Below are 72089 nucleotides of genomic sequence, written 5' to 3'. Positions count from 1 at the left end.
AAGAATACTATTGAGTAGGAGTACAAGAAAGATTTTCACCTAATCCCTGTTTTATTCATATGTTTAATATAAAAATATCCAAAGCAAATGGAATAAAATATTACAGTTTTATGATCTGGGTGTTAGATGCATGAGTCTTATATTCTGTCCTTTTCTGATAATTTTTTTTAAATTAAGAAAAATTTTATAACTTTCATTAACCTTCAGAATACTGGGGATAGTGATAAATATTTTTTGCCTTGAGAGAAAGAGCGACATGAAAGTATTTGCCCAAACAATGAGAGGAGAGACTGAGATGAAAATTCCATAGAGTTATATTCTTGCTAGCCCCTAAACTGGACAATTCATGGAAGCTCCAGCTCCTAAACTCATATTGCATATACTGTCTCCCAGGTGTATACTCTTGAAACAATTAATCTAGGATTTAAGCAGAACCATGGGGGAAAAATTTTAAGTATTCATGATTCATCTTGTTCTCACTGAAAGTCAGCATGAAAGCTTGCACGTACAATGTTTCCAAATAGCTGACTGTCCTAACATTTTCTTTCATAAGAGATAGGTCATGCAGGATACTCATACAAGAGGTACTTTTATGAAAGGCACTTTATCCACCCTACCACCAAAAAAAAAAAAAAAAAAAGGTGTAATGAATTATTTTCCAAAGCTGATGGTTTCAGAGCATTCATTTTCATGAAAGTCAAAGTCACCCCACTCAGTAATGAATTCCTTTTGGATGTGATTCAGACTTTCCAAGGTTACCAATTCAGGTTTTATAGAAAAAAAATTCTATCAGTCTGACAAGAGCTATCCATGGGAAGTTGAGGGACAAAAAGTTAAGGAAGCAGAAGACAGGATGCGGTGACTGGGCATTTAATGAGCACTTGAAGAATTTATTTTCATGCCAGTGAAAGAAGCCAGTTTATAATAGGTTTTAATTTATGCAAATGAAGAAGTCAGAGAAAAAAGAGAAAGGGAGACTTACAGTTTCAGTTTTCCTTTTACTTCCTGCAGACTCCTGTCCCCAGTGACCTCAAGGGTTTGTATGAAAGAGGGAGAGCCAGGAAGGGAGGGGTGGGGTGAAGTCTTTGTCAGGGAAACTCAAAATGCCTTCTGTAAGAGACCCCACATACTCCCTGTCGCTGTGTCTTTCCTTTATTATCTTAATTGTCTTAGAAAATGTGGTACAGGTTTTAGTGTGGGAAGGATGAGAAATGAGTTTTATTTTTCCCAGCTCCATTAAATATAGAAAAGAAGAGAATCAAAAGAAAACACTCTGACATCATGAATCTCAGTACCACAGAAACAACAGCAACGGTTTTCTTTGAACAAATGTGCGCAATGCACATCTCTCTTTGGGAAGAGACATTCAGATGATTCGAATATTCCTAAAGAGGGAAGCTGTTGAGAGCGAAGCAGTTCAGGCTCAAAAAAATGTGGTGGCAGTTGAATCCCATCTTGATTATGCTAATAGATATTGTTGTCATCTTATGAAATTAGCTTTGGGTTCGCTTTCAGGGACAGCAGAACCATTTTGCCAGTCAAAGCTAAGTTTGGAAAATTTCAGACCAATGGAAAGGCCAGATCTATTCAGATTTTTAAGTTGGTTTGTGCTCACTGCTCCTCGCTGATGGAACAAAATCATTTCATAATTAATTCCTGCCTGGGGATCTTAACCTTTGGACTTGAACCTCTGTTCAGTCCCAAAGACACGGCCTTTGCAAATCTTTTGGCCCCTCTGAGTATTCATTTCCTTATTGGACTAAGAAGAAAAAACCTGGCCTTCAGAGTGGTTATGAGGATGGAAAAAAACAACTGATGTGAAATTGTATAAACTCTAAAATGTTGGGCAGGTAAAATTATTTCAAGGGTATTATAGATACTATATGTCATTAACAGAAAACTAAACATGTTTAGTTTTTTTGTGTTTTATTTTATGTTTTGTTTGTATTTTGCTCTTATAACAGGTCATTTGGTCTTGAATTTGCCACTCACTGGAGTGCAGCTAGGATGATCTGTCCCTTGTCTTCTCCCAGTTTTTATTCCTTGGCTTGCAAAGAGGTAAGATCTAACATCCCTTCAAGCTTAGATGCACCGAAGGCATGTAACTCAAAGTACAAATAAAGTGCAGAATCTGTCTTGAGTAAAACCCTGTGTGGGCAACATTTGAAAGGAAGTCAACAGCATGATACTAAGTGAAAGAGCATTTTTGAGGCACATAATGCTAAAAAATAGAAATTATCATTGTTTGCCCTGGCTTCTCCAAGAAGTTGGAGAAATGAGGTTTATATTCTTTGGGAGATTCTGATTGAAAACGGGATTTTTATTAAGTTTTAGAAAAGCCATAAGGCAAGGATGAATTCTGTGATAGCTGCTCAAATATTTCCTGAACATTATCCCTTTCGAGGGACTGGAGCTTTGATGAATGTGGCTGTCATCCCCAGAGATGCCACATTCTGTATAATAAATGGATCAGTGCCTGGATGTTTCGCCTTGTACGGAGGAACACAGAACACAAAGATTTGAGGGTAAGCTTATTTTGCGTGGTGCTGATTTTACATCTGTGCAGGTAGGTGTGCAATTTAATTTTAAAACACAAATTACCAGGATGCTATAGATCACCAGTGCTTAGTCTGCGAAGAGGCATGTATGTGCAGCAGAACCAGAGATGTCTGTGAGTTCAGTCAGGTCTGACTCAACAGTCTCTACAGCAGAAGCAACGGCAGATCCAGAAATACCAGCCATTGCCACTCATGCTGCTGACTCCCAAGCCAGCATAAACTGGGCTAGATGAATTTTTTGTCACGACTGATTCAGCAGCATGCCGCTTAATGGGCTGCTTCCCCAAGGAGAGAAGTGGTGGACATCTGCTCTCAGAAATGACTGGCATGTTCCCCAAACTAGCATTTTCTCTAAGGCTTTTATGCCATGTATTTCTTAAGTAAAATTTTAAACTTTTTTGGAAAGTACTTACAAAGAGTTAATGAAAGAAATTTTAATCTTCAAGTATAGACACAATATGTCTTCTAACATGGTTTTGCTATAATTGAGATTTCTAGAATGTGGTGGCCCCAGGTATTCGTCCCTTCAGCCCAGTGAATCTGTAAAAATTAAGCTCAATGCCCCCTCACATGTGACAACTGAGCCTCATCTACCTGGGGATATGCTAGGAATACATGTTAGGTTACTCTGAAGGTCCATGCAATGCTTTTAAGTCTTCCATGGTGCTTTCACATGAATAGTGTCCCACCATGTTAAACATAGAAGAATGGCTGGGTTCAGGCAGAAGCCTCTTCAGAATAGCTGCTTCCTTTGAAAACAAGACAGCAGAGTATACAGCCAAAATCATTACAGGTGCAAGAAAAGCTCTTGCAATGTTTGAGGGATCTTACAGTGGCCTGCCCACAGCGATCAAGAGCCATCAACTTACAAAATGTGTTTCAAAAAACAAACAACCTTCGTTCCTTTCAAATCAGCCCTCTCAGATCTCCTTTCTTGTTTGCATCCCTCTCATATTTCAAAGTTCATGTTGGGACCAAGGTTGGGGATGTCAGGTTCTATACAAAACCCACAGAGAACCAAAACAAGCCCTTCACTGGTATGAAGATAGGTGGTAGGGACCAAAGTATATGGAGGTTATAGTACCATTTTTTTTTAAAACCATGGTTATAAATTTCCTCGAAAGCAAGGGCAATGTCTTATTCATTTGCGTATACCTTACATAGCTAGCATTGGTTTGTATATAGAGTACATTAAAGGATATTTGTTGATGCCATTGATCATTCATAGAACAAAAAATTGTTCCACATGTTCCATGAGAGTCTCTGTGGGACACAGAAAGATGAATAAAACAAGGTCCCAATTCCAAAGTTTATCATATCACCATTCTGTTCAAACTTCAAGTTAACAAAAGGCCTGAAACAGACATTTTCCCCTCTCCACATGAAGTTATACCCGCCTTCACAGAGGCAACGCTGACAAGTTTGGGAGCTGAAGTTGTTCATCGAACAAATTTAAATTAAGCCACAATTTTTGTAACTATTTTGTTGTTTTTATTCTTAAATATTTAATTAGTACATGCTCCCATTTATGTGCACTATACCTAGCTCCCATCCGTCTATTTATCTATCATCTACCTATTCTTCTACATGAAATGAGAAAGGTTCATAAAAGAATGGTCCCTAAAGTATCCATAATGAGCATTGTAGTAAGATGGACTTCCATGTAATTTTTACTTTCTTCCTTTTACTGTCCTCTATGTTTGAAATCTTACACTGAACACATATGACATATGATCAGAGAAAAGCAGCAAAATTATATTCATTATGCAAACCAAGAAATAGGATTCAGCCAACGTGTGAATGAGGGGAGTCAATCAAAATGCTTGAGCCAGAATGACTGAAAGGATGGTGGTTCTTTTAACAGAACAGAAATTGAGGGTTCAAGAAAAGGAACTGAATTGGGCGAGGACATATTTCAAATCTAATTGTGGACGTGTTGAACTGGAAGTGCCAGAAGAGCATCTACTTGGAAGTGTGGGAAGGAAGTTTGGGGGAAAGCTGCTATGGGGCCATTGATGGGAGTGAGATCGCGAAGGGAGAGATGAGTCCAAATGGACGAAATAAAACCCGTACAATTCCAGAGTGAAGGTATTAAACAGACCCGTAGATATAAAAGGCACCTGTCACCCCAGGAGTGGAGAAGGCCATAAAGAAAAGGCACTTTACAGCACCAAAAGCAGAGTGTCAAGGGGTTGATGGTTGGGAAAGCCTGTGGTATCCGGTGATTAGGTCTTTTCTTATACTCACACCGACGAGTAGGTAGGCAGTAAGTTCTCAAGAACAGTTAACATTAGGGGAAGCTTAAGAAATGATAATAAATTAATAAAGAAGAATACATATGGTATGAATTCAGTTTTGTAAAAGAATTATAGATATAAATAAGCACAGAAAATATAATGCACTCAGCAGTAGTTTTGAAGCAGCTAGTCACTGGAGACACAGAGATGAACCAGACAGGTAACCCTGACTTCTACATTATAAGTAGAATAGACAGCAAATAAATACAAAAACGTATAAAGATAACTTTGACTGGTGATAAATGGGAGGAATACAATAAAGATCAATGTGATGGAGATTATTGGGGGAGGGGAAAGTGGCCACCTTTCTGAAAACCTTGCATTTAAGCTGGAATCCCAATGAAAAGAAGAATCCCGCTGTCGGAGAATGGCAGTTGGAGCTGGGGGCTGTCCCAGGAAGAAACACCCACAAGAACAAAGTCCCTGAGACAGAGAAAAGCTTGGTAGATTCTGGTAACAGGCAAAATTTCAGCCTGTCTAAGTCTGTGTGGTTATTATAAGATGTGGCTCATGACCTCAGGTCACAGGCTTGGTGGAGACAGGCACATAAACAAATTATAACTTATATTATAATAAATACTGGGACAGAGAAAAGTACAAAGTGTTATGAAGAGTCAGTTCTGGAAGCAGGCAGATGTGATCTTTGAGCTAAGCCTTGTGAAGCTTTCATGGGAGATTTTGTCAATGTTGGTGACTGTTGAGAGGGAAATGTTGCTAGAAGGGAGAATCTTTGTAAGGAGCTGGAGAAGGCATCACTAAGACAATATAAATAGGAGCCTTATGTTGGTAAATATGGGAGAAACTGCTTAGTTCAGCCAGACCTGAGAAGAAGAGGGAAATCTCATGGGGACGCTCACCCGTTGCTTATTCTGCAGACCCTAGTCCAAGACCATGATAAGTGACAAATTCCATAGCTCTACATCCTCGTTGTCCTACCTGGTGTCCTCATCAGCATTGCCTCCTAGGAATCAGGGACCCAGGACTAGAGAGTGTCTCTGTTCTCAGACGATGCCCATGCTCCATCTCCTGGGGTTCCCATAGGGTACAGAACAATGTCCTCCTCCCCTAGCCATCAGCTCTGGATGGGGAAATGGGGACCCATGAGAAGTGAGGGATGAATAAACAAGGAATCAGTAACAGAAGGGTGGCAATGGAGGGCATCACTGAAAAAAGACTTAGTAATGTACACAAACTCATAGCAATATAAAGAATACATAATGACAAGTTTAGGGGAGCATAAGTAGTATATTATGTGGCAGCTGTGTCTATGTGTGTGTGCTGTGTTAAGAAATAAAGTTGAAAAGTCAGGTTAGGGCCAGCTTGGGACCGTGCTAAATGATCCCCTTGGGACTTTATGCTCGATCTTGTTGGCACTGAACCATTGTCAATGTGTTTTAAATAAAAGAGATATAAGAGCATTCATGCATTTCAGAGCATCTGTGAATGCAATTTGAAATAATACAAGGGGAACTTAAAAAAACCAGAATTATCTGCTGGAGGGTGGACTCCTTGTAGTACAGGCTTCCCCCGTTAAGTGAGTGTTCTAGGAACCCAACTGTATCAGTGTACCTGCTGGTGTTATTGTGAGAGGTGGTGTTTGGCTTCAATGAATTTTTTTGAAGACTCAACACATTTGCCCATTTCATGATGGGTGATTTACAAGTGCGCTTGCACATACCATGCTGAGTGTTCAGCAGTTTTTGACCAAAAAATGGCATGACCCCTATGCCCCACCCTCTCTATTCCCCCAATCTTACCCCAAGGGACTTTATTTTGTTTCCCTGGATGAAAAAAGTCCTCAAAGGGAAATGTTTTGCAGATCTGGAAGAGGTGAAACAAACAAACAAACAAAAAGATGACAGAAGCACTAAAATACATCAAAATTAAGGAGTTCAAAAACTGTTTTGAGCACTGGAGAAAATGCCTCAATAGGTATATTGCATCAAATGGAGAGTACTTTGAAGGTGACTGAAGTTTAAACATGTAAGAATAAATACACAATTTTTTTATAAATAAATTCCATTTTGGGGGGTACCCTCTTCTATTATAGAGTAATAAACCAGAAGGTTGGATGACCAGTTGGGAAAAGACTGCAGTCTCTGAGGAAGGATGATGAGACACTAACTTAGGGTAGTAGCAGTGGAGATAGAGAGGGTAGCTCCAAGATTGGAAGGAATTATAAGCAACATAGCTGAAAGAACTCAGGGATTACTTTAAGTAGGTGGATAAGAAAGTAGGGTGGAAAATTGAGCCCAGGGTCAGTTTTATCATGGGTGCCTGAGTGGCTGGAGATGCTGCTAAACATATATGGAGCACAGAGTGTGGTAAGATGTGCATTCTATGTGTATTGAGTATGTGATACTTGTAGAATATCCAGGAAGCGCAGTACAAATTCAGGCATGGAGTCCAGGAGAGGTTGAAGTTAGATACCAATAAAAACCACCAGTTATAGGAGTTTGTTGAAACCAAGAGAACTGATGAAACAATTATAGCTTTCAACCCAGCTGTTAGCTGTCACTCAGGTCATATGGGAACCTGTGAGTAATAGGAAAGAACATTCTTTGCCAGAAAGTAGAAACAACCCCCAAGATCCCAGAACCACCGCCATCTGAATTCTCCAGCTATGCACTTGGCAGAAGCTGAACAACAGCATCCACAGAGAAAACATATTTTGTCTTGTAGATCCAATTTTCTTTGCCCAAAATTTTTAGTTTGGATGTAAAAACTATATGGTTTCTGACATATGGTTTGTTTAGGAATTTTTGTTTTCCTCATTAATTTGATCAGATTTGCATATGATCCATTTGATCACTTATCACAATCAATTGTAAAGTTAGTAAATATTTAACAAATATCTAAAAAGCTTATATACACACAAGTTAGATGCGCTATGAATATGAACTTAGAAACAGATGCACAGTTCCCTTTTTGAAGTTTTCTCTTTCAGTGTTCCTTCTATTCTTCATCTCTCCGGGGGAAATCGGCTGGACCATAATTCAATGTGAAATTCTTCTATTTTTGGTTTGTTTTGGTGGCTCCGTAAGTGTCAGAGAGGGTGAAAGCATCAGAGTGGTCATTGCAAAGTATCTCCATGGTACTCACCAGTATCCAATGATGTGTTTTCGTCAGTTGGAGTTTTCTGTGGTCTTAAAGATCTAGTCATTGTGTAAATGCCCCAAAGTTGTTTTATCCATTCATCTACTGATAGATACTTGGGCTGCTTCCACATCTTGGCAATTGTAAATAACACTGCAATGAACATAGGGTTGCTCATGTTCTTTCAAATTGGTGTTTTGGGTGTCTTCAGACATATTCCCAGAAGCGGTATAGCTGGGTCAAAAGGCAGATCCATTTTTAATTTTTTGAGGTGTCTCCACACTGCTTTCCATAGTGGCTGTACCAGTCTGCATTCCTACCAACAGTGCAAAAGGGTTTGAAATTCTACTCAGCCATTAAAAGGAGGAAGATTTTACCCTTTGCAACAGCATGGATGTACCTGAAGAACATTATGCTAAGTGAAATAAGCCAGTTAAAGACAAATACCATATGATTTCACTCATATGTAGAATCTAATGAACAAACTGAACTAACAGGCAAAACAAGAGACAGATTCATAGATGGAGAGCTGATGACAGGTAGTGGGGGGGGAATTAGGGGGTGGAGGAATTGAGCAAAAATAAAAAAAAACTCACGCACATGGACAACAGTGTGGTGATTGCTGGGGGGAAAGTATAAGGGGACTAAATGGTAATGGGGAAAAATACAATAAAGATTGAATTGAAAAAGATCTAGTTATTATTTTATTTCCCTAGGTTTGATGCTTCACAGGGCAAGCAGTATTTGACCTGGATTAAAACTCTGATTTATCTAAAGCATCTAAAAATCATCCTTAGTTATAATGGCAAACCCTTTTTCTTTGGTGAAAGTGATTAGTTTTTGTTAATAGTATCAGAATGACTGTACATGGTAGCAGGCTCTGTAAGTTGGTGAGGCTTATTTTTTTTAATAGTTGTTTTTAAAATTATAAAAAGAAAAAATAGTTAAAACTTTTAAACTATAGCCCTGACCCAGTGTGGCTCAGTTGGCTAGGAGTCGCTCTCCAAAGCAAAATGTCTCCGGCTCGATTTCCAGTCATGGCACCATGCCTGGGTTACGAGTTTGGTCCCCAGTCAGGGAGGGTGCAAGAGGCAACCAATCGATCTCTCTCTCTCACATTGATGTTTTTCTCCTCTCTTTCTCCCTCCTTTACTCTCTCTCCAAAAATAAATAAGTAAAATCTTAAAACTTTCAAACTATAAAAAGCATAAAGGTAAAATAAAAAAAGAAAAGGTGGGAAGGTCCATGATCATTGGAAACTTGGGCATCATTTCATACACTTACTAGCCATCTGTCAAGGTATGGATAACATTTATAAAAAGAATGACATACTAACCACATAACCACATGGTTTGTACTCTTAGTTTTACCTAAAAAAAAAAAAAATTCTCTGATTCTTCCTTATCAGCACTTATGGTTCTAGTTTATTTTTTTCAAAAGCTTCATGGTAATATGTAGTATGAATGTTCCAAAATTTAATAATGACCCTATTGGTGCTACTAGAGAAACTACTATTGATGGATACTATATTGCTCTGAACAGACTTATACACACATTTTTGCATACATTTATCTGTAGAATACATTCTTAGAAGTTGAGTTGCTGGCTCAGATGATAAATGAATTTTTAATTCTGACTCATATTGCCAAATTGTCTTCCAAAGAAGTTGTAACAATTTGCATCCTCACTAGCAATGAATAAGAATGCCTGCTTCTCTTGATCCCTTCTAATACAGCATTCTAAAATATTTTTGTATCTTTGCCAATCTGATGATTCAAAAATGGTATCTTGTGGCTTAGTTTGAATTTGAGAAATGGCATTCCATTGTGGGTTGATTTGCATTTCCATAAATATTCCTTTTTCAGTGAATCATATCCTTATATATTTTGCTCACTATCCCAATGGGTGTTTTTTATTTTTATTTTTCAAATTTTTAAAATCATTTTCTCATTAAGGAAACTAATGCATTGTTACATTTGTTGCAAAAATACCTACCCAATATGTTAAATTTGTGAATTCAGTTATGGTATTTTTATAAGTTCAATTTTATAGCTTAAAATGTATTATCTATAATCTCTAGTTTTCAATTTTGCTTAGAAAACATTTCCAACACTGCAAATATAAAAAAAGCAAAGTTTTCTATTTTTAAAAAAATTTTTATATTTAATTCTTTAACCATCTGAAAATGTTTTGGACATAAGGAATGAGGTGAGGGTCCAGTTTGATATTTTAAAAATCTTAAGCCACTTATACTAGTCTATCACTCCCTCATGATTTATCATATATCAAAATCTTTATGTAATTTAGTCTATTTCTTGACCTTACTCTGTTCTATTTTTCTGCCTGGCAAAATCAAATTCTCTTGGTTTGTAGTTCCATAATATATTTAAATATACAGAAAGCTCTCTCAATTTTTTCTCCTTTTAGGATTTTCTGGTAATCTTTCATGCTTATTTTACCATAAAATATTTGAAATCAACTTGGGTAGTAATTAAAAATTAAAATCTTATTGATATAATTATAGGGATTGTTTTAAATTTATACATTAACTTAGGATAAATTGATACATTTTAAAATACTGTCTTCCTGCCACTCCCCAACAGAATATATCGTTCCATTTATTAAATTATTCACTGATCATCCTCAATCTCATTTAAAATTTTCCTTGACATGGATCTTGTACATTTACTATGTTTATTCCTATGTATTTTTCAGTTCTAGTTTACGTTGTGCAGCAATCTGTTCTTCAGATACGTACTCTGTGTGATGTTTGTTTATATATAGAAAAGCCATTGATTTTTTTTCAGGATTTTAGTTTATTTTTAATATTTTCTTTGGTTTTTATGTGCTTTTCTTGGTTGTTCAAGCCTCAATTTTCTACAATAACATAAAATTGGTTCCTCCTTTATAATTTCTACACCAGAAAAGAAAAAAAATAGTAATGTATTCATGATACCTTTCGCAATTCAGAAATTATACACCTTTAGATAGGAAAAACTGTTAATCTCTACTTCCAAAGCTTCTGAGTTTCATGTCTTGCCTTGAAAGATCTTTCCCATTCTGCAAATGCTAACGACACATTCTATATTTTCTTCTAATATTCTATAGTTTTCAGTTTTACATTTAGATCTTTAATCCATCTGGAATTTATTTCTATATATTGCGTGAGATAAAAATCTAACTTTATTTTTTCCAGATGGTTCACAAAATTTCCCAACATCATTTATAAAATTGGTCAGTCTTTCCTCACTAGTTTGAAATGCCACTTTAGTCATACTCTAAATAGATCAGTTTTTTTTTAAACCAGAGCTTAAAAACTAAATAAAATGAATTACAGTAGAGAACAAAGACAAGAAATGCGAGCAAAAATAGACATTGAGATAAAGCTGGAGACAAACTACTTAATGTATATAAAACAAAATGCAAGGGTCATTCAAAGCAATATATTATACATATGAATAATTCAGAGAACATATTCTTAAAAAATAGAGTCTGGACACTTATAATATATAAGGCTATAGCAGTTGATTATTCAAATGTTGTTTAGAGTTACTCCCATCATATGGAATGTTAATTCAAGCCTCAGAGTATAAGCATCCTCCAGCCATAGTTTAATCCCCAATCAGATCTTTTTGAGAGTGGATCAGAGTGTCCACTAAGTAAAAAACAAAGTCTGACATTAGAAAAAGAGTAACAATCTCTCCTTATAATTCAATTGTTTGGTTTTTCACTTACCTCTCCAAGACTCTTAATATTTCAGTATCTCACTTTCCTGGCACTGGAGGAGAGTAAATGTGGACAGAGACTTGGCCTCTTGCAATTCTCTCTTTTAACAGGAGAGTTGATTAAGAGTTATTGAGATTAAATGCTAAACATAGTAAGAATCAGTGTTGAGCTCTGAAACCTGGCTGGAAATCCTAAAGCATGCACACCTACAATGCACACCTTCCAGCACTTCGAAAAATTGCTAGTAAGTTAACAATTAATATTAAAATAGTGAATCCTGGTATTTCTTAGCCTGTCTTTCTGATCTTACAAGTCCTGAAGTGCTGCCGCGTGTTAATGAAACTGCAACGGAGCCAACTGATACATTTGTGTAGCACTCTTCATTTGGGAAGGTTAAAAGGAATGTTATTGCCAATGCAAATTTTTATTTTTATATGTTACCTGTTTCAGTTTAAATAAAAATTAACAACAGCGTCAAAGGCCGAGACAGTTTACTAATCTTACAACGTCAAGTTATGTTCTCTGAGACTAATCTAAGAAGGGTAAAGAAAACCCATACAATGTTTATGAGGTAAGCTTTTACACAGCATCACTAAAACATGTACACTGTGTTTTCTCAGAAGTGAACTATGTTTTGAGGGAGGACATTTGATTGAGCTTTAATCAAGCAATTAAAATACAACAGCAATAACAAATAAGCCACTTCCTTCGGTGGTAGGGAACTGGCATATGTCTGTAGGGGGTGGTACAGAGGTACAACCTGCATTATATTATACAGATCATCTGAGTCACTTATCTTATTACAAATAAATGGACACCAGTCCCAAGATGTCAGCATATGGGAGGTAACTGCTGTTCTAGCCACTTTATAGCAAACTCTTGGATGCTTTCAAATGTTACCATGTTTAGCATTCTACTAAAAAAATACGATAACTAAATAAATTTTTAACTTTTCATGAGGGATGCTAGAGATACAACCTGGGCTTAAGATTTATTTTTAAATAAGCTAAATGAGCCCTAGCTGGTGTGGCTCAGTGGACTGAGCACCAGACTGCAAACCAAAGGGTTGCCGGTTCAATTCTCAGTGTAGGGCACGTGCCTGGGTTGCAGGCCAGGTCCCCAGTAGGGGGCACAAGAGATGCAACCACACATTGGTGTTTCTCTCCCTCTCTTTCTCCCCTTCCTTCTCAAAAATAAATAAAATAAAAATGAAAAAAAAAAACCCCAAAATAAAATAAATAAGCTAAATGAATATATATTTTCTTTCTACAATAAAAAGAGTAATTTCAAAAGAGTTGGAGTACTGGCAGTTAGGTTAACAAATGATGCTTTTAGTGGATTTTCCTGGAAAATGTTGCCGGAGCATGTTTCTACTTTTCTCGCCATTAACTGCTGAGATGGTCCTGGGTGCTCTCTGCCTTCTTGGCGCTCGAAGCGAAACTAGGCTTTGGACTTTATAGTTCCCAGGCCTTCTGAGGAATGTTAATTACAAAATACTTCACTTAAAAACTAGAAACTCATTCACAAAGCCAAGCCAAGTCTTAGATTTGAAAGCATTTAAAAATATCCTTGCAACAGCCCGCATTACTTTATACTGATCTATTTTTAGAGGCCCACTGTTTGTTTTGCTGGAAAAAAAATTAAAACATGAAAAGTATGCCATGAGCAAATCTGCAATAATAAGTAGCACATACATGTTGTGGAGGAAAACAGTCACCATAAAATAGTCAACATAAAAACAGACTCTGCTGAGGCGTTTTTATAAATAGCAGTTATTATTTTGCTTTCAATTGCAAAGCATTTTAAATAACATGCCCTTAAAAGTTGTCAAGTTTCTTCCTTTATATAGATATGATTTCCTGATCTTTCATAAAATTATTATGGAAAATTATAAATGTATCCCATTAGTTTCATGTGTAATTTTACAATCATATTGTTAAAATTAGAAACACATGGAAGAAAAGAAATAGAAACATGATACCAGGCACTGAAGAACCCATTAGTTGGAAATTATTAATTTCTCTGTATAAAAACAGAAACTGCCTATGAAACTTTTTATCAAATGTTTTGAACAAATATCATGTCATATGGATTTATGATAAAATTAATTGTTCCAATTAATTGTCAACAGGTTACACCTAATCTAAGGTTATACCCAGTCTTATCTCTAACGTCTCTTTGAGTTCCTGAGGATAATAATAGGAGTAACTATGATTTGAGCCCCAAAAGAATAGTTTTGGAACTGTTTGCCTCATACAACTACTCTGATACAGCCAGGTAAATTTTCATACTGTATGTTTAAAAGCAAAAATAAGGGGAAAAAAAGATTCTGAATCACCTCCATCTGGAAAATACAGCAGTGCATAAAAGAAAAGTGCGACTATCTCAATATTGGAAAAATGAACTTTTAATGCAGAAAAGAAAGGCAGATGTCCTGATTTCCACAGTGCTGTGCCATATTTATTCCGACCCCGTCACTAACCTACAGCCTTCAGCCGTGGGTAGGGCTGATGCAAGCCTCCATCACTGGTATCTCCCCCGAGACCAAAGGCCATTTCCAGCAGTGGCAGCTCAGAGGGGCTGCAGTGACTGCTGGCAGACCCCAAAAACTACGGCAACACTTAAAGGGCCTGAAGCCCCGTTATTCACTGCTTCAGTGCTTCCTTGCATCAACCCACATAATTTGACTTGGCTATACAGAAAACGGTGAAGTGCAGTTAAGAAAAATACTGACAAATACTGCAAATCACGTTCAGAGTGGAAATTGTGACTTTACTAGCATTACCAGTATTTCCTGCCTCGCAACCAGTAGATCTGTAACTGAAATGGCTTGCTGTGAATTTTGCAGTGCCCAAGCCAAAAGCAATAAAATTCCTGTAAGAGCATATGCGCCATGACAGAATACCACATCAGCCCAGAAAAATGATTTTCTGGAAAGGTCTGTGCAGCGATGAAGAGGGCTCTCAATGCTATGGAAGCTGGGCAGAGGTTTTCACTGTTTCTAGCCCACACTGAGGTAATTTTAAAGGCACATTTCCTTTATTTGTTCTGCATTCACAGAATGTACCTTTTTTTTTTTTTAATGTCAAAGGGACATTGCAGAAAAGATCAGATGAGATAGTCTGACAATGGAGCCAAAGTTCAAAGCTTCTCTGTTTTCAGGTAACAGCTGGGACAGTTTGTCTGCACTAAATCTCTGGAGGGCATGTCATTGTAACCCTGTCCATAGCTTTTCAAACAGTTCAAGACAAACAAATCACTTAGTCGTTGAACAACTATAACATCTGATACCATCACACAGAAGTTGTAGCCATAGCCACTAATCAAAGTTCTTTCCATTCAGTTAAAAAAAAAGAAAAAGAAAAAAGAAAATTTCTCAGCTTTGGTTTGATAACCTAAAAGCCCTTTCAAAGTGAAAGGGAACAAATATTTATTTGATATCAATAAAAATAGCTATTCAAAATGCACTGATTCAGGTGGAAGCCCAAATAGTGCTCTGATTAGGAGACAAAGGCAGAGGGTATCCATGAGAAAGGGAAGTACATCAGCAGAAGGAAGGCATTTCTATAGGTACAGATAATATAACACATTGATACTAATTCTAAACAATGTTTTTAGTATTTGGTCAGGTAGCCATAAATTCGGTAGTCAGAATATCTGCTTTCTTTTTATCCTTGCCAACAGGTTTTTGGGACACCAGGTTGCTTTAGGCCCAGTCCAAGGTTATTTCATTTTGTGGTTCTAACATCCAAAGGGTGAGGCATAAGCCGTGCAAGGCAGTTCCTCCAGGAAGGCAGCTCTGGCTCCATTTTAAAGTGGCTCCATTGATATTATTTTTGACAGGTTTAAGATCACTTTTTATGTTGTTCTTTTGAAAATTATTATAGACAAGATTTTTTGAAATAGAAAGAGGGAGATTCTGTTTGTAAGAAGGACTGGAAAGTCAAATAATTCACTTGCATGCTGCTGTCAATAAATAACTATGGTGTGGGGTAAGAGTCATCAGAGGTGACTGGCGAGCCCCGCAAAGGCACAACCACGCCCTCCTTGGAACCTCTCTCCCAGTCCCCAGGTGAGACCCCACTCTCAGCTGCATCAATGGGGCCACTGTGTTCTCCTCGTAGGACTTGTGGCTGGCTTTGCAAAGAGGCACGGGCAACCAAGACCAAAACAACCAAGCGGTAGAGGTGTAACATCACCACAAGGAAATTCTTCACAGCAAAGAACACCAGCATCTGGTTGGTCACGTTGAAATAGATCATCAATATGAGGCGCACGATAAGGAAAGGACCATCTTGTATGAAGACAGTGATTCCAATGTTCCACAGATCGGCACTGTATTGGCAGAAGAACTGGGTGGGGAACCCCCTCGCTCTCAAAGATGAGGGACACACTTCATGCTGTACTGAAAACACAAGACAGACCAATTAATATCTCTCTGAAATGCCAAAAAGACAGAATGAAATGGAAACAAGTTTTCAATGATGGGCGCTGTGCTAGTTCATGATTGGGAGTGATTCTGTAATTTCATTATTTCAGAACATGTGAAACCACCTTGCCACCTAACATCCTGATCATTTCATAGTCACAGTTGATATGTTATGTTTCCAGTCAGATACGCCAAAGAAAGCCAGTCCTCTGGTTTATATCCACGTAAAAAATTCAGATCACCTTCTAGTCCTCACACCAGGAAGAGCACAATTAATACGGATAGAGAAAATAAAGAACAGAGGAAACCACCCTGTCTGTCCTTGGGGTCTACCGTGCAGGGAGGCAGCACAGCAGGGTGCTCCAGGTCTCAAGTCAGGGGGCCTTCTGATGCTCTTTGGCTTCCTCATTTTCTAGCAGGAAGATGATGGGCAAGTTACTTAACCTGCCTGGGCCTTAGTTTCCTTCTTTGAAAAATGGGAAATTGGAATCTCTGAGTTTAGGGGCCCCTATTCACTGATTCATTTATTTCCATTAGAATAACACCCTTGGCTTCTTTCTCCTTTCTCATGTTATCTTTCCCTTGGGATAATGAAAGGCTTTCCTCACTGCCAAGTCTGGAGAAGAAACAGAGTATATATGACCCAGACTTTTCTGGATCCTCTCTTTGAAATCTACCTATTTATGGTTGACTTACTTGATCCTATGTGTACAGCATGTTGTGAAAATTCAAGCACTTATATTCAAATTCAAACTTAATTCACATTGAACGTATTTTTCTGGTGGTGGTAAAAAAAAAAAAACCCAAATAAATGCCATTGTTATTTTATTTTGTCTAATTCCTCATGGTTTTGTTTCACAGTTTACAAGAAAAACTGGATATAATTACTGATTTTCCAGTTGAACAAAAGGAGGTCCAATCAACACATGAACATTTTTGTTTTAATTTATAAAATGTGAATTTAATTTGAGGTCAAGAGCAGAAAATAATTCTTTAATAATAATGATGCCTTTCATTTGGAGTTTTCAAACAAAGAATGCCTTGTCTACTAAAGCCAGCAAATATTATGAAGCTGCTTTGATATGAACGTAATGCACTGTTTGCTGGAAAATACAATAGTAATTTAGTCAGAAGTAACATTTGGTCTTTGTTTTTCAAACAGCTGCATAACATTATCACCCCAAAAGTTTACACAATTTCTTTCTTAAATAAAAATTTTCTTAGCAAGGCTATAAACCACAAGATATGGGAGGGTGATGACCAACAGAATGAATGACAAAAGAGAAACCAACGTAAGATCAATAGCCTTTCCAAAGAAGTTAGGGTCAAGAAAAGGCTTCTAAGGCACCTCCTAAGAATATTGTTCCACATCTAGATTGTTGGTGCCTAATATTCTGTCAGAAGACACCAGCTGATCAATGACTATAGGGTGTCTCTTAGGGCACATTATGAAAAATTTCTCTCTCTGTGCATGTGTGTTATTGGCATACATTTGTTCATAATTATTAACTAGTAAGTAGGTAAAGCTACAGCCACTCTTTTCATCTATTCTGGTGACAATTTTGTTGCAGGAAAGTAGATGCTAAAGTTTAAAATGGCTTCTGAAACCTCTGGGTCTATCAAAGTGAGCCAAAACAAGATACAAAAAAAAATTAAATATCCTTGCCCTAAGGTTAATTCTCATCCAGAGGCCATCAGGTAGGGTGCTATACAAAATAAGACAGACTTAAGGAAAATGTAACTAGTAGATCCTAGAATTTCTTCAAAGTAAAGCAGGATCCAGAAGAATCCCTAAATCAAGATTTCAGTGGTCCTAGAAGTTACAGGCAAACTCCAGATCAGTGCTATCCAATGGAACCTGCGATGGTAAAAATGTTCTATAGCTGCACTGTCTAATACAGCAGCCATATGTGGCAACTGAGTACTTGAAATGTGGCTAGTGTAACTGAGGAACTGTACTTCTAATTTATATAATTTTAATTAATTTTAATTTTTAAATAGCCACATTTGACTAGTGGATGCCATTGTACAATGTAGCTCTTGATCATCAGTGGTACAAAATACCTGGAAAACAATTTACTTCTTGCAAAGTCTTAGGGGTTTATATCTTTATTAAAAGAAGACCACTGGGATTTCTAGAGCCACTACTGAAGAAAATTTTAATTTTCCATATGGCCCTGAAACTGCTTTTGCTCCCTGTGATATTCCAGTACATACGTCTGACAGAGGCATGAAAACGACCCCTTAAAAATATCAGGAGATAAGATTTATGCGCCAGCAACTGTGCAAAGCACTTTACAAACTATATCTTACTTAGTCATCGCAAGAACCCTCACCCCAGCTCCTGTGACTGTCATTCCCATTTCATGGATGAAGAACTGACACACAGATGTGCTAATTTTCAGGAGGCTTTGCATATCTTCAGGGATGGAACCGCTCTGTGAAGTGAAGGTAAACCCGTGCGCTTGTGCACTCAGCCGCCTCGGGCTCACCACGTACCAGAGTGAGTCTCAGACGATTTTTTCTAAATGTTGATCTACTTTGTGTCTAACCTGAACTGGAACTAACACTGAGATAACAAAAGATAAAAAGGCTAATTCCCTCAAATGCCTCCTTAGCTTTATTATAATTTATAATCAAGAGCTGTAGTTTTCTGTTTCTTGGAGAAAAATATCAAGACACTTACCTGCCAGGTCAAGTGGAAACTGCAGCAGGCCCCAGGTCCATATGAAAAGGATAGCACAGACTAGGACAAAGTTATTCCTAGAATACAGACAAAACTTTAAATTAGCAACAAAAAATATGGTCCTATGCAAAAAAGAGGAATCTTTTCTCTTTCTTCTCATATTTATATAAACTCATATTTATATAAAAGAATATATTTTCTTACATCTTGGTGATATAATAAATTCATGAATAATTTTTGCATAATTATCATTATATAGTTTTTTAAAAGGGACAAAAACCCTGCAAAACAAAAAAATCAGAAAGCTCAGTTTCAACCACCACATGTGCCAACATCTGTGTGAATTATGGCAAAGCTTCTTAGTCCCATATTTCTGTCTTTAGCTTTGCAAAATTATACCAACATTAAGGGAGAGAATGCTAGAAAAATGCCAGGCATTGATCTGGAAATTCAGAGGCCTGATTTCAAGAAATTTCAAGGATAAAAGTGAAAATTATCCTAAGATCCCAAGATTCTTACTTAAAATGTACCTCAAAAGTGCTAGATGATGCCCAACAATTAAAAGCTCAGCACATACAGAAAAGCCATCTTCAGATGGAAATCAAGTGGGAAGAAAAATCCAAGAATCAGAGATTTATGGCAAACTTTAGGAGGTAAGTCAAGGAACATGACTTTTTTATTCACCTCTGCATCCTCAGTGCCTAGAACAGTGCCTGGCCAATAATGAACTCTCACCAAATATCTGTGGAGGGAGTTGCTGAATGTACAAAAGAAAGGTCCATAGTTAGCAAATATGCAAATGTCCTAGACCTAGAAGAATGGTCTTAAAGACTAAAGTCATAAAGAATAGAGGTTACAAAAATACAAAACATATTTCAAAAGTACCAAAGTCACTTTTTTTTAGCAAAAATACAAATGAAAATATCAATTTCAGGTTAGTGGTATAATAATAGATTTTGTTGCCAACTTTCCTGTCAAGAGGGATTTTCAGATTGGAGAGGGATAGAAAAGCATCAGGGAAGAGTAATTGAAACCACACTAAATGAGGTAATTGTAAAGAATACCTTGAAATGCTTCAAGTATTGAGGCCCCCAAAAATTAGATCTCAGAACTCTGAGAGAGTTTGTAAATGAGTTTTCTAAGCCATCATTATCTGTCTTGGCAGTTAATAGTGGAGACACGGTTGGTGACAAAAAATAAATAAATGAAGTCCTAACTTTCAAAATGAAACAGAAGTATATTTTAAACTAAAAAAGGCACATTCAGTATAAATCCCTAGTTAGCTTATATGCGATTATTTAAAAGATTTCTGATAGGCCTTAGGGAAGACAGTAATAACTAGAAATCAGCACAGTTTCCCCGAGAATAATTGCACTCAACTATGATTATTTTCTCCCTCCATCTCCCTCCCTTCCTCCCTCCCTCCCCCCGCCCTCTCTCTCATAGAATTAGGATTACAAGGCAGGTGTTGATATATATTAATAATATGGGTTGTGATTTTTAACCAGACATATGAGAAAACCTTTCATGGTGTTATTTTCAACAAGATTAAGAGACATTCTGGGTGTGAGTAAAGCTAGGTGGATTCTTAACTGAATCAATGACTCCCAAGAGATAGCTCTCTAATGGGTTGCTTTCAGGCTCTGCCTTTGATTCTGTTCTATGTCCTGTTTTGTCAATGACTTGGTTGCCAACACTGGTGGAAGGCTTCACAAAGACACATATGACAAAGGTTGGATGGGAAAACAAAATCCTGGAAAATACAATCAGGATCCCAAAAGATCTGGACAGGGAGTAACTAGATAATCTAGAATAAGCTGGAAGTGGTATTTCATAGCAACAGCCATAAAAAGGTGACAAGATTTTTCCTTACTATTATCTAATTATGAGCCTACAGTATGATATGCTTTCTGGTTTTCCAAAATCAAGTGCAACCATAAGTCACTTCACAAGATGTATAAATCTAGAATTTTAAGTGGAAATACCTAGGGAACACAGTCTACAACTTTTCCCTCTTTGCGATGTTAATGTCTATCTATAGTAGACCTTCAAGATGTGCCTGAATTTTTAAATAATTTTACTTAGAGTGTCTGAACTATGTTCAGCCTGTTTTCTAAGTGTTTAATTCTATGATCACACTTCATCCTCACACCAGCTCTACAAAGTACATACACTTATTATCCTTACTTGACCAGTGGGGAAACTGAGGCATAGAGAATTGAAAAAACTTGTTCAAAGTCATGTGGTTATAGTGTTGAGAGCAGAAATCAAAACTAAATAGTTGATTTCAGCATCCACCCCTTTAATCATTGCACTATACTGTTTCCGTGAACAAAATGGAAAGTTTTAGCTCTGCTCTATTCGACAATGTTCAAAATGTATCTGAAATATTGTGTGTTGTGTTTTGTTTTAGGAGGAACATTTAAAAAGTTCTTGGTCCAAAGGAGAGAGACTAGGATGGTGAAGAAGTCAGAGCCATGTTATATGTGGAGTAGTTTGGAGACTGAAAACTAGAGAAGATTCCTTTAAAATTATATTTTATATTTTATATTTATTTAAAGGGCTATCATGTGGAAAGGGAATTAAACTTATTTCTTGTGACTTCAGGGGGCAATTCAGTTTCAAAGGATTTTAGTTGCACCTATAAGAATCAAAATTTCATCACAATAGAGGAAACTACTTTCTAATAATATTAACTTAAAATAGAATGACTTGCTCCTGGGGTTAGTATATTCTCTATTAGTGAAAAATTTCAAAGAAAATCTGGACGAAACTTGTTGAGAAAATGTTGGAGAAGATGTTGCAATAGATGTAAAATAGATTTTTCAATAGGTGGTCATTTTTGAAGTTCTCCTAATCCAAAACTTCAGTCCTTCTACCAGAAACTCATGTACAATCTGTCTCAAGGCAGCAGAAAGTGATGGGAAAGCATAAGCTTTGGTACTAAGTTGCTCGAGTTTAAATACCAGCTCCATGCCTCACCAGAGAGATGTGGGCCTCCAATCCCAGGTTGATCATTAACTAGCTACACAAATATGAACAACTAATTTAACTTCTATATGCTTTAGTGTACCTATTTACAATATGAGGATAGCAATAATAATAGCTATTGTATTTTATATGGTAATTTTCTTAAGTGTATTGTTTAAATATGTTAAACGTATCAAGCTCTTAGAACAGCATTCCATACAGACTAAGTAGATTGCTACAAGTTAGTTATTACTTTTATTTCTATTTGAGCTTGAGACTGTCTCAACTGCTCTTGTCTGTCACTGTTCAATTTATAAAATGACGGTAATGGTAGCATTTACCTCATAGTGTTACCATAAAGACTAAATTTATCATGACTAAAACCCTTAGAAGAGTGCTTGGGACACAGCAAGTGATAAATATTATCTACTCGTAGTAATTGTTCTATTTTTATTATTATGTGAATATATTTCTTAAACTCTCTGTGTTTTAATTTCATCATTATACAAAATATAGATAAATAATATACCAACTTTAACCCTAAGGAAGCCAAATTCTAACCCTGCAATAATGAATGTCTTTTGCATATGCAAGTATTATCTGAGCACACACAAAATACAGGAAAATGTGTGTGTTGTGAAACTTATTAGTAAAGTTATCAAAAATAACTTTGGAAATGATGGCCAGAAAATTTTTAAAGCAGACAAATTTGTATTATTAAGTCAGACAGTTAACATTACTCAGGAATGTTAAAGGTTGGAATGTAAATAAATCACAGAATTTAAATGGCAAACATTCAGAAAAATTATGAAGGGATTTTGGAGTGAATTTGTCCAACATTGTCTGCATTGTGTAACTGTCTCCTTCAATTGTCTTGCCCCATTTTCTCATGTGTAATCTGTCTCCATAAATGTCAACTGAGAACCATGTAAGCAGACAATGAACTCTATTCATAAAGAGACAAAAGATCTGGAAAAGTATAATTATAGGTGTGAGTATTACTTCTATACTTGGAAAACTCAGAGGATGAAAGACTGAAATTTGGTACATCGCTACACCAAATCTACTGAGTGAAAAATAAAAATAAAGTCATACATTGATAGTTTGCTTAACTATTTTTTGGAAGTGTAAATATTCCTGTAGATAAGAGATAATCAGTGACTAGAGTTCATCTAGTTTGTTAAAAGGCATCAAACAAACCTCTTTAGAGGGGAGGGGAAGGAATTAAAGGAAAGAGAAGAAAAGAAAGAAAATGAAATATTAATTTAGCTTGGAAAAATATTTCACCAAGAAAAAACTGCTAAATAAAAAGAAAACAGTATAAACATGAGAAAATTCTCTTTTGTTTGGTCAAATACAGTAAAGTAACAATAATGCTATAGGAACAGATATTTTCTTTTTAATAAATGACCTGTGCTCAAAAAAGACTACACAGAGTGAACTCAAAGGTATAAAGAACCACTTAACTCTCCCTGGTAATGATACAGAAATTTAGACTTGATAAAATGTTGAAGGATGGCTGTAGCAGAATGAAAAAGTCAGCAAATCCTCTCCCCAAAAAACAGACATAAAAACGGACAAATTGTAAAAAAAAAAAACCAAAAAACAAAAAAAACCAAACCCAAAACAATCAAACAGACAAAAACACTTCAGGTCTCTGGAAATCAACCAAAGACAAATAACAAACTGAGTAACGTTTATTCAGGAAAATTTGTTAGAACTTTGGTGGAAAGCAGTGGGGGTCTGAGGCCCTCTTGCCCATGGGGATGTTCCCATGTCCCTCCAGCTTGGCTATGTCAAGGATAAACTGCACCACACAAAGGTAATTTGGGGGGGGTGTGGAAGAGTCTATTCAAGACTATTGCAATAGTGGAGAGAGATTGAATTCACGCCTACTGAAACAAAGGGCAGGAAGGAGATTACGCACTGGGTGAGCCAGTGGAAAGGTACTAGAGGACATTAGAGAGGGAAAAGTGGTGTAAGACCTATACTTTAAAAATTACAAAGTATTGCTGAGACAAATTAAGGAACATTTGAATAAAATAAGAGGTAGTTCATGTTCACAGGTTGGAAGACAATATTAAGATGTCATTTCTCCACAAATTGATGCTTAGATTTAATACACGTCTTATCAAAACTCACACAAGATTTTTTTGTAGAATTTTATAAGCTGATTATAAAACTTTTATGGAAATACAAAGGACCTAAAATAGCCAAAGTAATTTTTGAAAAGAAGAATGTTAGAAGACTTACAGTATCCAGTTTCAAAAATTAACTTAAAACTCTAGTAATCACAATAATGTGGTACTATCATAAAAATAGACATACAAATTAATGAAACCCAATAGAATGTCCAAGAAAAAAACCTCTTACATATGTGGTAAATTGATTTTTGACAAAGATGACAAGGCAATTTAATCGGGAATGGATAATCTCTTTCAACAAATGGTGCCAAGACAATTGGTCCCAGCTGAGACAAAAAATAGTACTGGAACAATGCCCAAAACAAAACAAGACAAAACATGAAATTAGACCCTTACTTCACACTACACGCAAAGAAATTAAGTCAAAATATTATAACAGAAAGTATTTCTAATCTTAGGTGAGGAAAATATTTCTTAGATATGACACCCAAAATATTATATAAAAAAAATTTGATACATGGGAATATATCAAAAATTTTTATAAATTGTTCTTCAAATGACATTAAAGAATAAAAAATGAGCTGTATACTGGGAGAAAACATTTATATTTATATATTGAATAAAGGATTTTTATCTGGAATATATAAAGAACCCTAACAACTCAATAATAAAAATCAATCCAAAAGTGGGCAAACACTTTTTTTACAGACACTTCTGTACAGTGTCTGTAAACACATTTGAACAGACACTTCACCAAGAAGAGGATGTAAATAGCTAATCAGTACATGGAACAATGCTCAACAGCATTAGTCATCAGGGAAATGCAAATTAAAACCACAATATGATACTACTATGAACTCATTAGAATGGTGATCATCAAAGACTGAAAGGAAAGTGTTGGTGAGGATGTTGGAAAAAAGAAACTCTCGTTGTTGGTGGGAATATAAAAAGTTACAGCCACTTTGGAAAAGTTTAGCAGTTTCCTAAAAGTTAATCATGCGCTTATGGTAAAACCCAGTCATTCTACTCCATCTATCTACCAATAGAAATGAAAGAAGTTCCATCCAAAGGCTTATAAGTGGATGTTCACAGCAATATCATTCTTAATAGCAAAAACATAACAATACACATGCATATCAACTTTGAAGTTGGTAAATAAAATGTGGTATATGTATGGAATACTATTCAGGAATTTCAAAGGCGCTAACTACTGACAGATGCAACAGTGTGAATGAACCCCAAAACATTATGCTGTTAGAAAGCCAGACACAAAAGACTATGTATTTCATGATTCCATTTGCATGAAATTTCTAGAAAACGACAGAAGGCATATTGATGGTTGCCTAGGGTTTGTAGTGGGAATGAGAATTGACTACAAACAGCCACAAGGAATTTGGGTTCTGGTGATGGTTATACAAATCTATACATTTACTAAATATCATTGAACCATAGAGTTACAATAGATAAATTTTATCGTGTGTGAGGTCAAGTTGTTAAGAAAAATTTGCAATATGTAAATTTATAAGAATAAGGCAGATTAACTTCATGTGGTCCTAATGAAGAATTTGATTTCTCAAAATAGGCTTGAGGTTTTAGCCAGAATGCAGGAAAGAGGTAGATACTATTGAAATGTACACATCATTGCAGGCTTTTTTTTAATCAGCCCAAATTATGAAATAAAATAAAATAGAAAATAAAGTTTTCTAATAATACAAGTTACGTTAAGTAGGCTATAATGAAGTAACCCCCTATGAATTACATGTAAACATCCTTTCCATGTATATTAAATTTAATCTGCATGCTTGTCTTTTTGAGACCTGAGGGGAAAGCTACACCACAGTGGGAGGAGGCTAACTCTCTCCTTTCAAGAAAGGGATATTTGTAGCGTCAATTTTTACAATACAGATGGGCCCTGAGGTGAAAACAGAATTTGAGAGTAAGTTTTAGAAGAGAGAAAAAACTCTAGGTTCTTTCTGGGCCTTCTTTAGGGGTCTTTGAGTAGTGATGGAAACTTGTGAGAGTGGAGCAGAGACTACGGAAGGTCACAGACACAATGCAGTTATAGTAAAAGTAAAATGCCTTCAATCTGAGGACATGGAACCTGAAAAGAAATTTAAAAACAAAATCCGTGGCATAATTTATTTGATTCCATTCTCAGGATATGATACAAGTTGAAAATGAGAAAAAGATTTATGAAATATTCTGATTAATTTGTAGGTGGCAGAAGAAATTGCTGAACTGAAATTGCCTAGGCTGGGATAGGACTATGTGTCCTTCCGTTCATCTCTTGCTCACTGCTTACTCCCCAGTCTTGACCGGTACATTGTGTGGCACATACTAGATAGTCAATAGTAGGAGGATAAATGAATGTCTCATGACATTCATATCTCTCCTGGACACCCCATTTCTTACCTAATATTCCTCCCATCCCCTAGATTTGGCATGTATGTGTCTATTTCTATAGAGATGTAGTTAATTGTCTTTAAATTCTCATGTCTCTGTCACTGTGCCTGTAGTTATTTATTGTTTTTATGTGCTTGGTAAAGATTTATGTTTTTCTTGTAACTGCTTTGCATTGTAAGTGTCCTAAAGTATCTGAAAATTTGTCATATTATGTAAATCACTGACAAAATGGAAGGTTGTAAAGCTATATAACTAATACCAACATTTTGAGGATAATGGATTGACTTAGATAGGATTCTTTTTAAAATTCTATGTCCACTTAATGAGATATAAGAAAAATAAGTACAAGTGAGACAGAGGATGATCATGTAAAGGTAACCTATGGTTATAGATATACTATGTGCTGTAATTGGGATATTAAGTTTACGCAGTAAGTTAGTGTATTTTGCTCAGCTTTATGTTTTGTTTTGTTTTTTTTTGTTTGAGAAACAGAGCACAAAGTAAACTGTAGCATTAAAAGCCAGCCCCACTGCAATTTATTTTTATAGCATAGTGCAAAACAACCCAAGCTGAAAGTACATTCAGGCACCGAGATTTAAATCCCTAATGGTAAGAAATAAGTTCTATGAACAGATGTGATCATGGATTCTGAGTGTATTTGCTTGTGGCAAAAATAAAAGTACCAACTCAATAAGTTTTAATTTATAGGCATCTACTCCAGAAAGCCTTGGGCACTTTGAACAAAACTGACTAAAAATAAAATTTAGTAAAATAAAACCCAATATTCCCTATTCTCCGTTCACACTAGGGAATATACATTTTCCAAGTGGCTAGGAGAGAGATTTTGCCAGTTTTCTTCTAGGTGCTTTCTTGGAATTGTAGCTGTGTTGTACTCTAGAAGAGAATCTTACGACTGGCTACATTCCTGGATACCTGAGAATGTGAAAGCAGAGTGATTGATGGCCATCAATTCCCAGATTTTTTTTAATAACAATGGCCATACCTAACCGGACATCCTGCAAACATGCAGAGCTTTTCTGTTCTCACTCTTAGGAAATGTTATTTGTCCCATTTCTCTAGCAGAAGCCTTCTTTTTGTATTGAAATCTGTATATCTCTATCTCTATCTCTATCTCTATCTATCTCTATCTAATGTATATCTATCTATCTCCATTCGGCTGGTACTCAATATGTATCTGAACACCAATAAATTCTATGAGTCCACCATTGGGCATATAATATACTAAAAATCTTCGTTCATGCAGTATATAAATGATGGAACAAAGAGACAGATGTGTGGCTCTGACCTTGAAAAGAAGGTCTTTTCATTGCAGGTCCTTTCATTGCTTACCTCACATTTTTTTCTTTCAAGGTCTCACTTGTGAATTCCAGTATGTCAGCAGCTGTCCCCACAAACATAAGGAGAAGTTCAGAGAGTTGGTGCCGAGTGATTGTGCCTCCAATAGGTAGAAGCCATCTTCCAATTATTAGCATTAATAAGAGTGTCTGATGGAGGGCCAAAGTCCAATCTTTCTCACATACTTCAGATAAGTTATGTATAAAAACTCTGGCCTGTTTAACAGAAATGTCATACAGACAAAATGGGTTATGAGTTACCAACTTGGAGAGAGATACCTTCTTCACCGTGGCTTTCAATCAAGAGTTAGCTTCTGTGGAAGGTTATTTTCAGAGGATGATTCTTCACTTACTAAAGAAAGTAAAACTCCTTTCAACTGAATGATCTGAAAAAATAAAAAAGCTAATGTGGTTCTTAAAATGAGCAGCCTTTTAACTAGAAGTAAGTTAAATCTTCACTTGCTAGTGGGGTTCTTCTGTATGATATTTAAAAAGCCAGTGTTATGACATTTTAAAGATCATTTTTTATTTTATTATTTTCTGGAACAAAGTATAGCACATAGAAATTTTTAAATCCCATGTTAAAATAAAAAAAATTCCTATATATTTTTTCCAGTGATTTTAAGTCTGAATTTACAAATCGGGGAGTATCTTAGCACGGTAGAAATCTTCTTATTTTTTATTGCTTTAAAACACTACTATATCAAATGATAAAATATATGATGTGTATTCATTACCTAAATGTAAATAAAGAGAATAACTATAAAGGTATTATTTTTATTCTGAATATTTAACATATTATTCAAACATCCATAAGCTACAACCACATTTTATTCTGCCCTTATTCTTGGGCCCTAAGAAAAATGTACATACCATTCATCTATCCTGGATAAAACCTCTTGCCCATTTAACTTCTAAAAAAGTTTTGAAAGTATATCATTGACCCTACTGGTTATGATCTAGAGGGCAAAATTCTCAAGTGGATTGCATCGTGACTCCAAGTGCAAATCTATTTATCCCTTTAGATCACTTGCTGATGTCAAGTGCAACAATAGAGGAAGGATAAAAGACAAGTCAGGATTCTACCCTATTGAAACAATGATGAAAATCAATAGTCTTTCATTTATATACTTCTTTCTATTTCTTCTATGAGATTTCACATACGTCTTATTTAATTCTTATTGGGAGCATACTGGCTGGGGATGTATTAATATTTTCAATTATCAAATAAAAAACTGCGATACAGAGACATAAAGTGACATTCAAAGGAATGTCGGTAAGCTGTGATTGGAGCTTAATTAGAACTCAAGTCTAGTTCTATTGTACCTCATGAAATCAGTAGCCTATCTTATTGTTGAAAATATGGTTCGATGGTTGGGGCCTTGGCCTTGAGTGTTTTAGTTTATTATTTTCTAATAGGCTGTGGTTAGTTTGCCAAAATCAGGCATGTGAAGAACAAAAACATGATTCGATTTTGGCTGGGAACCTTCCTTATTTTATTAATATGGACACCAAAAAATATATATGCAGATCGCAATCTTATAACTATATAATTCCCTCACAAATATCTGTATTTCTCTTTTTACATATATTGTCTGGCCTGAGTATAAAGGTTCCTTAATGCTGCAAATTAAATATATCTATTCATATATATCTGTATATATGCCTATTACACATGTTAACTATGTTTAATAAATATAAAGATACAATTATTTTTAAAATTCCTGAGTCAAACAAACAACTGGTAAATTTCATTAGGAAAGAATGAACTGAAAGGGGTAGAGCACATTATCTCTATCAAGTGACAAGATTTGCTAGGTCCTTTAACCTACTGCAGGAAAAGTGCTCACCGCCTCGAAGAGATCATCTCCTCCATGGGTTTGTTCATTTAACATCAGAGTTTGATTGACGTCTTCTTTGCTGCTGGTATTCTGTGACATTCCTTCTGACTGGCTACTACAAGACTATGAATTTTGTAAAAAGATAATTTGTCAGAAAAAAACCCCCACAAAAGGTAGAATTTAAAGTGGCTTCAATGTATCTATGAAATTATGAGCAGATATGCAGAGTTTAAACAGTATGCATAAATATCTCCAAAACTCAGATTATGTGCTTGCAACAGAAAACCAATTTTTAATTAATTAGAAAAGAGAGTCTATTATATTTGTCTTATTTTTCCACAAGTCTATGAAAATGTAGACACTCTGAGTTCATTGTAGAGAACATAGAACTTAAATAATTGGGATTCTGTTTTCAAACATTGGAATAATTGTAAAACAAGCCAACAACCGATGACAGTATGAAAACATGTATGATCCTGGTCAAAGCATTCACTCTATGAGTTTGTTTCTTGTCCAGAAGCCTCTTTATCTAAAATACAATTTTGCTTAAGTAGATGATCTAATTATTTTCAATCTCGGCTATTAAATACGATAACAACCAAAAAATTAACACATTTGCCCACCAAAATATATATATTTAGTGCCAGTTTAGAAGTCAATTTAGGTTTATATAAAATTTGATAATAGGCCTAAAATAAATTACATTTCCCCCCTTCTTGTTTGTTTATTTTACACGTAAGTCTCTGCAAGTGGACAGTGCATGATTTTTATCCAGAGAGGTGCTGGCTATCTGAGGCACAGAAAGAGAAAGTAAGTAAGAAAGGAAAAGGGTGGAACTTGAAGATGTAGCTGTACCAATGATTATTTCATAAACAAGTAAAAAAATAATAGTAATGAGGTTGAAGTTTTCTTTATACATCTGCAGAACTAGCATACTTTTGAATCACACACACATACCACCACCAACACCCATCCATGATCACACATGTGGATTTTGAGAGGAACTATTTTCTTAAAAATGCTAAAGTTGTAAGAAGTGTACTTTTCTTAATTATTCTGGATACTTTGTCAATCATTCTATGAGCTATTTTAAAAAGTAGAAAAGAAAGTCTGTCAAGAAGCTATTTTTTTCTACCCTCCATCAAAACTGTAAGTGTTAGGGGTGAAATGAAAAGAATAATTACGGAAATTGGCCATGTGCCATATCTCTTAAGAGGAAAAAACTGCTGTTTTCACAATTTTTTTTGTATAACTAAGGCTCCAAGAAAAGATAATAAAAATACAAAACTTAAATATTTGAACCAAGTAACAAATTCTCATTGCAGAATAACTTTGTGGCTCTAGCTAAGAATGAAATGTTCAATAGGAAACAAACTTTGGCCATCTTGTTTGTAGGCATTGAAGCAGATTGTATATTAAAAGTGTGACCTTTTATATCCCTTTATATATTTTTATATCCTTATCACTAAAAATCCAAAGACAACTTCTTATTTTAAAGAAAAGTAATCTGCTCTGCAGTATAAGGTAACTTGGTAGCAACTGGCTCTGTCACCCATATTATGATGTTATAACCTGAGTCCCTCCTCACTCCTGTAATTCTGTTTATAATACTTTCCTTTGAGTGGCAGCTGCCTTAGGACTGCAGAAAGCAATTGGTTTGACTCTTTAACCTTATCTGACTTGATTGTTTTTATGGTAATATTGTTTACATTCAGCATCCTGTAGATGAGTTCATGTAGATAACCTGGGTGCCAACAAGGCACTGTTTTATGAGCTATGTCTTTAAAAGTCTTACGAGCTTCAAAAATATTCCTTTGGGTCAAACTAGACTGACACCATCTAGACCAACAAGTTTCCATTGCTTTAACTATATAACTTCAGAAATTAACCTAAGAGTTAAGGTCCTAAGTGTTGTCATAACCATCTTGTTTCCATTCATGCAGACCTTGGCAGATTCAGGAATGAAGGCACAAAATTGATCATCTAGAAGTGTTCGCATGAAATAGGTCAGCATGCTTTCCTAAAGCCAAGTTATAGGTTAGAACACTTAGGATTTAGAGTATACGGAAAAGTGTAAGGAAATTAAATTACTCTTTCCCGTCATGAAAAATGTAGATGATTTTGAGGCTAACTCCTCTAAAACATAGAACACATAACTGAGAAAGGCAGCATGCTTAACAGAGTAAGGATCAAGACGTAGGTTCTAAGTCCCAGAAAGTTGTTGGTTAGCTGTGTGGCCCTGAGAAAATTACTTAATCGTTTTTGAATCTTGGAGTCCTCTTCTATAAAACAGACATGTCTATACCATGCCTAACGCATGTACTTGTTGGTTTATAAATGAGGAAACATATCTGAAAATACTTTTAAATAAAGAGAAAAGGTGATTATTATTACAACCAAAATTTCCTATATGAATGGACAAAGAGAATTCCTTAATTCTGTCATTTCTTTAAATGTAATTCTAATACTTTTTTGTCTCTTTTGCTCTTACCTTTGTTCTATTTTCCTCTCTGCCTACCCTGCCCAGTTCAATCTTTGGACACTTATTTTAATTCTTTGTGTCAAAATGAATCAAACCCATTACTACTAAAGGTCCAATTTCTTTTGTAGTAAGAAAATTAGAGAATCACTGCCTGTGGCTCAAAAATCTTTTTTTTTTTTTATTAAAAAAATAGCTTTTGGTTGCAGGCTATTTGTTGTAATGGGATTTGACCTGTATATCAATTAACTGTGCCACACATTTATATTATAAAAGCATTTGGGGCAATGAATTGTTATTGTGGATCATAGCCATGTCATCAAATTGGATGTGACAGGAAAAAAATGATTCGAATCACCAGAGCTTATTTCTATACCCCTGAAAGTAGTAAGCAGTAAGGAAATTGAAACAGTCCCCTAACTCCCTATGGTACAATTTTTAAAAGTCATGATAATTTGAACCAACCAATCTACTGTTACAAAAATACTTTTGCTACAGAGATAGAGATATCCTATCACTTTAATATTTTTTTAAATGGGAAATTTAAGGCAGATAAATGTTTTCTTCATGCCTGTATTGTTGGTACATGCTCGTGGAATTGTTCAAAAATAGTTCACAGAGCTAAATTCCCCTGTGTGCCAAAAATTTGGAGCAAGTATTTTCTAGATAAGTTTGAATATCTGAAACATCTATAGGAGGCTTAACTTTGCTGTAAAATAACCAACTGCAGCAAAGAAATCTGTACAGGGACAAATTCTCACAGATCTTACCTGTCCTATTTTATTAGTGAAGGTAATAAAATAATTTTATATCATAATTACCGTTTATCTGTAAAACATAGTCTTGTAACCTGACCCCTGAAGATGTGAAGTCCAACTGGTGTCTGATGGGCTTTAGTAACTGACCTCCCTGGTGTTATACAGGTGCATTAAAAACAAGAAATGGCTGAATCCAGCCTAGAGCCCACTACCTAGGTTTGCCCTAGTAAAGCAACTCACTTAAAAATCACAACTCCTCTCTACATGTAGAGTAGGGTCTCATTGAAAGCCATTGTTTATTTTCAAGGTGAATGTGCTTCTAATATGTATAGCCCACATTTCCTAATGGTGGTTTCATGACTTTTCTCCTTTACTCTTCTTTTGGGGCTCTTAAATAAAATCCCTATTTCATTAAAAAAGCTCATGGGGCTCTCAGAAGCGAATCTCTTGTAATTTTGCAAAGCCTGTATTTTAACACAGACTCTCTCAAGTAGCCCCTCTAAGTTTGATTGCATTTATATATCAGAGTACAAATGATGGGGCTTTTTTGTTTTTGTTTTTGTTGTTCTTAAAAACATTGTTTTGTAGAATGCTAGGTAATCAAGCCCTGCCCATTCTTAGCCCCATATAGAAATTCACTGATGCTGCAAGGGTTAAATAATTTTTACAGCCCCATGTAAACTCTGGAATATTGGGAGGTAGGGAAGTTTTAAGAACAATGCCTCTAACACAAATTGTTCATTAATTATGTAATCTTGTTTTAAACGAACGTGGTATTTGTACTGCTTTTGCCAGATCACAAATTCACTTTCCTTTGCCAATAAACTCTATTAAATTCTTGATAAGTCCAGTTGCTTAGAAAAAGTGCATTTCTGACACAAATTGGATTAGACTATGCAAGGAGATTATTGCTGAATATTCCACTCTCCTACTTTCCAAAAGGGTGTACCTGGGTCCCATGGTGCACTTCAAGAATCCATAATGATGGAACGATATTAATTAGATATACAAATATGGCTGGTGAAAACCTGTGAAAGGGGGAAAAAATAGAGTTCAGCTTTTACAAGAAAAATTTTAAAGAAAGAAAAAATAACTGCACGTACTCTGACCACAGTGAGTCAAACCTTTTTATCTCAAGTGTTTACTTCAATGGGGAAAAAAAGCATTATGTGATTTCTGCCATATGGATTATAGAGAAACAAAGTAACTGTAAAAGGCACTAGCAGCTGTCATTCTCACTGAATTTCTAATCCAATTAATAGAGGTTAATTTTAATATGGTTTAATGGGACACTGCCAATTAATTTCAGGCACAAAACTGGATTTTTTTTGTATTTAATATATTTTTTAAAAAGCAAATACAGCAATAGTAAATCTTGGATTTTTCAATATTGCAATTTCAGGAAGACTGGCTATATTTTTCAACATTAACCTGGAATTCTGAGAGCTCAAATAATATCCTACTAGAACACATAAACCTGATAATAATGAATAGGTTTTAATCAACTTTATTTATATTTGCTAAACCTACTAAAAATAAAAATACATACAAACAACAACAGAAGAAGAGGTCAGTATTTTTTAAAAAACTATATTCATTGTTATCTGGCTCAAAATTCAGAGGGCTATCCAAAGGTTGGGCTTGTAGTCAGACACATTCAGTTTCAAATGCCAATTTTGCCACTGACCTCTCTGTTTGAAACCTAAACCACAAAATGAAGATCGTTCCTCTATTAGTCATCTTAGGCTGCCATAACACAATATCACAGAATGGTTGGCTTGACAACAGAAACTCATTTTTTCCCAGTTTGGGATGTTGGAAGTCCAAGATCAGGGTTCCAATATTGAGATTTGGTGAAGGCTCACTTCCTAGTTTGTAGATAGCCACCAAACTGCATTTTATTTTAGATTGGACTCTGATAGACCACGTTAAAGTCAAAATTGTAAGTAAATGTAGCTTTGTTAAAGCACTCGTAGTACACACATGTGATGGTTTAAAATGACCTGATAAATAGAAATGTTAATTGCCTAATGAGTAGAATTATTTGAGATTTAATGCTACTGAAACCACACTATTATAATCCAGAAGAGAAAAGTGAATAAATCTAAGTGAAAGAGAACATTTAGAAAGGACTTTTTAAAGGCTTTCAACCTTTTCACTAATACCTCCTTTCAAATTCTGGGAAGAGGAATGGAGAAAGGGTAAGAGAAAGAGAGCTCTTTAAAAAAAAGTCAATATTTAATATAGATACTCCTCCACCTTTGATTTCTTGCAAAAACCAATTTTGAAACAAAAATTTATGGGTCACATTATTAAAATCTGACTTGGAAGATGGCCGGGCTGCAGAGAGATATCAAAAGCCCCCAATTGAACATGCTCTTGAAAAGAAAAGACACAATTAATTTTTGACCTTCCATATCAAGGGAAACATCAGGAGAGAATATTTCCTTTGTGAGATTGGGAAAGGAAATGGATTTTAGTTGGAAGGACAGTTGGAATATGTAAATGTTTGTTTGGATACCTCACATGTTGGCTTGGACTGCAATTCTTTTGACTCCCTTGAGATTGATTTTGGGATTATCTCCCCTAAGAATACCACTGCAATAATAATCTAGGGAAACCATAGACTGAAAATGTAATAGCTCTTGAAAGAGGTTAAAAATAAAACAAGCAATCCCCTGTAACATTTTTCATGCATGAGATTAGTTTCCATAATTGGAAAAAATGCTATCCTGTTTCAACTTATTTCCTATAATTAGGAATCTAGTTATACAAAAAAAAAAAAAAAAAAAAAGGAGGGGGAAGAAAAGGTCAAGATCTAAGGTTTTCTGTGTTGCTTACTAGAAACAATCTAAATTCCACAAACTGATATTCAAAGCTTCCATTATCTAGTCTTGTCTCCAATTCTCCTCCCTCTTCCTTTACCACATCCTACCAAGCTAAGCTACTTGAAACCAGCTGCGTAGTTCCAACCTCCTGTGTATTGGAAAGCAAAGCAAAACTAAATGTTTTGGGAAGTTCCCCTCACATCAGTCCCCTCTTCATTAGACTTACCTGACATAAGTGAAAAGGGGGTAGAGAAAAGGAAACACATTAAGGGCCCAAGAATTAATCACATTCAAATCATGAGAGTCTGAGTCCATAGTTTTTCTCATCATATTTCCCACCCTCTTAATCCGACACCTTAGAGGAGTTTCTGCAATTTCAAAAGGCTTCCAGGTAGAGTTACTAATGAAATACATAGTACCACATAGTGATCAATAGCAAATCAGATTCAGGAGCTTCCTTCTCTGCTTCCTCTCTCTCTAATTGCCCAGTAGCAGGCTGTAGCAGCAATACAACTCAAATTCTCCAAAAACTTACGGAGAAAATGAAAGTATTATTTAAAGATGTATTAAAATATTTTATTTTGGCTATGAAGAATAAATTTCAGCCATATATGTTTTGTTCGACCATGGATCCCCGTTAAGAATGAAATGCTCTGTGCTTCTTCAGCTTGGTTAATCTGAGAAGAAATGTTCAGAAATGGCTTTTTAACAAGTGTCCCTCCAAATTATAATTACCTGCTTTGGAATGCCCTCTCTTTACATCTCTACCCAATCAACATCATACCTGTATTTCACAGGCATGCTGGGAATTAATCTTAACTTGTATTTCCCCTGTGACCCAACACATTCTCACATTCTCCACTGTTTCATAGTTATGGGTACATGAGACTTAATTTTTCTAAGTTCCGTGAAGGCAGATCCTGAATCTTGTATCTTTATGTCCCTTCCCCTTCCCTTTCATCTTTTCCTCTCCTCAGTCTTTACTAAGACTGAGTCTTTAATTAATGCTTATTAAGTAAATACTTATTTGTTCAAATCCCTGAATTTATGAATAAGGGAGGACTGAACAAATAAGTGGGTGGAAACTACTGACATGTACAAGGACATCGTATTCTCATTTTAGGAGGTTCAGTAGCAGGTGTGCTCCTTGAATTGTGTCCCTTGAGGAGTTATTACACTGCAGTAGAAATTCACAAACCTAAGAGGCCCAAATTTGAATTTTGCCTCTTTCGTTCATTCATCTTTGGAAAATCTCTAGCTTCCCTGAGACTTTATGTACTCTTGTCTATAAAATGGGGATAATAATATCCACCTTATAGAGTGGGTGGGTGAGGATTAAATGAGACAGTGTGTGTTATGTACATGAGTCACTGCTTTACAAAGACTTAGCTCTGCAAATACACTCATGGCTGAAAGAGGACCCAGAGGATACCCATTTAGAAGACTGTCTTCAAACAATTAAAATCAATCCTGTTTTTAAACTATGATTCTCAAAACTAAACCTATTTAAGACTCCAGGAATCAAGGGAAGTTGTTTGTACCGCTGAGGACATCATTATGCCTTAACTTCACACTGTTAAAGCAATTACTGTCAGTCATACAGCCATGGTTCACATGGGCCATTTGCCCCTCCCTCATGACCTACAAAATGCTGTACAATCAAGGCTCTGCCTACTTCTTGGGCTCCAATACTTGCCAGTCTTCCTCACTGTGCTCCTCTGCCAGTGTTTTTCTTTCAGTTCTGGGAAAAAAGCTTAGTGCCTTCCTAACTGAGGACTTCACTTATACTTGTTTAGTCCTCTCCCTTAAAATACCTCTCATCTTTCACCTAATTATCTCCTTTTCATTGTTCGTGTAAGCTATATGGATGGACTCTACAGAAAAACTTTCCTCACCCCTGCAATCTAAATTAGATATCCTTGTTATGCTTGTCCCTTGGCACTCTTTACTTTTAACCCAAATTTTTTTTTTTTGCTGCAAGTGTTTCTCAAAATTTATAGTTATATATGCATATATGTATATGTACACACGCATGTGCATTGCTGTCTCCCAGCTATGCTAAGTAATACAAGCACAAGAGCTGCATCTGTCTGCTTGTCATATCCTCATCTCCTTCCACACATCGTCATACATGGTGGGCTCCCTACAAATATAGAGTGATTTGATAAGCCTGTGGTTGGTTTACAGTTCCTACTTACCTTTCCTACAACTTTGCTGCTGGTTTGACTAGAAACCTCTTCTTGAAATGGGAGCACGAATTGATTTTATCAGAAGGCTTACTGAAGAAAACTAATTATTCTGTTCTTGTAGAATTTAGTATTGTTTTGCTGCTATGAAAGATTTAATATTTCAAGGTGACATTTTAGCCATTACTTATTATTTTGAAGGTTTGCTATATTTTTGATACTGCATTGTTTGTGCAATTCATTTTTGGAACCAAAGAGAAATATGACTTTTCAAAATTGAAAGCTAGGCTCCATCCTACCTTGCTCTATGTAACTAATGAAATTGGGTGGCCTTTCTCAGCAGCTACCAAATCATTTTATTCAGTCATCACGTCTTAATGACATCAGAAGTAAGGAGATGCCGCCATGACTGATGTGGCTCAGTTGGTTGGGCGTTGGCCACAAAGCAAAAGGTTACTTGATTTCTGTCAGGGCACATGCCTGGGTCGCAGGTCAGGTCCCTGGTAGGGGCATGCAAAAGGCAGACGACCGATGTTTCTCTCACACATTGATGTTTCTCTCCTCCTCTCTCTCCCTCCCTCTCTCTCTAAAAATAAATAAATACAATTTTTTTAAAAAGGTAGACTTTGTATGAAGACTACTATTATAGACAAGCTTAATCAACTAAAATATAACTTAAAATAGGTTTCTGGATACTAGTTTATAAAAATAAGATATACTATTCATAGACTAACAAAAACTGGTAAATGTATGAATAAATGAATAAGACACATCCAAGTGAAAAATATATACAAAATTGAGAATACCCTATTACTAATAAGATATCTGTTCTTAGAAACTCATTTATTACAATACTATCTTACAATTGTAATACTAATTACAATTACTATCTTATCAGAATATAGAAGGTGCCCAACATTAATACTTTAATGCCAAATTACTTTGCCTTTGCTAAGATATGTTTTTTCTAAATTAAAACCTTCCTAAAGATATCCTTTATCACCACAGAAATTTTTGTTTGTTTTTATTGCACAGCCCATAGCCACATACCAATTCTTTCTAAAGTACCCAGCAAGAGCACCATTTTAAAGGATTTTTTCTTTGTTTGTTTATGGACTAATTTACTAATCAGATACATTTATAGGTCTTGCTACATGCTAGGTACTGCTCTGAGCTCTTAAAGAGCTATACCCATTGTATTTCTTTTCAGTTCATTTAATCCAAAAATAAAATTTTATTTATCATAAAAAGTTGTCATTTCAACAAATTGTAATGTTTTTCACAAAATGATTATGTCATGACATTTAGCAATTTAACCCTGCTATGAAATTATATTTACTTCAACTCACCATTAGTCTAGAATTAGGATTCCATTTTCATTCTTCCAAAAATGACACTTATGGTTGTTTTATTATGAAAACATAACATTTGTTCATTTTAGAAACATTTAACAATAAAAAGAAGCAAATAGGAGAAAAATTAACCATATTACCAACTAGCCTCTTTAGATTTCTTCTTTGCAAACAATGAAGATTCTAGTCTTCTAAACATATGCATAAAACTGAAAATAGATAAGATTTAAGTGAAGCAAAAATGTTATTCCAAAAATTATTTCAATGTGACTTGCGATTTTAATTTCTCAGTATTTCGTACTCTACAAAGGGGAGTGGACTTGTAAGGATACTAGACGTAAGTTTCAAAATCTTGCATTAAACTGACTTGAGTGTCCTCAATAAAATTTCTGGAGCGCTTTATAATAATAGGCCTACTTTCATGAAAATCAAAAAAGTAGGCCATTTACCCTTTCATGGGGGCCCTACACTCTGTCGAAGAGTTTAAGAATTGTCTGTTCTCGTTACATGTACCAAGACTGCTTTCTCTGAGTGGGCCTTCACATCCATGGTTTCCACCTGGGCTGTTCAGCAACGGCTTTGTATGACTGCAGGGGCAAAGCGTAGCCAGTACGACAGCCTCAACACGTCATGTACATCTCTTCAGCCCCTCCACATGCACCCTGTGCTCTACCGAAACACACAACCCTTCAACACCTGCAAAGTCACAAATCTGACTCCAGCCACCACCCGCTTGTCTTCCTAATCAGAATGCCCCTCACAACCACCCCCAGATCCCTCCGCCTGTGTCTGCACGCTAAGGAGGGAGGGAGGTCACAACTAAATGGCCATAAGCTCAGAAGAACTACCCCCAAAAGGAGAATTAAGTATGGAGTGTGTATGTTTTAATAGGGGCCAGCATCAGATGACAGGAATGCTTTGTTGTGATCTTATGAGGGAGCAGACGAATGACCAAAACAGAAGAGACAAGGAGCAATTACAAATGGGTTGGGAATACTCACTGCAATGAAATCGTTCTCTATACTTCCAAACCCCTTACAGAATGGCCACATTTATGTTTTGTTGAAGGAAAAACTACTTCTGAAGGCGAATATTAAGACTCTTAATTATAATTTTCATTGTTTTTGCCCATTTTAAAAATACAGTCATAATCCCAAATTATGCTGTAAATCAGTTGTAGTAGTACTATATACTTCACTTAATGTAAAATTTTCCAAGAGGATATCTAAATCAAGAACAAGCTTTATTAAAATTGAAGTTACCCACATTCAAATCTCAATAGTATACTCCAGTATGATTAAACTAGTTCCAGGAACAAAATATGCATCAATTTTAGGATCTATGTACAATTTTTCTCATAAAATTTCTGAGGCAAAGCAAATCCTGACATCTTCCTAAATGAATTGGTTCCAACTGAAACCTTAAGTACTGCCATCATGATATTCCCTCAACTGGAAAAGCCCTTCCCTCTTCTCTCCACTCTTGTAAAACCACCAGCTACTTCAAAGGCCAGTAAATAAATCATTTACAAGAAATTGTCCTTGTCTAACAAGTCTACCATACTGAATGTATCTTTATTCTGCAGCCTTTCTGCGCTCTGGAACTTAATTTATGGAAAGTCACTTGGTACTCAGAGTGTTGTTCTCACATAACTGCGTATATTTTATATTCCTTCAAGACCATCACCATAGCACCTAGTACAATAAATGATTGTTTAATGAATAAGTGAACATAAGCATTAATGACTACAGGAATGTTAATGGTCTCTGGAGAGTAAAATGCATTATGGGTGTTATTTATGTAAGGCTTTATTTTATTTCATTCTAGAAAAGACAATGGTATTTAATTCTGTTCTATAGAAAAGATTGGTTTTTCACTTTAGGGCCAAAAATATAGACAATTTAGAGTTTTTCCCCTCCTCTGTTTTCTATTACATTCCTTTTTGGTTTAAAAGGATGCCTGCTTATGTAGTCAGAACTTTCCTACATTTTGTTTTAAGCAAAATTATCCCAATGCTCATTAACAGGTCACCTGGGACTTACCTACTTCATTTTGAAAAGGAAAAATATATTGTGACTCTCTACTCTAGGGAATCCTTGACACTAAAAAGTTGTACTGTCCACAGGCAAAATCCAAGTTGTTTATTGACAGCAGATCATTCAGTAATTTAATCTTGGGATGGGGACTCCTTCACTAAGCCTTAGCTTTCTCATTTGCCAGTAAGAGCAAGAACAGTACCACCAGGGCTATCGTGGTGAATATGCTTGAAATGCCAAGGCCTGGCTCGAAAAATTGAGTGCTCACAGGAAGCTACGAATTGTTTTTGTGATTTATTATCATTAGCTGTGACCTTAGATAAACAATCTAACCTTGCTGGGCAATAAGGTCTTCATTGTAAAATGGTGCTAAAGATGTAAACTAAATCATAGGGTCATTGTGAGGATTGCATGAGAAAATGAATATAGAGCAGGTTGGAAGCATTGTCAGTACTCAATAATTGATACCTGTGACCACCTCCATTATCACTATCACTATCACCTTCATCATATTCTTATATCTATTATTAACAGGCTGTTGGTAAATGGCACAGCCAATTTATTAAGAGTCTATTTCAGGTGGATCAAGCATATGTGTGAGACAGGAGGCTCAATCAGGGAAATAAAAAAGCAAAGGAACACTGCAAAACACAACCAGAGTTGACAGCAGCACTGATGGTAAGGAGGACTTTTTCTTTTTTCCTAAGTATTACTGACATCTATTCTAATAAGTAAACAACATTGAATCAGTTGTATACCAGCTACCTCTCTGAGGTCAGTCAGACAAATGGAAGATAAGATAAAACCCACCCTCCTTTCCTAAGCAACTATGGATTGCAGGCTTATATTCAGATAAAATAAACAACATTTGTTTCTACCTTGACATTTTATATTAACAAGCTGTATGTCCTTAATATTATTTCAATGTGAGTTTCAAAAAAGTTCTTTTTGGTACCTGTATACTAAAAAAAAAAAATTTATAAAGCCCTGGTTATCTATTTAAAAAAATTTTTTTACTATTGTTCAACTATAGTTGTGGCCGTTTTTCTGCCATTGCTCTCCCCTGACCTCCCCACCCCCACCTCCCACATTCAATCCTCCCCCTACCCCTCCCGATTGCTTTGTCCATGGGTCCTTCATACATTCCTTGACTTGACCCTTCCCCTTCTTTCCTCTTTTATTCTCCTCCCCCTCCCGCCTCTGGTTTTCTTTAACAAAATGATTTATATATACATCCCAGGTTTAACTCTCCCAATACCACTACTTTCAGAGTAGAGCAGGACATACACAGGGAGAGAATAATGCTTGATGTAAAGATGAATTTTCCATTGTCAGAAAAGAAGTTAATGATTCAGATTTTTCCTGATTCTGTGGGCATAATAATCCCACTGCCATGAGGAGAAATGCATGGAATTTAGCAGCAGGGATAGATTGATACTGCTCATGGGAGCTGCCCACACTTATTTGCACTTTGTTTTTCTCCCAGTCAAGTAAAGAAGTTACAAAATATTATAACCTTAATTTTCAGTTCTGAATGTCTCAGTTGAACATAATCATGGAGAAAACAAGGACATCGTTCAAAGGTTGAATTTCTTAGGGGGTCCCATTACACAGACATAATTATGGTTTTGATCCCGAGTCCATTATGAAATCTAAAAATTATGACTTTTTCTTGGGAGTGAAGCGTCGTACTAATTCAAGGTAGTATAAGACTTTTCTTCCTAAAACCATGACTCAGCTCACTAGAAACAAAGTCATTTTCTGGTAACATTCACATGTGCTTCCTAAAAGGATACAAAATTGAAGTCACCTTTTTGCATTGAGCTCAAGGCTCAGGAAATAAATGCGCACACACAAACACATGCGAAGATAGTGAATATTGTAGAACCAGAGTTCAGTGTAGGAAGCGTGGATAATTGTAAAACTCTGGACACACAGTGTAGGTGGCGTGGATAAAACCAATGTACAGTGGAAAGTGTTACTGGAATAACTACAATGCTAAAGAGAGATTTCAAGAAATATGGGCAGCTTGCTGGGAGAATTCTCAGTGCCCAAGTTGGCCAAATGGAAATCACAGGATCTTCTTCCCAATCCTTCCATTTCATCCTCTCTGATATCCAAAAATATCATCAGGAAAAAGAGTGCTTTTTTACTACCCAATTTCCTTTCTGGCAATTTTATACCATTTTGGTAGAGGAAGATACATAGTTTTGAATACTGTAGAATTACATCATAGATTTCTCCTATACTACTCAAAACTTGTTCAAGATTAGACTTCATATATTTTCTAACTCTAGGTTTTTCATTTATGCTATTGAACCACCTAAATACAGTTGAGTGATCAAAAGAGATTTCACTGAGTTTTTTTTGTTTGTTTCTTGTTTTTACAAAATTAGTTTAAATTTAAAATTAATTTAGGATAGAATCTCTTCTGATTCCTAATTTATCTTTTTCATTTTCATTTGAGAGACACCCATACATTTTCTAAAACATGTTGTTTCAAATGAGATATGGTAAAGATATAAAATTGAGATTTTTTTTTTTTTTTACTTGGAGGCAGGATACATGAGGAGGAGAAGAGATAAGGAAGAATAGAAAAAGTCAGTGTTTTATCCGTCTTCTAGGAGCATGTCAGAAACATCCCAAGGCACATTGAGCTCTTCCCTTTCTCGATTTTTCATCTCCTTGGCTCTTCCCATGTCTAGGTCCTTCTTTTTTTTTAACAGACAGCTCAGATATCTTCTCCCCAGAGAGGCCTCTCTAACTACCCAGTGGAACCTTCCCCTAGTACTCCACCCTTCTATAAGCTGTACCATTTAGGCCTTCATAGTGCTGATAATTCATTTGTTTCCATGCTTATTATTACTCATTTGCTCACATGTTTATTCACTTCTTTATTTCCTGAGTCCCCTGATTAAAATATGAGTTCTCTCAGGGCAGGGTTTTACCAGTGTTATTCGCCTGTATATTCTTGGCACTCAAACAGTGTCTAACATATTAGATGTTCCAGGTATTTTTGTTGAATGAAGAATGATAAGGCTCTGTACTTGATCCAGAGGGATCTGCTCAAGTTTCCCCACACTCACTGACCTCGGGATGTCCTTTACATACACAGCCTTTGCATTCCTGTCTCTTCTCCACTTTTCCTGCTACAGATCAATGCCGTAAAGTCCCCTCTTGCTCTGCCTCCCAAGACAGTATTCCTCTTTATATCTTTTCTCCTCTATCTTGCTGGAGTCTTAATATTCCTCCTCTCTCAATTACCAAGTGATCCTAAGTAAAGTGATTAAGCAGCTCCATGCCTCTGTTTTCTCATCTAAAAATGGGTGAAAACAGAAACAAAATAATTGTAGCTTCTATCAGTATGAAACAGGATAATCTGTATAAAACATTGAAAGAGCCTAAAAATTAACAAATGCTAAGTAGTCATAATTATTCCCATGCATTTGGGCAGTTAATCAAAATGCTACCTTTTATTTTAATGTCTTGAGTGTATTTGTTTTCTGTTCCATCTGCCTGCTTGTGTAGTGGCTAGCATAGCATCATGCTTACAAATAGGCAACTCAACAAATAGTTGTCTGACTGCTCTTAACAAACGAAGAGGGAAAGAGAAGTAATGAAGAAAGGTGACCAAGTAGGTGAAATATTTTATGAACTCAATTATATTTACCTCATATTGTTCAAATTTCGATGAACAAATCTTAGTACTTAAAATTCTGTATTTTTGTGAGTAAATCCAACTTAGATTTCTACTTTTTCTCAGACACCGTCTACTTTCAAATGAACACGCTTCAAATCTGTCACAACCTTGAGGAATATTTTATCACTATTGGCTAGAAAGCAATTGAAATACTATCTGTCTTCTGTTTGATTTTACCTAAACGGTAATTCACAGGTCCATTGGACTGTTGCCCAGTTAACAGAAAATAAAGCAAAATGATACGAATTTCTATCTTACAGAAATATAAGTAATTTGGCAGGTGAAGTTAATAAACAATAGGTGAAATGGAACAAATTCCACCAGCACACATTTATTGCACTTAACAAGGGGTGTGTCATTGGCTTCCCTTCTCTATCCTATAGAATTCCAACAAGTCAAATTTCTCCAACTGGCAAGTTTTCAGTGTTGATGTAATGTTGCCTGTCCCTGGACAGCTGAGCTCAGCAGCTCCAGTTCCATTTTCCTTTCCAAAGGATAGCTAAAGAAACATTCTTTGGACAAGTGTAATATGTTTGCTACACTTCAAGAAATTTTTGTTCACATTTTCCTCTATAACTCTGTTTATTGTCCCATGATTTCTGTAGATTTCATTTATTTGGAGCCAGGTGCCAAATATAGTAAAAAGAACAATGTTCAAACTGGCCCAGGGTAATCTAAAGGGGTTTCATGGATCTGATGTTCCAGCAAAGAAATTTTTACCTCATGTGTGTGCAGAGTTTAGTGCACCATTCAGGCATTACTCGCTTGACTGTTATTCAGTATGGGAGGGTTTCTCTTTCTTCTTCTTCTTGACTTGTAAATAGACAATGTACTCAGCTGATATATATGTTAGTTCTTTGACAAGCCCTCTTTTTACTTTTTTATTGTATTTTTTTCCATTACCATTTATCCCCCCATCCCCTATTCCACCTCCCCACAATCACCACATCACCACGCTGTTGACCAAATCCATGAGTTCTCTTTTTTCCTTTTTAATTCAATCTCTCCACCACTCCAATCCACCCCACCCCAGCTGTCATATGTAATTCCCAGAACCTTATTTTTCTTACAACGTACCCTGGACATCCTTCTAGGTCAATAGCTAAAATCTAGCTCATTATTTTTAACATCAGCAAAATATTTTAGACATTTTTCAACAGTGAAAAATTTAACCAAGATATACATCATTTTAAGAGACAACATATTCGCCCCCTGCACTATCATGAAGTACAGTTTTTTGTAGTTTGATATGTAGAACTGCAGAGAGCGTTTTCTTTCTTTTAATATGGTGGCTAACTATAATTCCATACTGTGCATAATTCTTGCGTTGCCTAATGCTTTTTTTTCTTTCTCATAGAATTAAGTAGTTGTAAAAGGATTGACATATGAAAACACATCCTTGCTGTTTTTAAAAATTAATTCAAGGAGAGGCCTATCTTGGAGAAGTTTTGGGATGAAATCTACGGGGAGCGGTGGGATGGAGGTGGAAGCTCTTTGTAAATGGCAAGAGAATCTTTCTCATTTCTTCTATTGTCATTCAAGTCTTTGGGGGAGGAAATAATGCAGCGCACCCAGCCTGTAATTCTTGCACTTTGAGGTTAAGCCTGAACCACCCCCTGCTCGTCCTTCCACCAGCGTGGCAGCCCGTCTGAAAGAAGATGGGCTGAACATTCACCAAGTTCCGAAGCATCCAACCCCAGACACTTGAAGCTGGTGCCATGTCCGGGCTCCAGGGGCTGGAGGGAAGAAAAACGGCTGAAAGCACAGACTGCTATGGTGGCGGGGTCTTCTTGCCCTTCATCGCTGCCCCATGTACACAAGCTCTTGCCAAAGTCCCGGATGCCCAGCGAGGGGCATTCCCATACCTGCATGCACGCAGAGTAACCTGCGCACACCCACACGCCCAAAATTCAGAAAGCAGGGCACATTGACACCCTCTTGCAACAAGACTCCCCCATTTGGAGCACTTTCTGCAGAGCAGGCAAGCGCTTCCCTTGTTTTCCTCCCCTCATTTTCTAAGTTGCCAAACCTAGGTGACGCGTGGCTGTGACTCGAGCCTTCCTAGTGTTGCCCTGGGACCCTGAGGCACTCCTGCGTGTCCAAGAGACGCGCGAGCATCTCGCGCTCCTCCTGAGCTCCAAGCGAGGACAAAGGGGATCTGAATCGAGTAAAGGTTCGGCGGGTTTCGGGGTGATCTCCTGGGTTACCTGCGAGCAACGTCGTTGCGGGCAACCCGGGGACTCCGCGCCCTCCCATTCCCGGGGTGTGCTCACCATTTGTAGCCTCTGCCGCGCTTGAACTTGAGGGTGAGCGCAGTCTCCAGAAAGAGCAAGAGGGTGAGCATCGCAAGCAGCCAGTACCTCGGCTCCTCATATACCTTGGCCACTCTCCAGACCCCAACCAGCGAGTGCAGTAAGAACAGCAGCCGGGTGACCAGCGCATTGAACAGGACCAGTCCCTCCATGCCGGCCGGTGCGCTCTGCCCTCTCCGGTCGCCTGCGCCCCGCAGACCCCGCCAGGAGCAGCCGACCCCGCCCGTGGGCAGGAATGTGACAGTTTCGGGACCTGCTGCCACTGTCGTTCCTCCACACCCTCCCGCGCGCTTAGAACAGGAGAGAGCGGCTCGCCCCTCCCCCAAACTTCCTGAGAACTCTTCAAAGAGCTGGAGACTCGAAGCCCAGTTTTCTAGACTGCGGGGCTTTCCCGGGAGTCAGGGGCGCGCAGTCCCAGCTCCTGGGCGTTATTCTCCAGGGCTGCCCATCCCCTTCCCAATCCCCGGAGCTGGTCTCCATCTCTGTCCTCTACCCACTCCACTACCAACCCCCTTCACACACCGCTGCCTCCTTGGAGTCCCCAAGAACTTCCTCACTCCAACGGATTGGAAAGAGGAGAGAAGTGGACTGAAGGTCAAGATGCTGCATAGCTAAAAAGGGGGAGGAGAGCTCATCTGGGTCATCTTCTTGCTTTTCCACTGAAATAACTTTAACTCACTGTCATTTCTTATGAGAAAAAGCGCTCAGGGTTACTCTAAACTGAGAAGAGCCAAGAAATCTGCTGTCCAAGCAGTTTTAGAAACGCGGTTCCTTCCCAGTTTGAAGAACTAAAACTTTCAATGCATAGAACTCAGACACGCTGGGCTTTCTGAGAGTTCTTTGCACCTCATAAATGGGTAACCCGGGCCACTTCTGCTCTGCGAACACAGTGTTACTAAAGAAAAATAGTTTTTATCATGTCATCTGCCACCCCCACCAATTTTTTTCTGAAAGCATATAGTAGCAAGACAAGAAGGCAGAGGGGAAATTGAGGGAGGAGACTGAAGACAGAGCTAAGAGTTAGAGTAGGAGAAATTCATGGAGCAGGGAGCTAAGCCTTGAAGCCAAGGACCAGGAAATTAAACTCTGGTCTTTCCAGCATCCAGGTCAAAGAGCAAACTGAAGTCAGGGTTTTGCAAAATACCTTAATGATCTTTGTTTCCCTGTTTGGTCTCCTACCACTGGTGCCGCTATTTACTTAACATTTTTCTTTAAATGAACTCAAATTTATACAGAAATAATTTTAAAAGGAAAGTTTATACCGCTGGAAAATCAGTATAGAAGGCTATAGATGAAAGGTAATTACAAAAACAACTAAAATGAATCTAAGTTACTGAAACGTCCCTAGATATTATTGTTTTCCAAGGCTCTGTGCCTCAGTATCCCTCTTTCTGGGGAGAAAAGCAAATGCTACTACCAAGCAAATACATTACTACCAAGCAAGAATGCTTTTTTTGACCACATGGGTAAAATTGAAAGAAAAACACAAAGGCAAACCTTTTTTGGTTAGTTTTATTCAACTTAAAATCATACCATACCTCTCTTAAAATTAGGTTGAAAACTCTGAATTAGATGATTAATGTCTTCTTAGGGTAAAAAAAAAAATACAGCTGCTTAGAAGAAGGTACTGTGAATAGGGAGACTTTTTTCTTTTTGCTGTAGGTCTGCATTCTCTCATATCTTACAGGAAGCCCAGCAGTGATTTCCTGGGGCTGCTTATGGTAGTGCCCTCCAATGTAGGCTGATGGCATAGTGACCTGTGACTACACACTGTTGTATGAAGCAGGAGAGCACAGTAGACCACCAGTTCATCAGGGAGCAGCACGGAGTGGACATCAGAGCCATAGCACCCGGCCTGATGGCTGCCTTGGATTCCTGGCCTCGCCACTTTGTAATGTTGTAAACTGTGTACCTCAGTTTCCTTATTTGTAAATGGGGTGCTAAGGTTATAGACTCACAGGGCCATTGTTGGGATCAAATGAGTTAATCCATATAAAGCATCTGGCAGGTAGTAAGTGCTTGTTAAATGCTGGTGATTATTTCCTGGACCAATCAAAGCTACTCTTAGATTACCAGAGACAGTAATAGGAGTGGAGCAGAGAAATGTGACATTCCTGAGGTCTGTCAAAACCCTCCAACTGAACACTACCAGGAGAACAGATGAACAAGTTGGGTTATTACTCTTTTAGAGAGAAGAACACACTCCATGAAGAACCATGGGGCATCTCAATAGGAAGGTGTTGAGAGCTTAGTAAGGACTTATTAGAAAGGATTTGGGCTGGTGTTAAGTGATTTTGGGGAGGGCTTAAGAAAGTGGGCCTTTGCTCTAATTGGATGATATCAGGAGGTGGAGTTAATTCTATGACTGAGTGTCTTTGTAAAGCTTTTTAGGTAGAGGAATGTTTGTTTGTGTTTGTTGTTTAAATGATAGTCATCTTTTGTCTGTGTTTAGACACAATTGCAGAGTGGTCCTGTGTTTGTCTTGACCTATCACACTCAGAGTGGCCTTACTTGATGTTGCTGTTCCATGAAATTTTTGTGTTCAACGGAAGGGTACCAAGGCCCAGTTGATGGTACTAGACTAGTTGCCTGCTCTTAGGGATAGCTTTTCTTTTACCCAGCCTCCTAGAAGGGCCCTCCAGGAAAAGGTTTAAATAAAACAGGGAGGTCAGCCTGATCTCTTCCACACATCTTTGTTGTTCCCTATTTTGAAGGTTTAGATTCATTATATGTCCTGTTATCTCTGGATCTGGAAAACAAAACTGTCACTAAAGAGAACATTAAGGTTATTTATTTGTAATTTTCTCCTAAGCCCATTTTAGAAGACTGAAGGCTTTGAGAAATATCTTGGAACCTCCAATCCAATAGCCCAATAATCTTTTAAAAAAGAAAAGAAACTAACCAATTTGTAAAAAAAACTATCTTTTTTTTTCCTAAAAAGAAAAAAAAGAGTGAATTATTGTTACTTGGTGGGGGGGACAGGGGGGGTGAGGGGGAAAGCAGTGTTGGCTTCATGCAACAGGCTCCTGCGGTACAGGCCGGGATAGCACTAAGGTGGAATCAGTTCCTCCCATTGTTTGAGAGGCAGCAATCACCAGGCCTGTCTTCCTTTCTGAATGCAAAGTGAACACAGTTTTCAGGATTGTCTTCAATTAGAGTGATTTTGGTTGCACAAAAAGTCTTTCTCAAGTTAGCTCAAAAAAGGAGTAGTTATTGAAAGGGTACACATGACCCAACAAGAGAATTGTAATCCTGTGGAAATCAAGCCTGGAGGGTGTAATAGGACAGGACCTTGGGCACCTGGAGCAAGAGGGCAGCTGTGGATTTGGGTGGCTCCAGCATCACATGGTTGCAGTTTGTGGACCTTTCAGAGCGACTCTCTCACATTGTTGTTTTTCAGCCAACTCTTTCCATAATCTGAGTTCAAATTACTGGGAAAATATGTTCAATTGAATCTCTTCAATTCTAAGTACAAGGTCACATTGTGGACCACTGACAATCATTAGTCATTGGCCATTCCCATATAAAGACCAATTTAGTGCTTTCTTTATTCTTCAACATGAGGTTCTGGGCAGGGCAGTTTGAGCAGAAGGAGGAAGGGATAGCAGGCACATTGACTGACACATCAAGTGCCATTCAGCCCCAGGGTGACATGCATACATCTTGTACCTACAATGCCAGAGATTTCCCTGACCTAAACATTCTATATACAATTATGGGCCCACCTATGGCTCCCAACAGTGATGGAATCCAAGATCACATCTGCAACTGGCAGCCACTAAAGCTGCAGGTTGGCCTCAAAAGCCATAGCTTCTTAGTAAAGTTCATTCCTACCTTAGTTCCGTTTTGATCCTGTTAGACATCACTCTTATACATACTCAAATACATATGTGTGTGTGTGTGTGTACATATAGAACATAATTTATTGGAAAAAAATTATACACTATAGGAGAGTACATTCTATTCCCTGGAGGAGTTATTCACAATTATTACCTTCCATTTTTATTTTTTCTGGTAGTTACAACTATATCTTTTAAAAAAAATCTATATATCGCCCAAGAACTGATTTACCAACTTACAAAATGTTGAATGCTCAATTTGAAGTTAAAGTGACAAATACTCTTACAATACTTCCTTACTTCCTCATTCCACTTCTACTACCCAAATTTTAATAGTAACAAAAACATTCTGTTTTTTAGCTATCATTAAATCTACTGTTTTGTCAATTGGTTAATCCTAAAAATTGAAAATCAATTCAATGTATTTTTCAGATATAATATATGTTCCTCCTAAACTTGGAAAACAATCATTCTTTTCTAGAACCCAGTGTTACTGATGAGGAGTCTGATGTTCATCCCATTGTCTTTTCTTTGTGGATGAGTATTTTTTAACCTCTGAAATTTCTAAAGATTTTTGTTATCCTTGGAATGCTTATCATTTCAATGTTTCTAGATACCAGGCTTTTTTATATATACTTTACCAGGTGCAGTATTCATGTCTTTATTTAGACAAGTCAAGCTTTCTGTTTTCTCTTTGATAATTTCTTCTTTATTGTTTCTCTTTGCTCCTTCTGAAATGTTTTATATTTCCTATCCTTATCTTTTTTTTATTTATGTGCTGGTAAAGCTCTTTAATGTTATTTTCCAGATGACATTAAGAAGCTCTGAACAAATTTCAGATGATTTTACTTTATTGTTCAACTCTATTAATGATTGTTTTAGTCAACCTCTTTTGCAATAAGTCTTTCTAATTCATTGAACCCTGTTTTCCCCCCATAGTATCTTGTTCTTGTTTGATGGATGCAGTACGTTTTTAAATTATTCAGAAATATTGCTCATAACTTTTTAATGACTTTGTCTTGAATTATTTCTGTTTGCATTTGTTGGTTACTCAGTTTATTCAATTCCTTCCTTCAATATCAGGATTTCATAATCTGGTAATCCTCAAATGAACTAACGATCCTTTGTTCTTTCATATTTGCAAATAAAGAACTGGACTGACTAAAAGACATAGCTGGTATAAGTGTTCTGAGTTGCATCTGTCTATCAAATAAAGGAACTGGCTATGGTCCTAGTGTTTGGGCAAGATACACCTATTGGTCAGTGTATCTTCCCTGTGGAGCGCAAGGAGAAGCAAGCAGTGTTGGCAATGTAAGGATGGTTCTTTTGAAAGCTGGTACTTAGTGCATCTCATTCAGTCTTTGGCGGAACAGCTTTGATTTCTCTCCTCTACCTCATCCCCCAGCACTGACTGCTTCATGATCCAAATCCACCCCTCAAAGTGCTCTGATTTTGTTTATACCTTTAGTAGGAGTCTCAACTACCCATCTTTCTTTAAAGAACAATTCTCAGGTTTTATCTTGAAATTATTGATGACTCTAAGAAAAAAAGCAGAGATGATCTCCCACCATTTCTACTGTTTTGAAAATGACTATTGGAAAAATATGTTGGAAAACTCCCTGTCTGGTTTAAGGAACTGTAGGCCTGCTGACATGCAAGAGGGCCCCAAGGCTGGAAATAATCAGGAGGCCTTGGGAAAACAGGCCACTGAGGTGATGAAACCTTTCCCCCTGGCAGGGGCTCAGCCCCTGCCTCCTTCACATCACCCTGCTTGGCCCTGTGACGGTCGGTTAGTCAAAAACAGGTCAGATCTCTCACGAGGAGAGAAGAGCTAAGGCAGACATGGCCAGTATGGGCAGCAGACAAGGACTAGGGGGACACGGAGAAAGAGCAAAAAGGCCCGCACCCCTTGGCTCGGCTTGGACATGACCGGGGTCCTCCTCATTCTGTCTGAAAGAAGTCTCCTTGTCTCTTGGGGGGCTCTACCCCTCCCACCTGGCTCAGATTTGAAACAACACTAAAGGCAGGTACAGCCCTAAACTGTATCAAGTGGTTCCCAGGGGGAGACCAGGCCTAGAAATAAGTTCCTTGGAGTTTGCTTTGTTCTTCCCTCAAAAGCTATGATAACCAGCTCATACTGGGAAGGAAATTTACATTATTCATAGACCCTGACCTGAGGCAGATCTGTTGTGTTCCTTCAATTGCTATGCATGATCTCTGTCTGTTTTCTGTAAACATAGCCCTTTGACATTGATTGATGAGCTTTGCATCCATACCCCAGTGTGAAATGGTTCTCAATAAATGCCTTTGGACACAGGGGCTCAGGGCCTTCTCCACTGCAGGGAAGAGCCATATCTCCTCTCCTAGCAAACAGAGAAGTGTTTGCAATGACTCGTGTTTATTCTCCTCATCTGTGACAACCCGGGGCTGGGCTCTGTGGGATTCAGAGCCCCACTCCCTCCTCAGCTGGCTCTGGACAGTAACCACCAGATCTAGGACAGCCCTGCATGTCACTCCCCACAATACAAGTACTTTGAATAGAACTGTTCTTTGCATTTGCTGGTATGATTTCAGCTCCTTGGGGGTTCTCACAGAAAGAACTATGCTCACTTATGCTCTCTTAGGGTTTGTTTTTCTCCTGCCTAGTTCTCCATTGGCCCAATCCTATCTATATTCTATCTTCCTGGAATTCCTCAATATCCTTCTCCAATCCTTCATGGTTTCTAGCACTATTTTTATGGCTTCCTTTTTGGTTTTAAAAATGATTTCTACCAATTTGGAATAGAAGACTTGGTGCCCAGTTCACAAATTTCAATCAGAAAACTCAAAGATTTCTCTTTTTAGGGTCTTATTTTTATTGTTGACACTATTACATATGTCCTTATTTCTCCCCCTTTACCTACCTCCACCCAGCCCCTACCCTATTCCCTTTACTATGGCCAAAAACTCGCAGATTTCTTTACTGTTATGAAATACGTGGATTTAGCAGGAAGAGTAACTACAACTATATTACATTATATCTAACAGAGGAAAAACAGCTTCAAGGAACAATAATTGTATAATTAGTCTTCTTAAAAAAACAAAGTAAATGTCAGCAGTAATTATTGATCTTCAGACACTTCAACAGCTAAGAAAGAAAAGAAATCTGAAGTACAGGTACAGGATCTAGAGTGAGGCTGCTTTCTTCAAGTTGTTTCTTCAAGACTTGGCTCTACCTCTTAAGTGATGTAACTAATTTCTTTGAGTCTTGATTTCTTATCTATAAAGTAATAATGATAGTACCTTTGTGTTTATTGCAGGTATTAAATTGATTGATATTTCAAAAGTGCTTAGAAAAAATATACCTGGAATATAGCAGGCACTCAGTAAATATTTGTTGAATAAATAAGGTAAGATAGCAATGGATGTTGAATAAACAACACTCCATAACAGAAGTTTGTTATTCCCCAGTTGGTACCATAGCTGAGTCCTCTTCTAAAGCCAGCTGCTTGTAAATGATGGGGTAAATAATAAAGCTAGTAAATGTCCTTGGTATGAACTTGATGCCTCATTCTATCATGTGAAGGGAGATCACAAATCAGTGGAAACACTGCATGATTGGCTGAGATGATAAGCAAGTCTGAAAATGCTGGTGATTTTACTACCCTGAATAGTGTACGACTTATCGGATAGCTGAATGGTTAATATTTTGACTTTGGAGTCGTATGGCTTGGGTATGATTATACCTCCTGTTATGGGCTGAATTATGTTCCCTCCAATTCATATGTTAAAGTAATAACCCCTAGTATTTCAGAATATAACCCGATTTCAAGACAAGGTCTTTAAAGAGGTGACTGAATTAAAATACAGGCATTAGGGTAGATCCTAATCCAATTTAATTGGTTTTCTTACAAAAAAAAAAAAAAAGGAAATATGGGCACACAGACTGACAGACACGAGGGATGCATGTGCACAGAGGAAAGGCCAGGCAAGAACACAGCAAGAAGGCAGCTATCTGCAGGCCAAGGGGAGCGGCCTCAGAAGAAAGCATACCTGCCAGCACCCTGATCTTAGACTTTCTGTGATCTAGGACTGTGAAAAAATAAATGTCTATTTTTTCAAGCCACCAAGTCTGCGGTATTTTATTATGGCCATCCTACAAACTAAATGCTTCAAGTGTATGATCTGTGTAAACTTGGGTGAGTTTCTTTACCTTTCTGAGCCTCATTTCCTCACTCTCAGAATGAAGGTATTAGTAGGACTTAACCATAGATTTTGAGGATCAAATGAGATATTATTATCTCAAAGCCTGCCTCAGAGTAAGAGCTAAATGTTAGCTATAGTCATTATTGCTGTAATTATAATAATCATCAGTATTACTGTTATTAGTGTCTCCACATGTACAGTCATCAGGCCCCTTCTGTATCTGTTTGAAAAGTGTGTAATATTGTTATATACATAAAATGTTGTGTCTTTTTGTAATCACAAGCCTTTTTTACAGATAAGGAAACTCTTTTAAATGATTTTTGAGGTCTAGTAAGAAGGCTTGAATATTTAAGAAAATAAGCTATGACTATGAAATATCAAATAATTACATAGTTTAAAAAAGTTATTCTAAATGTGAATTTAAATCATGATGTTTAGTTTATACAATTTGTTGGTTGTTGTTTGATTACTTGATTGGACATTTTGATCCATACTAAATTAGTTCAAACAAGCTTAGGGTTGTAGTTATAGAGGACCATTTATCACTTAATTATGGTCATTTTTAACCACAATAGCAATAAAATGAATTATACTGCAAAACATTGTGAGATGTTGGTCTTATAAATGCTTTTTTAGCTATGATGTAGAACAGCTGCTCAGGGCGCTATAAAGAGATCGATGGGGTGGCAGTCACAATATCTTAGTTATGGCCCCCTGCCTCAGGGCCTACTTTCATAAAATGGAGCTGGCAATGCCAGCCTTGTATATTATGGTCCACAAAAGAATAACATGAGGCAACGAATATGAACATGCCCTGTAAAATTACATGGAGATCAAGGTTAACATTTGAGTGATTAATCATGTTGATAGTATATAACCTTGATATCTGTGATGAGAATGGCTCTTCATCTCTGTGGTCTTCCTCCCCAAGATCCATAACCACAGATTAACCATGAGAAACACATCAGATAAGTCCAAATTGAGGAACATGTTAGTTAAGACCCTGCCAGTACTTCTCAAAAACTGTGAGTCATGAAAAATAAGCTAAGACTGAGAAACTCTTAGAGCCAGAGGAAATTAAGGAGACACGATGACTAAATGTAATGCCATGTCTTGAAAGGGATCTTGGAACACACAAAGGGCATTAGTGGAAAAATAAATGAAGTTTAAATAAGGACAAAGTTTGGTTGGTCGTAATATACCAACATTGGTTCTATTGCTGTGACATATGTAACATGGTGACATAAGATGCTAATAACTGGGAGACTGAATGAGGGATATACAAGAACTCTCTGCATTATCTTTGCAAATTTTATGTAAATCTGAAACTTATACAATTTAAAACATGTTTAACAATAAAATTGATGTGAAAATATAAGATTTTATTTGGTTATTTTATTTTATCTGAAAACAGCTATAAATTAAAAGACTCACCTTAAAAATGTCAGACAAAAGAATATTATGTGATATTTTGAGACTACTCTAAAAATAGTAGAGTCAATTATCTTTTGGCTGTATCCTGTAATGGGATCTATTATTATTGTCATCCATAAAATTGTTTCAGTGCTGAAGGTTCCACAGAGTTTACCCAGTCCAGCCTCCTCACTTTGCAAACTGAGGCTCAGAATGGACGGGTGACTTGTCCAAATCCACAACCTATTTAGTTTTTGGTAGTGTTAAGAATGTGAAACAAAATATATTTTTTATTGCACATAAAGAACTAGACAAAATATGAATCCATATGTGTGTATTTGTGTTATAAATATGTATGTATACATATATAGGGCAGATTGTGTATTGCATTGTATCTTTCTTTTTAATAAAAATAAGCTGTAAAAGTATACGACAGCCTTTAGTTAGTCTGGTGGAATTTGTATATAGAGTGGTAAGGAAACACATTCAGCTCAGTAAGATAGGCAGTTGTTGCTATGGGGTTTTTTGCGGGGAGGGGTCGAGTTGGTTCTTTATGTGTTTGTGTGGTTTCTCAATCTCCTGTAGTCTGATTTTCCAGGAAGTAATAACTTCTCTGTTCTCACTATTCCTGTTTCTCTCTGCATCGTGCCCAACCCAACTGGCTTACAGAGTGAGGAACCATCTCTCATCTTCCCAGAGTTCTTTCTCCTGGCCTTAACTCTTCACAGCCCCCCTCACTCCCTCTCCCCATTCCAGATGTTCTATTCCTGTTGTTTTCATTAAATCTCTCTTGTTTCACCCATGGCTGAAGCAAGACTGTGATGACCCCAGACAAGCTAAAGCTTCCCACTCATTCAAGCCTACAGTCTTTATTTAAAATCTTTTTTATTCCTTTTCTCCCACCCACCTCCCCTTTGACAAGCATTAGCTTATTCTCTCTATCTATGGGACTGTTTCTCTTGTATTGCTTATTTATTTCTTCTTTTTGATTCCTCATGTAAATTAAAGCATATAATATTTATCTTTGTCTTCTTTCATTTAGCAAAACACCTTCTAAGTCCATCATGCTGTTGCAATGCCAAGATTTCATTCATTCTTTTGTTTTTCTAATCTTCAGCTGAGGCCATTTTTTCATTGCTTTTAGAGAGAGGAAGGGAGAGATAAAAACATCAATGTGACAGAGAAGCATCAATTGGTTCTCTCTTGTACATAACTGAACTGCAATTGAACCCACAACCTGGGTATGTGTTCTGACCAAGAATCAAACCCTCAGCCTTTCCATATCAGGACAACATTCGAAGCAATTGAGCCACACCAACCACACCAAGATTTCATTCTATATATTGCTGAATAATATTCCATTGTGTATGTGTGTATACACATAAATACACATGTGGTCTGTCCAGAAAGTATCCATCCATGTAATATGAAAAATAGAGACATTTATTGAAGAAGATACAAGAAACATTGTATATAGGATAATGATGTCTCAGTCCTCTTCAAAGTAGGCACCTTGGGACCTCACACAGTTCCCCCAGTTGCCATCAGCTGTCCCATCATATTTCCCTGAATCTCATCAATGGTCTGAAATCTCTTGTCTTTCAACGGTGATTTTTAGTTTTGGGAAGAGCCAGAAGTCTCAGGGTGCCAAATCTGGATTGCAGGGGGATTGAGTCACTTAAGTGATTTGATGTTTTGCAAAAAAACTGTACAAGAAGACATAATGCATGAGCGGGTGTGTTGTGATAAAGCTGCCAATCACCAGTTGCACACAGCTGTGGCCTTCCGAATTACCTGAATAGTTTCCACAGAGGAATGTTCAAGCTTAATGCAATATTTGATGCAGATTTGTTACTCTATTCATTTGGTCATTTTGAATGCAATGGCCACCCAGTACACATGCTCACTCAATGACATCTACTGCCCCCACTGACTAGTACAATGAAGTCATCATTGTTCACACATGTACATTCCAGTCCACTCTCCTTGTCTTGCCAGTTTACATTGATGTTGCAGAAACCATTCTCGTTATATTAACAATGTTTGGACTTTTTCCAGACAGACCTGTGTGTGTGTGTGTGTGTGTGTGTGTGTATGTGTATATACATTGATAGTCATCTAGATTGCTTCCATATCTTGACTATTCTTAGTAATGCAACAATGAACATAGGGTGGGTATATCATTTCAAAATTGTGTTGTTTTCTTCAGATAAATACGTACATGGAATTGCTGGATTGTATGGCAGCTCTGTTTTTAATTTTCTTGAGCAATCTTCATGTGATTGCACTATTTTACAACCTCACCAACAATTACGAGGTTCCCCTTCTCTTAAGATCCTTGCAGCTATTTCTCATTTGTGGATTTATTGATGATAGGCATTGTGACAGGGGTGAGGTGATAGCTCAGTGTGTTTTTAATTGACATTTCCTTGATGACTAATGATGTTGAACATCTTTTCATATCTTTGTTAGTTATTTGTATGTTTGTTGGGGAGAAATGTCTATTCATGTCTGCCTAAAAATGTTTGCCCGTTTTTAATTAGATTGCTTGTGTTTTTGTTGTTAAGTTGTTTGAGTTCCTTATATATTTTGTATATTAACTGTTTATCAGATCTATCATTTGCAAATATGTTCTCATATTCAGTAGTTTGTCTATTCACTTTGTTGATGGCTTCCTTTGCAGTGCAAAAGCTTTTTAGTTTGATGTAGTCTTACTCATTTTTTTCTTTAGTTTCTCTTGCCCTAGGAGACATATCCAAAAAAGATACCACTTATAGTGGTGTCAGAGTTTACTGTTTTATTCTAGGAGTTTTATGGTTTCAGGTCTTACATTTAAGCCTTTAGATCATTTTGAGTTTATTTTTGTACATCATATAAGAAAGTTGTCTAATTTCATTTTTTGCCTGTACCTGTCTGTTTTTCTAACATTATTTATTAAACAGACTGTCTTTACTCCATTGTATATTCTTGCTTATTTTGTCATAGATTAATTGAGCATATCAGGGAGGGTTTATTTCTGGGCTCTCTATTCCTTTTTATTCATCTATGTGTCTGTTTTTATGCCAGTACCATAGTGTATTGATTATTGTAGCTTTCTAATATAGCTTGATATCAGGGAGTGAGATACCTCCCATTTTGTTTTCAAAATTTGTTTTGCTATTTGGGTCTTTTGTGTTCCATATAAATTTTAATATTAGTTCTAATTCTGAGAAGAATGCTATTGGTATTTTAATAGGGATTACAATGAATCTTCATATAGCAAGGACATTTGAATAATATTAATCATTCCAATTCCTGAAACAAGGTATATCCTTCTATTTAATTGTTTCTTTTAGAACATATTTCTTTGACGTCTTACAGTTTAGAGTACAGGTCTTTTACCTCTTTGATTACATTTATTCCTAGGTATTTTATGTTTTTAGATTGAATTGTAAATGGGATTGTTTTCTTAACTTCTGTGTCTAATCATTTATTACTGGTGTATAGGAATGGAGCAGATTCCTATATATTAATTCTGTATTCTGCAACTTTACTGAATTCATTTATTAGTTCTAGTAGGTTTTTTTTTTTTTTTTTTGGATGGAGTCTTTCGGGTTTTCTATATGTAGTACCATGCCATTAACAAATAATGAGTTTCACATCTTTCTTTCTTTCAGATTTGTATGCCTTTATTTCTTTCTATTGTCTGATTGCTGTGGCTTGGACTTCCAATAGCTAGTTGAATAGAAGTGGTGTTAGTGAGCAACCTTATCTTTTTCCTGATTTTAGAGGAAAGACTTTTTAGCTTTTCACCCTTGACTATGATATTAACTTTGGTTTATCATATATAACATTTAAAAAATTGTTGACAGATATGTACTTATTGACATTTTATTATTTTTTAAATCATTTTTCTTCTTGTTAAAGAAGACCCTTTAACATTTCATATAATATTGGCTTGGTGGTGATGAACTCCTTTAGCTTTTTCTTGTCAGAGAAGCTCTTTATCTATCCTTCATTTCTAAATGATAGTTGGTCACAGGTCCTTGTCTAAATATTTTGCACCAATCCCTTCTGGTCTACAAAGCTTCTGTTGAGAAATTAGCTGACAGTCTTATGGGAGTTCTCTTGTAATTAACTAACTGCTTTTCCCTTTCTGTTTTTAAGATTCTTTCTTTGTCTTTAACCTTTGACATTTTAATTATGATGTGTCCTGGTGTATGCCTCTTTGGGTTGATCTTGTATGATCTTTGGGATTTTCAGCACTTCCTGGACTTGTGTGCCTATATCTTTCACCAGGTTAGGGAAATTTTCTGTCATTATTTTTTCACACAGGTTTTCATTTCCTTACTGTCATGGAGAGCCCTGTGTGGGACGCTCCTGGTATCTGAGGGTTACTGTCCAGAGCCAGCTGAGGAGGGAGTGGGGCTCTGAATCCCACAGAGCCCGGCCCCGGGTTGTCACAGATGAGGAGAATAAACACGAGTCATTGCAAACACTTCTCTGTTTGCTAGGAGAGGAGACATGGCTCTTCCCTGCAGTGGAGAAGGCCCTGAGCCCCTGTGTCCAAAGGCGTTTATTGAGAACCATTTCACACTGGGGTATGGATGCAAAGCTCATCAATCAATGTCAAAGGGCTATGTTTACAGAAAACAGACAGAGATCATGCATAGCAATTGAAGGAACACAACAGATCTGCCTCAGGTCAGGGTCTATGAATAATGTAAATTTCCTTCCCAGTATGAGCCGGTTATCATAGCTTTTGAGGGAAGAACAAAGCAAACTCCAAGGAACTTATTTCTAGGCCTGGTCTCCCCCTGGGAACCACTTGATACAGTTTAGGGCTGTACCTGCCTTTAGTGTTGTTTCAAATCTGAGCCAGGTGGGAGGGGTAGAGCCCCCAAGAGACAAGGAGACTTCTTTCAGACAGAATGAGGAGGACCCCGGTCATGTCCAAGCCGAGCCAAGGGGTGCGGGCCTTTTTGCTCTTTCTCCGTGTCCCCCTAGTCCTTGTCTGCTGCCCATACTGGCCATGTCTGCCTTAGCTCTTCTCTCCTCGTGAGAGATCTGACCTGTTTTTGACTAACCGACCGTCACAGGGCCAAGCAGGGTGATGTGAAGGAGGCAGGGGACAGGTTTCATCTCCTCAGTGGCCTGTTTTCCCAAGGCCTCCTGATTATTTCCAGCCTTGGGACCCTCTTGCATGTCAGCATGCCTACAGTTCCTGAAACCAGACAGGGCATTTCCTAACACCTTACTCTCTCTCTTCCCCCTCTTGCAACCCTGTGATGCAAATGTTGGTATGCTTGAAGTTGTCCCAGAGGCTCCTTATACTATTATCATTTTTTAGGATTTCTTTTTCTTTTTTGCTGCAGTGATTGGGCATTTCCTATTTTCTTATTTTTCAAATCTCTGATTTGATCCTTTATCTACTCCACTGTTGATTCCATGTAATTTAGTCTTCATTTAATTTAGTATATTCTTAGTTCTTGATTATTTTTAATCTCAGTTTTTATGTTTCCTATCGTTTTGTTGAAGTTCTAAGTTCCTGCATTCTTAAGTTCATTGAGCATCCTTATAACCAGTGTTTTGAACTCTGCATTTAGTAGATTACTTACCTCCATTTTGGTTAGTTCTTTTTCTGGAGGTTTGTTATATTCTTTCATTGTGCCATTTTTTTTTGTCTCCTCATTTTGGTAGCCTCCCTGTGTTTGTTTCTCTGTATTACATTTAGAGGCTATGGTTCCCAGGCTTGGTAGAATAGTAAGTGTTTATGTATTAGGTTTATGTAGCAGGTGTTGTATAGGGTCCAGGGGCACAGCCTCCCTGATTATCCAAGCTGGCCACTACAAGTATGCCCCTTATGTTGGCTGTGTACCCTACAGAATGCCCCTATGTTGGCCATCCTACTGTAGTTGAGGCTTGATTGCTGTTAGCACCTCAATGGAAGGGATTTACTCCCCAAACCAATGTACTACGATGATCAGCTGTGCAGGGGCAGGCCCCACAGAACAGGGCTTACTTCAGCAGGATTCTTGTATTTACTGAGTCTACCCCTTAAGTATGTGCCTTGTGGAGGATACTGGGTGGTACTTCAGTGTGGTCTAAAACTGTCCACCAGGTACACTGGCTATGGGCCCTCCTGGGAGGTGTAGGCCAAAATCAGCTGCCACATGTGCCCTGCCCAGGGTCACCTGGCATGGACTACAAAGCAATATGCAGATGGTTGCTATTTGTGCTGGATTTGGAGGTACCCAGGAGAGGCCAAGCTATGAACCAAGGCTGGCTGCTTCAAATGCAGTCCAGGGCCAGTTAGCAAGATGTACGGGGTACACAGAGGCCAGAAGCTGCTGTTTGAGAGGTTTTAGGAAAGTCTGAAGTACAAAAGCCAAGACAGACCATTTGTATGGAAAAGCCACTTGCAATGCTTGGGTGTGGCCTGCAAGTTGGTGAGGTGGGATCTTAGGGAATCACCAGAGTGGGGTGGACAGTGTTAGCCAGATTGTTAGATATTAATGGAGACTCAGATATGGCATCTGCCTGCCAGCTCCTTGGGGCTAAGGCCCAGTGAAGAACAATGGCCCATGCCAAGACCCCTGTCTGGGAGAAAGCTGCCCCTTCATCTCTCAACCTGATGCCAGACTACTCAATTCCTCTCTGTATGTCCTTGGTGTCCCAGTGCTAGAACGTAGAGCGAGTGAGTCTGAGTAAGTCCCTGCATGGACCCTTTAAGAGGAACACCTGGGATTCCAGGAGCCTTCTGCCTCACTCAGTAATAATCTGAGCTGGTGTTTACATCCAGAAGTTAAGGGGATTTCTCTTTAGCACTGGAACCATGGGCTGGGAGGCCTCTGCACATGATATATCCTTTTTGATTTTTATCTGACACACATGCGTGTGGGACCAGCCCTTTCCTTGTTTCTGCCCCTCCTACCAGTCTCGATGTGGCTTCTTTTTTATATGGTTAGTTATAGGACTTCTATTCGGCCAGATTTCAGGTGGTTCTAAATGATGCAGTTGTTTTGTAGTTCAGTTGTAATGTTGATGTGGTTGTGGGAGAATTTGAGTGCCTCATTTACCCACACTACCTACTTGACCAGAACCCTCTATCCTTTATTTTGTTAATGTGATGTATCACATTGATTTTCAGATGTTGAAACAGCCTTGCATCCCAGGGATGAATCCCACTTGGTCATGTTGTATAATCTTTTTAATGTATTATTGAATCCAGTTGGCTAATATTTTGTTGAGAATTTTTGCACCTATGTTCATCAAGACATCAAGATATTGACCTACAATTTTCTTTTTTTGCAATGTCTTTATCTGGTTTTGGTATCAGTGTAATTAATGCTGGCGTCATAGGATGAATCTATGGAAGCATTCCTACCTCTCTATTTTTCTGAAATAGTTTAAGAATAAGCATTAATTCTTTGAATGTTTGGTAGAGTTCACCTGTGAAGTGAACACGTCTTGGACTTTATTGAGAGTTTTTCTGATTACTCTTTCAATTTCATTGCTAGTAATTGGTCCGTTTAATTTTGTATTTTTTTCCTGGTTCAGTCTTGGAAGATTAATACTTCTAGAAATTTATCCACTTCTAGATCATCAAGTTTGTTTGCATATAATTGTGCATAGTATTCTGTAATAATTCTTTGTATTTCTGTGGTATTGTTTGCAACTTCTCTTTCATTTACAATTTTATTTATTTGGGCTTTCTCTTTTTTCTGGTGAGTTAAGCTAAAAGTTTGTTGATTTTATTTATCATTTCAGAGAACCAGCTCTTAATTTTTTGTTATTTTTTAGTATGTTTTCTTTAATTTTCTATTTTGTTTACTTTCACTCTATCTTAACTATTTGCTATATTTTGTTTGCTTTGTGTTTTGTTTGTTCTTTTTCAATTTCTTTTATGTGTAGGGTTAGATGGTTTATTTGGAATATTTTTTTATTTTTTGAGCTAAACCTGTATAGCTTATAAACTTTTTTTTTTTGGAAACTGCTTTTGTTGCATCCCAAAATTTTTGAAAAGTTGTGTTTTCATTTTCATTTGTTCCAAGACAGTTATTATTTCTTGTTTAATTGCCTCTTTGAGTCATTGTTGTTATTTTTTTGTTTTGTTTTAGCAGCATATTATTTAGTTTCCACATATTTGTGTTTTTTTCCAATTCTGTTTCTATAATTCATTTCTAGTTTCATGCCATTGTGGTCAGAAAAGTTGCTTGATATGATTTTAATCTTCTTGAATTTATTTAGGCTTACTTCATGGCCTAATATATGATCTATCCTGGAGAATGTTCCATGTGCACTTGAAAAACAATGTGTATTCTGCAGTTTTTGGATGAAATGTCCTAAAACATATACCAATCTGGTCTAATATGACATTTAAGGTCATTATTTCCTTATTAATTTTCTGTCTGGATGATCTGTCTACTGATGTGAGAGAGATATTAAAATTTCCTCTATGTAGCACTGTGGATTTCTCCCTTTATGTCCATTAATAATCGTTTTATATATATTTAGATGCTCCTATGTTAGGTGTGTAGTTATTTATGATAGCTATATCCTCTTCCTGGACTGAACCCTTTATAATTATTGAATGTCCTTTTTTGTCTTTTAAAAAAATGTGTTTTAAAGTCTATTTTGTCTGATATAAATATTGCTAGCCAGACTTCTTTTCATTTCTGCTTGCATGGAATATCTTTTTCCATCTCTTCACTTTCAGACTGTATGTCTTTTGATTTGAGGTGAGTCTCCCATAAGCCTATCAGCTGATTTCTCAGGAGCAGCTTTATAGGCCAAAATGGAGAGGCAGGTCACTTTAAAGTGTTGAAAGAAAGGAATCTACAATTGAGGATAAAGGGCTTCCCAGACAAGGAAAAACTAAAACAGTTCCTCACCATTATGCCAGATTTACAAGAAATGTTAAAGGGTCTTCTTTAAGCAGAAAAGGAAAGGTCATATCCAGAAATAAAGAAAAATATGAGAAAGGGAAAAATCTCACAGGTAAAGTGAGAATCAAACATTTAAAAATCTACTGTGAAGGTAAGAAAATGTATCAAACTTAACTCAAACTGTAATAAATAGGAGATACACAATACAAAAAGATCTACAAAGGATATCAATACTATAAAGCATGGATGGGGGTGTAAAAATGTAGTCCTTATAGAATATATTCCAACTTAAATGCCCATAAGCTTCAAATAGACTGCCGTAGATATAGAATGATACACATAAACCTCATGGTAACCGCAAATGAAAAACCTATGAGAGATACACAGAGGACAAAGAGAAAAGAACCCAAACAAAACACTGAAAGAAACAAGCAAACCACAAGGGAAGAGATTAAGAGAAGAAAGGGGAGAATTATTTTTAAAACAAAAACAAAAAACCCTAGTAAAATGGCCATAAGTCTGTATTTTTCAGTGATTACTTTAAATGTAAATGGATTAAATGCTTCAATAAAATGACATAGGGTGGCTGAATTGATTAAAAAACATGAGCGAGTGCCTAAGGCACCCAGGACACTGGCCTACCAAGCAAAGAGGCCTCGGGTGAGGAAGCCTGGCTCATGGAGTAAGCCCTGTCGATCCTGCTTGCTCCCTTTGTTCAGGGCTGAAATGGATTCAGGTGGTGTTCCGAAGGCCCTACAGTGATGACCTTGCAGGTAGGTCAAAGCACCTGGCTAGGACTCCTGTCAAACATGGAGGTGGAGGGGGATATAAACAATGACACTTACTAGCACCTTTTACACCTAAGAGTCCCCACAGTCCCTTGGAAAGTCCCCTCGGCTCCACAGCCTTTCCTAGACAGTCTCTCTCTTGTTTGTTGTAGAGAAAGTGGTCCTGTGTAGAAGTGACTTCTGTGCAGGCTTTGGGAAGCCAACTAGACAAAGCAAGAGTTTACGGCACCTGAGTCGATGGCCTTTGGGGCTGGAGAATCTCCCAAAAGGGAGGCCAAGTGCAATGACATCCTGCTTACTCCCCTTGCTCTGAGGCAAAAGGCTCCAGACAGTGTAGCTAGAAACATGCTGTGGTGATTTTGCAGTTAAGCCAAAGCACAGAAGAGAGCTCCCTTTACCCTATGGGAGTCGAGGGGATCATAAACAATGGCCCTCACTGACTCCTCTGTACTGAAGAGTTCCTGCAGCAGCCAGAGGGTTCCTTGGCTTCCCAGCCCCCTTGTGTGGCCTCTTTCTCTTGTGTGTTGTTCAGAAGCTGTGTGTGTAGTCCTCAGTTGTTTCATAGGAATAAATGCTATCTATGTATGCATATAGTTGCATTTGCTCATGCAAGGGGGTGAGTTTAGCATCTCCCAATGCTGCTGCAATCTTGCACTTTTTTCAAGGTTAGGAAATTTGATAACAAAAACAAATAAGTAAAACTGTGTCCTTCCTATGTGATGAGCCTGCACTAGGTATTGAGGATTTAACCATGAGCAGGATCTGGTCCCTGACCCCGAGGCCTCCCAGTGTGGTTTAAGAAGCAAACACTGAAGCTGCTTTACAATAAAATGTAGGCTCGTGGGTGGTGGGGTAACCCATCTGACCCAACTATGATGCCAACTTTAAAGAACCCTTCTTGAAATAATGACTACTTGAGATACCTTAAAAAATGAGTGAGAATAGGCCAAATAGAGAAGAAATGGTATAGGGATTCCAGGCAGGAGAAGGGACTTCTTATTCTCTGAGATTGGAAGGAAGGCAGGAAGTGTGTGGGCATAGATAAGGCAAGGGCAGAAGGGAGACAGGAAGTCAACAGAGATCAGGCCTGAAGACTTCAGTGGTCACAGTGAAGTTGGATCTGGAGCCCTGTGCTGATAGTGAGGGGCAGGCACTGGATGGGGGAATTTGAGGAGAGTGATCAAGGTTTGGGCTTGTATCTGAAGGAAAAGAGAACAAAACCTAAGCAACGGGAAATAAGTGGCTAATGAACAATTATGAGCTGATATTAGCTTGAACATATAGGGATATGCAATTCCTCCTGGCAGCCATCAGGTGTCCGAGTGTTGAGAAAGTATAGGAATTATTGCATTCATCTTGGGTTCAGTTTTCCCAGGCAAGGTTAGCCAAGTATAGAGATCTAAGGAAACCAAGGATAACTGATACCAAATGTTCAGATATCAGCTGTAAAGTCCAGGATGGGTAGGGCAGAAAGGAAATGGAGGAAGTCAACAGTCTGGAAGAAAATAAAGGCAACACAGAATTTGATGTCTCTGTGAGGGTAAGGGGAAGTAAAACTCTCTTAAAACTAAATGTGTGAGAAAAACAAACTGACCCATGTGTCAAACTTCTGAGTAAATCAAAGGAAATGCCCAAAGGATTAAAAGAGCAGAGGGCACTAACCCAAGATGACATTGATTTCAAAAAAAGGTGATGTTCACAAGAGGGTAGGATCTCAGTGAGGGGTCAAGGAAATGCATTCTAGAGTGTTGGAGTTGTCAGGGTGCAGACTTGTAAAACAGTAAGGGATAGAAACACCCCAAGGAGAGGAGATGGGTGGAGATGGCTTTTGTTTGGTGACTAAAGGTTGCAGAAATAGGAGGAATAGTTAGACTAGATTGCTTCTAATACAGCCAGAAGAGAAGCAGCTCACAGTGAAGGCCTGAGCTTTGATATCAGACCTAACTGACTATGTAACTACAGGCGAGTCCATTAATCTAAGACTCTTTTTCTTCATGCATAAGAATACTGCTCTTACAGTCTGTTGTGGCACTAAAGAAGGTAATGCACCTTTACCCTAGTAAGCGGTATGTAACAAGTGAGAACCAGTAGTTTTTTTCTCAATTCTGACTGCAGTTAGGAGTCCTGGGTGATCTGGCCTATCTATGCACACAATAGACAGAGAGGTGGCAGTGCCCTGGTGCCAGGCAGGCAGAGTAGCAGTGAGGTCTGATAGAACTAAGGGCTTCAGTTTGAAAACCAGTAGTAGCAGGAGTCTGAGTTTTAACACCTACTTAGAGATATAAAAAATGGTGGATGGAGGTCAACATCCCAAATCACTCATGCAAACACATGTCCTAAAATCAATTCCCTTTTTAGTCTTGATTGCTCCCCAAAGGCCTCCTCTATTTTCTATAGGTATGGAAGAGGCAAATACATGGCCAAAAATAAGGAAAGGGAAAAGAGCTGTGTAAGGAACAGGAAGAAAGATGAGGAAAATCAGTACAGAGGCAACACTGTCAAGGGAACGCAATCAAATTGGACAGCTCTGGGTTTAGGTTGTGTTTATGCGGAAAGGGCTGTTATGAAATCCGTGGGGTCTTTAATTCTCGTTCTATCTAACATACTGGTTATATTTATAAAAATAGAGTCATAACTGCATCTGGAACTTTTACATAGAAATTAAAGTTGACGTATGTGCCAGATTGATTTATATTCCCTGATAAGATGGTCAAGTAAAGATTTATTTTACTTTGCACTCTTAGAGCTTGGATTATTATTCATAGTTCATTTTGCAAATTGGTGGTAACCCAAATGCAGCCAAATCAAGAGTTCACATGCCAAGTTTTGGTCTGAAAAGTTTTTGCATTCAATATATACTTGGCCACAAAAATAAGGAGATCAAATAATAGAAGAGAAAATAAAATGTTTTATGTACTCTGGAGGTCAAAAACAGATGTGAGTAGTGTTTTCATGGAGTGTGGCTAGCTAACATCTGGAAATCCCTAATGTATCTCATTGTCCATTTGCAAGTTTCCCCCAATGTTTAATATCAACAGCTATTCAGGAACATAGTGACTTGCACAAAAAATAAAATTTATAGCTACCAAAGACAAAGTCAGAAAATCATTCTGTTCTTGGCATCCATCCTTCCTGGGCAAGAACTTCATATTTTCTTTCCATTGATGCTATATGTTTAATAAACCTACGTGATTGGTTAGATTTTGACTGAGCTGAACGTGTTTTGTTTTGTTTCTCTACTATGAGTCAGTGACAAAAGAAACATAAAACCTTTTGTCAGAGAACTCTGGTTTCTTCTGTGTAATCTGAAGAATTGGGAAAACTTCCTCAGAAGGACTAGTTGTGCCTATAATAGAGGAAGAAAGCAAGAAAGGGGTGTTGAAGGAGATAATTTAACCTATTTTACTCTCTTGATACACAGTCTGCCTAAATTCTTGTTCCCTTTCAGACAAATTCCTTCTGCAAAGACAATTCCCATGAATGACAGAATTTTTAAGAAAATTTGCTGAGAAGGGCAAGCATATCTGTATTTCTGACTACAAATATTTAATATACTGAGGGACATACTGCAAAGCTGATGAAGAAGAAGCTATGGTTTCCATTGCTAAATGTGGTAATTAAAATTAGACATATGTTCTTCACCCCACTCACAGATTTATGTTGCATTATATCAATTAACTGCAATTTATATATTTGGCAGAACAGGCTGACCCACAGAAGTGATTGATTAGTCACTAACTCAAAGATGACAACAAGACATTAATTTGTGTGCCTACTCAGGTCCACTGGTAGTGGCTGCTAAGAATATGAGGCGTTAGAAGAATTTTAAAACTCTTCATAAGCTCAGTGGGAACGTGCCTCCTTGGTAGATTTTGGATGTCTGCCAGGGCTGTGGTCAGGGACAGTAGCAGCACTTGAACTCCTTAGCTATCATTCCTGGTTTAACCAAAGGTGTGTAGTGGGGAAAAAAAACCCAAAAAACAAAACTCCTTCCTAGGGTTTGAGAATTTTTAATTTACAATAAACCTGTAAGTTAGAGAATTTAGGAAATATATTTTGTTGTGATTTGAATATTTTGTAGTCACTAAATTTCTGGCTCAAATTATGAGTCAGAGAACAGTAAAAACTATGGCTGGGATTTTCTGATACCTAAATTTTGCAACAATAAAATATAGACATGACTACACAGAAAACATCTATAATAAGTAGCAAGTGGGAGATAGCTGGCCTTTGACATGTATGAGAAATTGTATTACACAGAGTTCTCCAGAAAACTAGAAAGTTTTATATATATATATATACACACACACACACACACACACACACACACACACACACACAAAGAATTGATTTATGTGATCATGGATGCTGGTAAACCCAAAATCTGCACAATCCATGTCTCAGTCAAAATCTGAAGAAGGACAGGCTGCTGTAGAAGGCAGGAGAGCAGGTACCCCAGGTTGAAGGCCATCAGGCAGAAGGATTCTCTCTTACTCAAGGGAGGATCAGCCTTTTATTCTAGTCAGGCCTTCAACTGATAGAATGATGCTAACCCATATTATGGAGGGCAATCTGCTTTAATCCCACTATCAATTTAAATATAAATCTCATTCAGATTACCCTCACAGAAAAACCCACAATAATGATTGACCAAATAGCTGAGCACCCAATGGCCCAGTGAAGTTGACACATAAACTTAATCATCACAAGTCTAAACCTTGTCAACTTGTCCCCCATATACTTCTCCTTAAGCCATACTTAATTTCAAAATAAGGCAAATAACAAGGTTATTCTTCTACCTAATTTGATACAACTATCCTGTGTACAACAAAAAACACACCCTCCCTTTTCTCAGAAGAAGACACTATGTTTTTGAGTGACATTTACTTTTTCCTTAGTATCTCGTAACTTAAGCACTACGAAAATGGAATGTTGTGGACAGAATTGTGTCCCCTTAAAATTCATATATTGAAACCCTGACCCCCAATGTGACTGTGGTTGGAGATAGGGCTTTTAAGGAGGTAATCAGAGTTAAATGAGTTTCTAAGGGAAGGACCCTAATCCCATGTGATTGGTGTCCTTATAAGAAGGAAAGAGACACCAGAGGTTTCTCTCCCAATCAGTACACACAGAGATGAAAGGCCATTGGGACACAGCAAGATGGTGGCCATTTTTAAGCCAGGAAGGGAATTCTCACTAAAAACCAATCCTCCGGTAGCCTTGCTCTTGAACTTCCAGTCTCCAGGACTGTGAGACAACAAGTATCTGCTGTTTAAGCCCCCCCAGGGTGTATTGTCTTGTTTTGGCATCCTGAGCTGACCAATACAATGACCAAAGCCCTATCTGAGGTGTTTGTGACTATCACAGATTAGAGAATTCATTTAAAGTATATTAGTCTGATCGTTACCTAAACCATTTTTTTAAACTTCCAGGCTGGGCATAGACCCTAAATGAGGCTCCTTTTTAAAGGAAATCAGAAGGAATACTTTCCTGGTATTTTGAGTGCTGGATAAAAATTATGAGCTACTCTGTCTTCCCATACTGTTTTAAAAGCAGTGTGGTGACGTTGCTGATAGTGGGGGGAGGGGAGATGACTAGAAGAGAGAGGAGACGTCTACCAATTATAATGAGTGTCTGCCTTGTGCTGAGCATTGGAGATGCAATGGGGAAAAGACACATAGTCCCTACCCTCAGGCACTATTCTACCTAAGTTTTAGGATGGGGATAGACTATTTCTTCCCCTGAAACTTTAAGGGAGTAATGATAAAAAATTGATTTTAAAATGTTTTTTGAGAGGTTCTAGCAGAAACCCCAGCTATGTAAATGAGGTTAACTGGAGGT

The 72089-nt window shown here is 37.3% G+C and overlaps 1 protein-coding gene across 1 annotated transcript; it reads right to left on the bottom strand.

Annotated features, from left to right (window-relative positions):
* Window positions 1-15562: 15562 nt before the first annotated feature.
* TMEM26 (transmembrane protein 26) lies at window positions 15563-47308 on the bottom strand. Its single transcript, XM_054572447.1, has 6 exons — window positions 47118-47308; window positions 33692-33770; window positions 29515-29628; window positions 27660-27880; window positions 18793-18869; window positions 15563-16082 (listed from the first exon to the last, which is right to left on the bottom strand). Exons 1-6 carry the CDS (start codon window positions 47306-47308, stop codon window positions 15658-15660), a joined length of 1107 nt encoding a protein of 368 aa, XP_054428422.1. The 3' UTR covers window positions 15563-15657.
* Window positions 47309-72089: the final 24781 nt, after the last annotated feature.

Source organism: Pteronotus mesoamericanus, unplaced genomic scaffold, assembly GCF_021234165.1.
Source record: "Pteronotus mesoamericanus isolate MK-2021 breed Mesoamerican mustached bat unplaced genomic scaffold, CSHL_Meso_final contig_24, whole genome shotgun sequence".
NCBI lineage: Eukaryota > Metazoa > Chordata > Mammalia > Chiroptera > Mormoopidae > Pteronotus > Pteronotus mesoamericanus.
This window is presented reverse-complemented; position numbering and strand designations above follow the sequence as displayed.

Coding starts and splice junctions, on each gene's coding strand:
- TMEM26 (XM_054572447.1), bottom strand. CDS start 47,308: ATGGAGGGACTGGTCCTGTTCAATGCGCTGGTCACCCGGCTGCTGTTC. Junction 29,629..33,691: donor AAGTGCACCATGGGACCCAG/GTACACCCTTTT, acceptor CAAAATTCATAG/TCTTGTAGTAGCCAGTCAGA. Junction 18,870..27,659: donor TTGAAAGAAAAAAATGTGAG/GTAAGCAATGAA, acceptor TCTGTATTCTAG/GAATAACTTTGTCCTAGTCT.